The 72,089-nt window shown below is 40.4% G+C and overlaps 1 protein-coding gene across 1 annotated transcript; it reads left to right on the top strand.

Annotated features, from left to right (window-relative positions):
- The first annotated feature begins 48,012 nt into the window (after positions 1–48,012).
- LOC125233510 lies at positions 48,013–49,029 on the top strand. Its single transcript, XM_048139554.1, has one exon. The coding sequence runs from the start codon at positions 48,013–48,015 to the stop codon at positions 49,027–49,029; it is 1,017 nt and encodes a 338-aa protein (XP_047995511.1).
- The last annotated feature ends 23,060 nt before the right edge of the window (positions 49,030–72,089 follow it).

The raw sequence follows: 72,089 nt of genomic DNA, 5'->3' as shown, positions 1-72,089 counted from the left end.
TTGATCTGGTTTTGCCAGTCAAGTGTGCTGTGTGTAGTTTCCTATTGAGCATACCTTGTTGAGGGGCATCAGGAGAATCGGCAGCCGACCCCAGCTGCCTGGCCAGCTCGTAGACCACATCATCACCTCGAGATCCACTGTGTCCTTTGGTCCATTGAAGGATGATTTTGTTATTATGACTTACCTCTGTTAGTCGTTTATGGGATTCCTTAACCCAAGCTTTATTGGTTGTTCCGGATAACTTGTCCTCTGTTACTTGTTATAAAGGTTGATATATGGAGCTTTGGATAAGCCTGTCCTTGCCGTAACTTTCAATTTGTACATAATGTTTAACTACTTTAACCCAACACTCACCGACGGCATACAGTTCCTCCAGCATCTGACGGGGAACATGACTGTGCTTCTTTGAAGATGACAATGTTATCCGCATATCGAAGATAATTGAGGCATACATTTATAAATCTATCATCCCTATTGAGGCTTTTATAAATGCCTTCCTGTTTAAAAACGGCCAAATTGCATAACCCCGGAGTTCCTCTCTAATAATTGAGATTCGTCGATACGGGTGCAAACTTTTCTTCTGATTCAATAGCAGGTTGCATAGAAACATTCGCATTTTGGTACACCTGTTATGAAAATTCAACTCACGTGAATAGGTAATTAAAACGTCTGTTATTAACGTCTAACATTTTTCGTTCGGTAATGACCAACAATACATATTAATAATATTTGGCTCTACTTTAAGCGGTGATAAATGTCTCAATGTTTGTCCATCCGGTATTTCACGGCTTCGTTGTTTAGTAATCGGTAAAATATAGGTAAGGAATATCTATTAATGCTGTACTAAAGAACATTTCTAAAGATTTCCCGAATTCTGGGGGTGCTCTTCACTAACCCGCTCGTGCGTAGGTTTTTTTTTAAATCTGAGATTCCTTGAATGCGGAACGATTTTCAATCCGGAATACGATCTTAACCCTTAAACGCAAGATGATGACGGAGTATTCCGTCTCCCAAACACAATCGAAACAGAATTGCATTGAGAATTCGCGAATATATGAGCGGAATTAGGCATTACGGAGTCTCAATTTCATTGCATTTGGCGTCCTTGGCAAGAATTTCCGGTTTTCCGGTGACCACCGTGGCCGTCCGTGGCGGTCAAAAGGTTAATGGTTCTATCTTGACAGTCTCGACACATGTTCGTCATATACCTAGTACACTTAAATACTTAATTTTCATTATTGAGGTGTGTTGCACATATGGTATCTAAGCAAATTTTATCCTAGTAGGTACTATCGAATACCCACAAACTCATGGATACTATCATGTTCAATACTATTATTATAATTGTACAATTGCTAAAATAAACTAAAAACAGCATATTTGTACTCTACAACATCTTTTAGTACTGTATGCAGCCTAACTGTACTCTATGCACTCCAACCTGAAGCTTTTAGTACTGTATGCACAATGGTGAATTTCAACGAAGACATAATTAAAATTAAGCCTCTATGTGGTTTTGTAACTTAAATCTGTATCTTTTATACATCAAATTAAAGGTGATTAATGGCACTATTTTTCTGCATTTAAATATTTATTAGAATATGCAAGGTATTTTGTAGAAACATGATTTTTGACAGAAAGTCTTAGAAAAAAATATTTTTTTTTTTACATTTTTCGTTAATTACTAACTAATGGTTGAATTTAGCGAAACATAGAATATGACAAGTATTTAAGTACACAAAAAGACCTTTCGTTTAAAAAAAAGAAAAATGAAATCGGACCAATACTTTTGGAGTTATGGTCGATTTTTTAAAACTCAATATCCGCCATCTTGGATTAGCGGCCATTTTGTTTAGCTACCATTTTGAGATGGCAATCATGGTTTTTTAACATCCTTATAAGCCTACCTAACTGCTGTAAAAAGGAAACTTAGTACCCCCAAATTATACCGTTTGGCAAAATTGGACCAGCTGGCCCATGGACTATATTGTATAACCCGTTATTGCCATATTATTATAGTATTAAGGTAACCACCTAACCACAAATCACGAGCCTAATTGTTGGTTTTCATATCACACATTTTCAGAACATGCCTTGGACATGGACATGTCGCAGGGAAATGGCCAAAACAGAGATTTAATCAAATCTCTAAGGGATTTGATCAAATCACGCAGGATGTTAATAAAATGGCGAATCCATTTCATCATTTCTCTAGAAAATTACTAGGTATATAATATATTATAACATACACTAGAGATATTTCGTCGGGTACCGCGGCGGGCGGGTGGTCTAGTGGTGAAGACGTTAGCCGCGTAAGCTGAAGACCCGGGTTCGATTCCCGGCTCGGCCACCAGTGGGCCTTGTCGTTTTTTCTTTCGTGTATGATATCTATTTAAATTTATATTATATATAATATTATAAATGGGAAAGTGTGTGTGTCTGTTTGTTTTTCCGTCTTTCACGGCCAAACGGAGCGACGAATTGACGTGATTTTTTAAGTGGAGATAGTTGAAGGGATGGAGAGTGACATAGGTTACTTTTTGTGTCTTTCTAACGCGTGTGAAGCCGCGGGCAAAAGCTAGTATTGTTATATTTCTTTCTAATCACGTTTGCTGCCTCAAAATGTTACCCCATATGCATGCGAGCGGCAAAGCAAATGATAAAGCTCAGCGATAGGATATTGTGGTGAATTATGTATAGAGTCAGGTAATATTAAGTAGGCAACGATATTGATATAGGCTAGTTTATTCCTAGTAGTCAAATCAGCTTCTTTTTAAGAACTGTCAAAACGATTTGCTTATATGAAATTACTATGAAATACTGAGAAGTGACGTCACGGTCAATTCATTTACTTTATATCTTTCTCTTTGACTAATTAGATTGAAATTATGGTAAACCATAACTACTGTCCATATTTTTCTTCCAATTATGTGCTGCTTTTATACACGTTAAACTTCCGTGAGACATATTCAATATATGTTTGCGGAGTCAAGCCGTCGCGTGAACTCCTATACGCCTGAAGAGGGGCCTCCGAATTGGCCCGAAACATGTCGCAGCAATAGCGATATAATAACGTGAGTACAACCGTATTTCAATTAATTATGTGCTGCTTTATTTCGTGCACTGCATAAAATATGTTAAGTATAGGAAAATAGCCTATTCCCGCCCGAGCAAATGCCAAACTTCGACGAAATTCATCTATTCAGGTCAACTTGGACTACAGATTAAGTGCGAAAAGGGTTTCCTTACGAACTTATTTTTAACAAGCAGAAACGTCTGCTAACGATTCTAAACATTTTTATATTAAAGGAAAAAATGGAAAAATTTACGCTTCCGGCGGGACTTGAACCCGAATCATTTGCAATCCGTGCAAGGCTCTTAACCAATTAAGCTACGGAAGCCACGCCGGACATCGCAAATCTTTCCATGCCTTTCCTTATGTACACACGTCTTGGGGTGACGTCTAGCGCCATCTACCGACAGACTATTACATCTTGTAACGGCACTGGAAGCGTAAATTTTTCCATTTTTTCCTTTAATATAAAAATTCCTTACGAACGTTTCCGAAGGAAACCCTTTTCGCACTTCATCAGTACGTCTTGTACTGACACTGACTGAAATAGCATGACACGTTCGTACGTTTCCGTAACAATTCGAAGGCAAATCTTTTCGCACTACGCACTACATCTGTACCTCTAGTATTCCAGCGGTTAGTTCTCTCGACGCATAGGTATGTAAATGCGACTCGCCTACCAACACCTGCTCTGTGGCATGTTGATGCTTGTGATGCAAATTGCAGTCGCACGTCTTCGCCTACCCCAGAAGCCTTTAATTAAAACTAACAGCATGTAACACGCTTACGCCGACACGCCGAGATATTTACACATGTCATCTTACGACCGACATACTTGCCTTTTTAACCCCCGATAGGGTGTTATACTAAGTTTGACGTGTGTGTCTGACTGTCTACTGTCTGTCTCTGTGTGTGTCTGTCTGTGGCATCGTAGCTTTCGAACGGATGAACCGATTTAGATTTCCTTTGAAAGCTGAAGTAGTCGGGAGTGTTCTTAGCCATGTTTGTAGAAAATCCACTAAGTAGGAAGTTTTTTCAAAATTAAATTTTTTTGTCGTCTTATTTATTTAGTACCTATATAATTTTTTAGTGCCGTTTAAAGTTCAGTGTTTCCCAACTCGAATTTTCAAATAGCCCTTCCTATTTTAATTCCCACTTTACGAAGTTTCACTTCTTTCGCGCAGATGGACTCCACGAACATTTTTTTTATATGTAGGTATGTCTATGTTTTTATTCTAAGTATATGACGCCAATACTCATTTCCAGTAAACAACACTGATAACAGAGTTTAGCACACAGCTCTTCTTTAACCTACATGTGTTATTAGCATTTCCCGAGTGATGTCCCTTAGTAACCGATCACACGAGACCGTGCTTATCTCAGTCCCAGCGATCTCTTTCTTACCCTGTGGGTTCTTCAGGCTGTCCGCGATGTTAGATAAGATTTGCAATTAGTTTGAGACTTTGAGGTCTATGCTGGTTATAGTAACAGATTATGAGTTTGATATGTATTAAATAGAAGCGATCAGTAGCAAAAGTACTATTTTTATACCAGAAATGCACTGACAGACTATTATGTTCCGAACAAATTCATCAAAGTTATAACTGTCAGACAGAAAAACAGAAAACACTGACAGTCAGAAATGTCAGAATAAGCTTCTAAACTACTTAAAGGATATACTTATATGCAATACTGTTCAAATATTCGGAAACGTATTTAACGCCATACAAATATACACTTTTCTGCAATGTAGCTCGTGATATTTTGAACGGCTAGACTTGGCTTCAATAACAAATCGATTGGAATTGGAAGGCGTACTGAGTTTTTGCAAAATCTAGCCTTTGCTTTACATCAAGCGGGGCGTGTTTTTGCAGCTTGTAAATCCGAAAATTCTGTACTATGGACTATACAATAGTTATTTGTTATACAAGGGGGCAAAGTTGTATTTTAACGCCGAGTGTGGAATTGAAAAACGAGCAAGTGAAAGGATTCTATAGTTGAACCACGAGCGAAGCGAGTGGTTCGAGAATAGAATCCTGAACTTGCGAGTTTTTTAATACACGAGAAGTAAAATACATTTGCACCCGAGTGTAACACAAAACTTTTCCCCTCACTATAGCGAGGAAACTACAAAGCAAAAAATGCGTTTATCACTGCTTCCAGTAGTTCCACAGGTGGTAAATCGTCTTTTTTACTAGATTCACCTACTTTTATCAATTTTAAAGCAGTTAATTTGACTTTATTCAAGGTCAAATTACTTTACCCACTAGTGGATAAAATGCGTTTTTACCCGCTGGTATTAAAGGACAAAACACGTGTTTCCGAGCTAGTGAGGGATAAAATAGTTATTTGTTATACAAGGCTTGCTTTAATAGTTATTTGTTATACAAAGGGGCAAAGTTGTATTTTAACGCTGAGTGTGGAATTGAAAAACGAGCAAGTGAAAGGATTCTATAGTTGAACCACGAGCGAAGCGAGTGGTTCGAGAATAGAATCCTGAACTTGCGAGTTTTTTAACACACGAGAAGTAAAATACATTTGCACCCGAGTGTAACACAAAACTTTTCCCCTCACTATAGCGAGGAAACTACAACGCAAAAAATGCGTTTATCACTGCTTCCAGTAGTTCTACAGGTGGTAAATCGTCTTTATTACTAGATTCACCTACTTTTATCAATTTTAAAGCAGTTAATTTGACTTTATTCAAGGTCAAATTACTTTACCCCCTAGTGGATAAAATGCGTTTTTACCCGCTGGTATTAAAGGACAAAACATGTGTTTCCGAGCTATTGTGGGGAAAATATTATTCCAAGTCATATAGTATAGTTATCGACGTATAAACGGATTGCTGCAGGAAAGGTTAAAAAGATCAAAATGACATCATTTGCAGTAAATGGTACTGATAAGTGGGTAGGTACTTGGAAATTCATATTTTATACGATAACTTACAAATAAAATCGCGTGGATTTTTTCTATTGGTTTAATGTTATCTTAGTTTACATTTCATGTACAATGAACTGTTTTGATTATGAATAAATGTGGTTGAATTAATTTTTGTTATTCTTTCCTGTCGGCGAGGCGGCAATGGTTGTAAATTGTAAATATGATTTGATATAACCTAACCACAAAATTAAAATTTTGAAAACACTCCTGACCGAACACTCCCGACTAACTCAGCTTTCAAACAAAAAAACTAAATCGAAATCGGTTCATCCGTTCGGGAGCTACGATGCCACAGACAGACACACAGACAGACAGACGGACCAACAGACCGACAGACAAACAGACAGACAGACACGTCAAACTTATAACACCCCGTCGTTTTTGCGTCGGGGGTTAAAAAGAAATATTACAGTCCGAAAATGAGCACTTTCCATGTTTAATGACAAATATTTACCTAAAGAGTTATATGTCACTTTGAACGATACACGTGTGGAAGGTAATAAGGAAAGGTGTCAACTTGAAACTATAAACAAACTTGTCCCAAAGTCCCGTGGTCTCGAAGCAGGCTCCGACAATGTCGTCCTTCACACATCGGCAGTTAGTTTTAAAAACATAGTTATACGCGATTAAGTTTCGATTGCAATTTTAAGTATGTGTAAAAATTGTGAAAGTTTTGAATTTATTAGGTGAAGACTACAAAACTAGGGGTTTAAAAGTAAATATCTAAAGCATATGAATATTTGTGTAGAACAACATACAATAAATCATTTATTCAAAATGCAACAATTCGCACATTTATCGTCATTTATCGTCGCCTAGCACCCATAGTACAAGCTTAATTTAGTTTGGGGTTAGGTTGATCTCTGTAGGGTGTCCCCCAATATTTATTTATTTATCTTATTTATATAACGAAACAAGAGTTCTAGTGCTAACAGTATCGTCTATTTAAAATCCAATTTAATTCAGTTCGTATTGTTCGTAACGTTTGCCAAATTGATTCAATTGTTTTTTAATCAAAGGTCAATTGATCTCTTTATTTTTGTTTTATGTCTCGGTTGAATTTCATTTCAACATTGTAGAAGTTACGTCTATTATTTAAAACCATATCCTGTGCAGCCTTTTTTATAACGCAATGTTTTAAAATTTACACCGTGAAACATTTTGATGAGTAAACCAGTTAAGTATTAAGACAAATTAAATTAGGTATGCCATTCCATAATTATCATATACTATCGAACCAACTGAATCATGAATTCATGACTATAAGCTCATTTTGCCAAACCGTCTAAATGTAAGTAGATAGGTTTTCCTTGGTGACGAACTAGTTACCATTTCATTAGACACTGCCATATGTATAGTGACATAATTTAGTTGGTATTTAAACGACCTAAGTGCATTATAAGCGATAGATCTTACAAGTTTGAAAGTTTGAAACGAATCATTTGCCAAGTGGGTCATGATTCAGTTGGTTCGATAGTAGGTACATAATGATGATGATGTCCTCCCAGACGTATCCGTCGACGGCGACATCCTGGCAAGCTTTAAATTTTAATTATTTTAATATTATGAAATAAAAGAGAGATTTGTTTAAACTAAATCGTTACGTGCATGAGCACGAACGTGACTTGCAAATCCGAATTTGGTTTTGAAAATCCGACAGCACGGAGCACAGTAGAGCTGACCAGAAGAGTTGTAAGTGCAGTTGTAGGAGGGCTTGGGACGAGATTTTCGGGGCTGACGTTTGGCGTCAAGGTTTTCAAGTCATGCTTGTTCGAAGTTACTAAGTCCCGTATTGACAGCAGTTCGCCAGTCCGATCTCCGAGTTGCAAGCTCCTCCTACAACTCGCATGATATGCTACAGACCGACAGGTGGCGTTTTAGGACATCTCTGTAACGTAGGTACTGCCCGACGTACATGCGTGAGTTTATGAATTGACTGGCTTTTTCCCGCGTACTATAAAAGACATATTCTTAAAATTTTGGCCTCCATTTAACCCCCTCGTAAGGGAAATTTTGAGAAATCCTTTCTTAGTGTTTCTTTACACTTTATAAGGAACTTTCGTGCCAAGTTTCGAATCTCTCAGTACCAGTTGTTTCGGCTGTGCGTTGATATGTCAGTCAGTCAGTACCTTCTTTTATGTATTTAAATGGACATACCCAAATAGTTTTTGCAAAACTGTTCAAAGCTCAAATCAAATAAAATCACTAAATCTACATAAATTCTCATTTCCAACATTGTCGCAACTAATGGACGAAGAAAACAAGGAATTGTCTCCACACTCCATTCTTCCTAGACAACAAACACACGACGAACACACTTAATTACTTGTGACCACAAAATAGATCTTAAGCAAAAGGACTGTCTCTTTGAAGTAAACAAGAATTCGATAAAGAAGAAATGTTGTTTTTCTAGCTCTTAGTCAGAGACTAGTTACGTATTGAAGACTGTGTGTGTTATTTAATCATTATAATTTCCAAGAAGAAGAAAAAACACTTTTTTTTGGGATCTTGTGAAAGATTTTTAACTTCTGATTAGCAGAAACGTCTGCAATCGATGCCACTAGGCTTAGAATAAATTTAAAAGTGGAAAATGTCTGCCTTGGGTATTTAGCATGGTTAGCGCATCGTAACTGGTGAATTTCCAATATGACTTGGAACACCGGTTGCCGTTTAAGAAGTTTAACACTCTTACGGTAGATGTCGCTACGGGTCCCATTGACCTTAGTAGTGGAAAATTTCGCTGGCTTGGTTGAAGTCTTGGTGGCTCAGTTGGCAGAGCGCTGGAGTATCGATCCACAGGCCGTGAGTTCAAGTCTCACCCAAGGAAGACATTTTCCACTTTTAAATTTCTTGTGAAAGATACTTGTGAATGTTGGATTACTTGGATTAAGTAAATTTTTTTACGATGCACCATCCAACTGGACTCATTTCAGATTTTCTACGTTACGTTTGACTGGTAAAGTTGCTAGATTCAGGTCCAGGTTAAAGCCAGTGGGGTAATTGTTTAACAATCATATAGAAAAGTTTTAAGCTTGATATCCTCTCCCTTGAGATATGAAAGACGGTTAGAAAGCGAGCCAGTCATGTAAACTGACAACGCCTGCCTCGAAACATTTAAAATGTCTCTAATGTTAACGTGTAGGTTTAAATGGTTACAGAAAATAGTCAAATGAAATGGCTTTAGGTATTAAAACATTCAACAACATAGTAAAACACAACCTTACAAATAAACACTTATGATAAAAACTTACAAAAAAAAAAAACATTTTAAACCCTCGCTGGCAGGTAAGGTGCCTAGAAGGCTAGCCGCATTGCCCCGCTGGATAGCAATGCTGATCCGCTGAGCAATAGTACATTACATCAGAGGCCGGGAAAATGAGGATTTCCGGCCAAGGCCGGATAGGGATACGAGGCCGGGAATCCGTTTTCACGCCGAGGCGCTTTGTGTGTGCTTATAGTGCTTTTCTCAAACATACAATGAAATAAAAAAAAAAATGCTCTAAAGGACAATATTTTATAAAAAAAAGTTACTTTGCAGGCCTAGGCCTAAAAAATAATATGAAATCCCTTTACAGTCCTCTCGAGTTGTTGCGCCCAAAAAGCGATACTTCCCAGCCCATTTTAAGGAACGTAAAGACAATATTTCATTGCATGTTTGAGAAAAATATTTATCACTAGATGCCTCTATGAGGCGCCTGGACAGAGGTGATGCGCACTAGACCCCCACGGCCCCAGGGTTTCAACCCCAAACGCCGCTGCCACTTATTATGTTATATATTACAATATGTAGCCACTGCCGAAGGTGATATACTTGCGACGTTTGAGGTCCTCAGCTGAGGATGCAGCCGCACCCACACCAATTTTGGTGCTTGGAATATGGGACGGAGCTAAGGTATCTACACGTGTAGCATCCCAGACAAGCGGCCGACCCATACTCCAAGGCACCTGCGTCATGTAATCATTTTTCATTCATGTACGAGTATCTACAAATACGCTAAATAAACAACTAAGGACTAAGAAGTATCGCCTTGTAAAGAAATTGACTGTCTTTTTATTTATTTTCTCTGATACGATTCATACGATACGTAATTGAATCCGAAAATAAAAAGCCCCGTCCACGTTTTGTCTAAGAGTTGAAACAAATCAGTTTTCAGGTTCATTTGGCTCAAGGTGAAATTATTGATTGATTTTGTTTTATTGATGTAAGTACCTTACTATATAACTTATAGATAAATATGTTTTCACCACACCAACTGGCAAAGGCTTACTTTGCTATTCGAAAAAAGATAGCAAAATTGCATTTTATCCACAAGAGTGCAAAGTAATTTCATACAAATTTTAACTTGATGTCTTGAACTGGCTGGTAGAATTTACCTATAAATGATGATTTTGAATCATAAATATGGAATAAATTGATGGATTTGATTTAGTTTGATGTTTTATAGTCAGTATTTTGTTCGTGTTGGTGTGGTGAAAAATTTGGTGTTTCAGTCGGTGACAAAGTTTGTTTAACCTTTGTGCCTTGAAACCCTCGCAACGCTTAAGATTCCACTTTTTGAACCACTCGCTACGCTCGCGGTTCCATATTGGAGTCTTTCGCTTGCTCGGGTACCAATATTGGCACGTGAGGTTAAACAACAACTTTGCCCCCTTGTAAAACAAATAACTAAAGTTACATTAACATTACGCTTGGCAATTAAGGGGTTCAAAGAAAACTAAATTGTGATAGTATCTACATAGACAGGTTGTCAGCCCATCGCCCACACCAAGACATTAAACAATATCTAATATACTATTATTGTATATTCTGTACACATATCCATCCACAATCGACTTCCATGCGAGTATTATATTATTTGCTTCTATGACACCTACGGAAGGAATGGTTGAGGTTTGAGGTGAAATTTTTAACCCGTCACAATGCAGGGTGTCGTTGAGGGTCAACTAAAGATTTTACCTATTTAAAATAGTAACTTAAATATGCTGTTAGTTCCAATGATATTTTTCATATCACAAACTCAACTTGTATAACAATACAACGGTTGACTTCGAGTGGACAAAATATTAATGCAATTTGTATGGAAAATATTATTAAGTAATATTTAAATTGCAATATTTCTTTTAAAATTTACATTCTTCTTGAGACCTATGGTTATGGTTATGGTTATGGGCTCCGGTTTCCGCACTTAGCCTCAAAGATAGAGGCCATTGTGCGTGCTGTATTTGCCAGCTAGGGGTCTAGCCAGCCTAACTCCGCCCAGAAGCGCAGGATCCTCCTGGTGTCTCCACAGGCTTCTCGGAGTGACCTCGTCGTTTTGAGGATTTGAGCCCGTTGTGTGTTCACTCCCTCGCATTCCAGGATGACGTGGGCGACCGTTTCTTCGGCCGACAGGCATCCTCGACATAGAGGGCTGTCGGTCTTACCTATAACATGTAAATGTTTGTTAAGTGGGCAGTGTCCAGTAATGTTGAGACCTATAAACGTAAAAAGAAATCTTAAAACTAATAATTAAAGAACTAAGTCCCGAAAGCCAATAAACTCATTTATCCTGAAGATAAGCTTAACCTAATTAATATAATCCAATTAATAATGACAGTCCTTAAATTCCCCGGAGTATTCGGCCGCCAGAGGGCGCTGTTACCGTTAGCAGCTAAATTTAAACAGCTCTGCTTATTTAAATTAATATTTATTTCGTTTATAAGTAAAATTGCAATTATTTATTGAATTATTAATTATTGACATCGTATTTAATATAAAAAGTGTAAGAAGACGCAAGATATGGCTCCAACAAAGAAAACCGTTACTACTGATACGGCGGCGGCGGTTAACAGGTTGGTGGATGACATTTCGAAATTAAATACCGAAGTATATAAAATGAAAGACGAATTATTGGCTTGTCATAATACTATCCGTGAGCAACAAAAGCTACTTACTTGCCAGAATGAGAGCATCCAGAGGATCCTTAGTGTTATCACAAGCACTAACAACACATCACCGGGTTCACAAAACGTCTCACTCAATGAGTCCGGCCCTCTCGGCATGATCTTTCTTGATGCTGACGTTGCTGACCAGTCTCCTGTTATCCCGCCGCCGGCTGCTGCGACTGCTGCCCAGATCCCAGCCCAAGAACCACCTGTGGCCTCCACGTCAGATCAAGGCCGTACTAGACTACGGCGTAAGGCCATCACCACCGCCTATAAAAACAGTCCGCAGGCTACTACTGACTTGGCATCCCCTCGTGATGCCCTGCCACTCGCTGTAAGGGCACCCCAGCAGCGAATAGTACAGTCACCGGCGGCCTCTTCTCCCAAAGGTTCTGCGAGTGCGTCACCAGCGGTAAACACAGAATCCGGAGTGGCACAACAACAACCGGGTGCACCGTTAGCTGCTGCTGCACCACAGCCTGAGTTATCAGCTGTAGCACCATCGGTCTTGCGTCCGCCAGGTACTGGAACGAAACCGGTGATAACCGGCCTTCGCGCTGCTGGCCCTGCATTGTGAGCCTCCACATCTTCAATCTTAGCCAGGATACCACACCAGATGACGTCATTCAACATGTCCAGACGCAAATGAACATACCAACGCCAGTATGCGAACAGCTAGTCGTCACCCGCGGAAAGTATGCTTCTTTTCGCCTTGATGTACCGGCTAATAAATACAAGATCGCCAGGGACTCCAAAAATTGGCCGTCTGGAGTGTCAGTTCGTTTATTTAACACAGTTCAGCCAAAAAACTCGTCAACAAGACACGAGATAACAAAGGCGACGTAACACTTTCTAACTTTGTTATTTTACACCAAAATGTCCGGTCAATATGTGGTAAAACTTCGTTATTAGACATTTTAACAAACAAAGAAAAGCCACACGTATTAGGACTTAGCGAGATATGGTGTCGAAAAAATGAAATTGCACGAGTAAAGTTGGGTGTTATTACTGTCGCACAAATATCGCTCACGGCGGTACCGCGCTGTACGTACGGGAAGGAACAGAATATCGGCAGCGTAATGACCTACTTTTTTTTTTTTTTTTTTTTTTAAATTTTAATTTATTTATTTATAACACTTAAATAAAAATTTGGTACAATAAATATTATAAACTAGGCAATAAAAAATAATAATAATAAAACTAAAAATCTAAGTCTAAAGAGGGACCCTGAGGCATAGTGCCCAAGATGCTGGCAGCATTTCCTCGCTGAATCGCAATACTTATACGTTGAGCGAGGAAGCTGCCAGCTCTTTTGTCCCCCGTAGTCTCAGTCAGCCGCTTCGCCAAGTCCCTGTATAAAATCTGGGCGCCCGGACCCCACGGACCGAGGGTCTCGACGCCAAAAGCAACAAAGTTGTAATTGGCGTCGAGACCTCCGTATTTACGTCTTTTATTCGTCTCTGCAGCCTCTGCAGCCGCGCCCGCTTTCTTTGTGGTACCGTGAAGATGAGACGGGGCCAGTGTGTCCACACAGGTTGCATCCCACACCAGCACTCGTCCCATCCTCCACGGTATCAGCGACATTCCGTCGGGTCTCTTACCATCATCCCGCGCTATACCGGTCGGCTCTAATATTGCGGGCACGTTTACAGAGGTAAGAGACCGTCGGATAATGTCGTTAAGCGCGGCGTGACGCGACATACGCCCCGCACTTCGCTGGCAAGAAAGGCCGTGGCGCCCCAGCTGGTCCACTTCGCTCCCGCAGTGGCATTTGTGGGAAGCACAAATTACAGCCCCAACCCTCAGCCCGACCGCCACTCGGAGGGTATTCCCATCGAGGTGTGTACCAGAATTTAGCGAAGGATATGCGTTAAGCCAATGGCCGGCCTCCCTACAGCCGGCTGCGAGCAACCGAGCGCGTTCAGCTCCTTCGCTGTTATCTAAACAGGAGGTATAAATTGTTTTACACAATACATTATCCCAGCTCCTCTGTGATTTGGGATTATGTGGAAGGTCGTGGCCCGGGCAAGCTGATAGCCAGGCATTTCTAGCATCACCCAAGTCTGAGATCTCGTAGTTTATGGGTAAAACCCTTAAGATTTTTCCTACGAGATCAGCAGAGCTGTGGGCAGATGATAGAAATGCCGGCAGTGACACACTACAGGTTTTGCGCAACCCCAGTCCACCGTACCGTACGGGTAAAGACGCTTGTATCCATGATTGATCAGAAAGCTTTAGGTTCAGAATCTGCTCTAGGTTAGTCCGGATCATGGTATCTATAGGTAGCAGTAAATTTTGATGTTTCCAAAGCGGGCAGCAACGAAGCACGTATACTAATTTTGGAATGAAAAGGCAGAATTTTAGAATAATTAAGGCTGAATGAGGGCTAATTTCTAGAAGGCGATCGGCGTGATTTTGAAATTTTGATACAGTCTTATTGATGAAAGATGGAAAATAATTTTCAAAAATTGGAGTGCCTAGGAGGCTAAGGGAATCTTTTGTGACAGTGGCAATGTTAGGTGTTATAGAATTGAATTTTGCAGTTACGTCCGAGTGTATTACAGATGGATCGTGAATATATAATTCACATTTATTACTGTTCATTTCTAACCCTATGGACTCAAATTTAGACTTAAGAAGAGAGAGATCAGAAAGCACTGATTCCAAGCTGCCTCCTAAAGTCCCGTCGTTTAGATACCACACGTTGAAATCTGAGGATAAATTTTGAATAATGGGGTTGATTGCTAAACAAAAAATTGCCGGACCTAAGGGATCTCCCTGCTGGCATCCAACTTCTGAAGAAATTTCATGGCTACGATACATTAATTTGGAAGGATCAGCATAACAATGAAGGAGGTAATTATAAAGCTCTGGGATGTTATTCCTGATTTCCGTCAGCAGCGTCTCTCTATTTACAGAGTTGAAAGCGTTTTTGATATCAATTTTTAATAAAACTTGGCACTGGCTGTTCTTGAGGAAAGTGCGTGGACAGCGGCCTCGCATCCGCCTTTAGTACCACAACCTAACTGGACTGGTTCAAACCTGCGCTGCAATTTGGAAATTATGTGTCTACCAGAAATTTTGGATGCGAGACGCCTAATCGTTGAACCAACTGCGATCGGCCTCACGCCACCGTCTTTTTTAGTTAAGGCAATTAGATTGGCTCCGTAAAGTATGGGTACAATGTCGGCATGTACACGACCACTTAACATAAGATTTATTATACTAGTTAAGGATCCTATGAGTTTTCTGCCGGCATCACCAACACAGTGCGCTGTGAGATCTTTAAGATGTTGAGGTGAGATCCCATCAAGACCTGCTGCTGAGCCTGTTTTGAAGCTAAAAATTGCCTCGACTATGTCCTTGTCTTCGACTTGAAGACATTCTTCGATCGCAGTTGGTGGGTCCAAGAAAAATGGAGCGCTGGGGGCAGTGGGGTGCTTAGAACGCAACGCTGCGAGAGTCTCGGGTGTATCAGGCGATAATATGTCACTAGAAAATAAAATACGAGCAGCGCCTTTCAAATCTCCTTCCGCAATCTTGTTTTCTACTGTTTTTCCTAGGTTAAAATCAGAGGGCTTTTGGCCTAATTTATCTGTAGTCTCTAGCGGTAATTCCAGGGGCTTAAAACAATTATTTTTAATTTTTTGTGTTAACGAAAGCTGTCTGTCCTCAGACGTGACATGTAGCGTGTTGTAAACAAAAGTAAGAAGATTGCTCCATGTATCCAAGTTATTTACTGTTACACATTGGTCTATCAACTGAGACAGGCGATTGGCAACGCATATCCTTGCACCGCGAGGAATTCTTTTAATAACTGGAAAGTTATTTTTGAGGTAGCTGAGGTGGAGGTATAGATGGCTTGGGTGCGTTGAGTTGGCATTACAGAGCGATGGAATTGAGCTTGAGTTTGGTGCTGCAATTTGTGATAGGCAATTCCTATGTTTTTTTGTTAGGTGGATATTGAGACCGCGAGAGCTTAGAAAAACTTTGTTACATAAGTGGCACTGGAAATTGGTCGAAGCAGCTGGTTGACTTAAAGAAGACATACGTACTTAAATATAAAACAAATATACAATTATATTAATATAAAACTAAACTAAAACTTACATAAATTTAAAAGTATATGCTAAAACTTACATAGATATATAACTAGTGTATATGCTAGGAATATAAAAAGTATGCTAACACGGCGTTCCTCTTCTGACCACGGGAAGGTTTTGGCGATATTATGGTACCTTTACACGTTTGTTTACTTCCTTGGAGCCTGGCCTGCCGGGCCTCGAGTGTTAGCTTTACACTTTTGTTTGCTGCGGGCTTCTTTGGAGCATGGCCTGCCGGGCCTGCCTCGGGTGTAGGCTGAAGAGAAGCGTGTTTTATTTGCACTTGACTAATATCACTTCACGGAACTGAGTAAAATATTTGCTGGTGGCGTACATGAATATAGTTAATTTTTTTCAGTTTGTTTGTAAATATTTTCTTGCTTGACAGCCATATGTCAATGAAGTCTAGTTATTTTCACAAGTCTTCTTGGGTGCTCGGGCTTCGGTCCCTGCACGGAGGTTTCGATGTGCAAATTTTATTCTTCGATGCAGATTGATTAGTATACAGAATTGGTGAAGATTTGCCGATTATAAGGTAATAAAATCAGGAGAAATATATTTCGAAACGTGTTTGTGCGTTGCTAGGTTATAACAACCTACTATAATGACCTACTTGATTTTGCCGTGCAATATCATTTTGAATTCGCGGCTATAGAAATTATTAAATCTAACTTTATTATTATTGCAATGTATAGAACTGGAAATGGTAACTTTGACATTTATATTGAAAATTTGGAATTACTATTAAGGAAATTAACTGACGAAAACAAAAGGTTTCTCATTATCGGCGATCATAATGTGGATTTTTTACAAGATTCCTGTTTTAAAACGACGCACGAATGATTTATTAAAAGCCTATGGATGTCGTAACACGGTAACTTTTCCCACTCGTGAAACTGCGGAGTGCGCAACGTCCATTGACTGCGGTCTGAGCAACATTGCGCCTGACATGCTTTCAGTGACACCGGTGGTCACAGCGATAAGCGACCATGCCGCTCAAAGGTATGAGTTGACTAGTGACCATGAGGAAAAGTCGAATAATATGATTGAGCGCCGCTTTTTTAATGCAAATGCATTTCATTCGTTTTATACTGACATTGATAATTATGATTTTAATTTTATTTATAATATTGACCTTGACATTAACTTTAAATTTACTAAATTATTTAATATACTGACATACTATATGAACATTCATTTTCCAATTAAGAGGGTTAGATATAAAAAACATAACACTGTACCATGGTTAAATGACGATTTGGCAGACTTAATATGCAAACACAATGACCTTCACGAAATTAGACGCCAGTACCCTAACAATCCCATATTGAATGACTGTATTGAACACTACTCTTCCATAATTAAGACCACTACGTTACAAGCTCGTCGAGATCACACTGAGAGTAGGTTGGCTTCTAGCAGCAATAAAACGAAGGAAATTTGGAAGATTGTTAATGAGGAAATAGGCACAAAAGTAAGATCGACTCACATTTGTTTACGCGATCCGAACACCAACATGGATGTGAAGAGTACTGAGCTGCCAAACACGTTTAACACACACTTTCTAGGTATAGGGAGCAATCACGCCATACAGAATGACACGCAGCAATCAACACACTATCTTAAGAGGCATTTAGAAACTGTTGATATACCCTCTTACACTCTGCCAGTCGTCACCCGTGATTTATTGACCAGAACCTTGCATTTCATGTTGAAAAAGGAGAATACCGTTGATGCTTTTGACATTTCACCAAAAATTATTCTATGTTTGTGGCCGGTTGTTGCCGACATACTTGTCGTCCTCATAAACATTATCTTTGAAACTGGTACGTATCCAGATGTGCTGAAAAACACGAGAGTCTGTCCAGTCTTCAAGGGTAAGGGCGACAGGTGTGACGTCAACAACTATAGGCCTATTACAATAGTACCCACCATTTCTAAAATGGTAGAATCAATCCTGTCGTCTCACCTTATGACTCATTTAGAATCGAATAACCTACTTACGGAAAACCAGTTCGCATACCGACAAAAAATGTCGACAACCACCGCGACGTATAGGATATTCGATTCTATCATGACAGGGTTAGACGATAAGGATAAGATTGCCGCAATACTGTGTGACTTGTCAAAAGCATTCGACGTCATTAGTCATGAATTACTGCTGAAGAAATTGAAGATGTACGGAATGGATAGTACAGCTCATGAGCTGTTTACCTCTTTTTTGTCAGACCGCAAACAAGTCGTGAAAATACTCACTGACGGCAAGTCAATTCAGTCTGACATAGGTAGCATAAATATAGGTATTCCACAGGGTTCGTCCCTTGGAAATACCTTGTTTTTGTTATTTGTAAATGACCTACCGTCGAACATTGAAGCTGGCTTGCCTGTATTGTTTGCGGATGACACGACTGTATTGGTTAGTGCAAGTTCTTATGACCAGCTGGCAATAAACATTAATGACGCTTGCCACCAACTGCAGTCATGGTTCTCAGCAAATGGACTGTTACTTAACTATTCCAAATCGAATGTTATGTTATTCTCTGGTCGAAAGGTTCAACCACCACCTTGCATGGCTAACTTTCCAATGACCATGTGCGAAGAGAGTAAGTTTCTAGGGTTCCTGATCGACAATACTCTAAATTGGAAGTGCCATGTAGACAATCTTTGTGATCGGTTGGGTGGTGCGTCGTTTGCGTTGAGAAAACTGAGGCCTCTTATTTCGGCAGAAGCCTTAAAGCAGGTGTACTTTGCGCATTTCCATTCTATCATGGCATACGGCTCACTGCTCTGGGGCAATTCTACTGATGCAAAAAGAGTCCTTATAATGCAGAAACGCGCAATACGTACACTTGCCGGTGTAAAAGACAGGTACCCTTGTAGAGAGCTCTTCGGTTCTCAACGTATAATGACGCACTACTCACAATATCTGTTCGACGTACTGCTGTATGTTAGACATAATATATCCCAATTTGCACTCATAGACTTTCCAGGCAAACAGCTTCGATCTACAGGCCGTCTGAGAACAGTCCCCCGTCGCATGGCACTTTCAAGAAAGAACCCTCGAGTCATCGGACCTACTTACTATGAGCACTTACCTGCCGATCTGAGAAATGAGCCATGTGACGAAGCATTTAAGCGCAAATTGAGAAACCTTTTGTTAGATAACCCCATGTACTCTGTAAATGAGTACATGGATTTGAATTTTTAATGACCGATGATATAATTATACCTATATTTCTCTGTTATATAATATTTTCTTGCTTCGTGATAATTTCATGATATTGTAACTTAATTTATTAATTTTATTTAGCTTGGCATGTGTATTTTCTTTCTTTGTAAATGACGATCCTCATTTGGGAGACACAATTATTTTTATTTGGAATTTATTATGTAATTTTTGACGATCATGATGAGAAGATAAACAATTTTGACATGTAGCAAATTTATAGTGTAATTTTTATCATGAAATAAAGAAATCTAATCTAATCTAATCTATTAATTTCCGTTACCTAAAAAGTTCTGTCGTCGCCGTTAATTTCAAAATGGCGTAAGTCTTAGAGCCAAGGCATTAAATATAGATGCGGCCATAGTGCCAAAGATATGTATACACGACCTACCGCAAAAGCAATGACGTCGTGTATACATATTTCTGGCACTTTATCCGAATCTATGTTTTAATATATTGACTGTACAATTGAATGACAGAAATGCCCTTTCATTTAAATAAAGGAAATCTTAACGGTGTTTTGGGTTATAAAAGGAAATCCTAATAAGGCGGGATGTTGAGATGTCGTTCCGAATACCTTTGTGTGTTTGACATTTGTCACTGTACGATTATACTGTAATACCTACTCGATAGAGTAAGGCTTTGAGTAATTATGTTAACTAGAGAGGGCACCTCAACTTGATTTTGTGTAACAACACTTAGAGCTGATCAGCACAAACGCGCTTAGTCTGTGCCAAACGGCTGTGGTAGATTGACGTATCGCAATGAAAAATATTTCGTCTAAATAATGCCGTCATGTGTAGTGAGGTACTGTACAAACTGCTCAGGAAAATCTAACAAAAGCCAAGGAGTGACTTTTCATACGTAGGTTTACTGCATTTTTGTTTAAACACGCTTACTTTTAAAAAAATGTATCAATATAAATTCATGCCGAAGCGCCATGTTGCGGCGGCCATGTTTCGTTGAAACCAAAGAGTAAAAAATGCAACAAAAGCAGACGTGACAATATCGCAAGTTAGTTCAAGTTTCCTATCATACATTAAATTATATATATTTATCGACGCAAAAAAGGTTATTTAATTATTATTGTTAGAATTGCACAGTTTTCCGACATGTCGGTCTATAACAGATTCTCAATACGCGTGTCGAATTTCATGTGACTATGTAAATGTAAGTGCAGTACCTAACCTGCCTGAATGAATTTGGGTAGGTAGACGGTCAAGCAAATTATGAGAGTATAATAACGCGCGAAATTCAAATTTTTATGGGACGATAAACCCGCGCCCATACATACATGGATGTAGATAAAGTTATGTGTGCGACTATACATAATTAGGCATTAAAACACTCATGTTATCTTATTAACACAACAAAAACAACACTCATGTTTTAATGCCTACCATTATGCAAATGTCACATAAATAACTAATATCCAGTTGCGGCTACGTGTACACATGTACGCTCAGTCCGTATGCAGCTTTAAAAAATGTGGGCATTTAAAAAAATTATGACTCACACAGTTGTTAAAAAAAAGTTAAATCGCTGTCAGTTTTGCAACGATAATTAAGCATGGAATTTCAATAAAAACATCGTGAATTATACTATACTAAGCTATAATCTAAATTCAGAACGTGAAAAAAGTTTAGTTTTAAATACAGATTTTCAAGCTTGATTATCATTACAAAACTAACAGCGATTTATGTTTTTTGTTAACAACTCACGCTAATTGAGAGTCATAAATTAAAAAAAATGCCCATGTAAACCCATGTCACTTCTATACTACGACTTCTAATCTATGCACTCTATGCAGGGCTCATCATCGCGACCGAAAAGTCGTAAGCGCCGAGTAAAATCGTAGCGCTTGCGACGTTACGAAAGCAGGCCATCGGTTCACACCCCGCCCCCTCACCCCGCCTTCAGCTTACAGGCTGTGACACGTTCGTTGTTTGCTATAGCTCCTCTATACGAAGTAATAATTACTCAATGGAGTAAGGAGCGGTTTCGCACTACGTCCGATCCGAATTGAGAAAATAAGATCCATCATAACCATAGAATTATTCGTGTACGTTTACGTACTACATCCGATCTCTGTCATCCGATTTATTTCCGTCAGTTTTCGGATCTACCGGATCTCAATGTCGGCTGCTCGCGTGCGGTCCGTCGATAGGTCCATTGCCTCATGTACTTGTATTATACTGGTTAATATTCAGCCAGTATTCCGCAAGTAGTCAGAATGCTACCCCTGGTTTCTATAGAACATGGAACAAAGGCATCGTCAGGTTTCATTTGATCGGGTTTGCTTTTCGATCTGAGATGCAGTTCAGGAATATTAAATTTGTAATGACGTATTGATATTAGATAGAACTTGGTTTTCGTTGACACAGTCATGCTGCACTAAGAGAAAAACAACCAATTTTCATGAAATGAGATGAAATTTTGTTTAGTGTAACTAGTACATTTTACAAGTTACTCGTCATTTGAATCAAAAATATATTTGAATCAACAAGTCGATTTTATAAAAACATATTGTTTTAAACATATCTTTGGCAGATTAAATCAAATATTTTTTAACAAGTTTGACCTTGTTGTTCGAACAAATTCGACTTGTATCATCAATATTCTGATGTATTCCGTTTACTAAAATACTTTTGTTTCAAACGGATTAAACCCGCAACAAGTCGAACTTGTAAATTCACAATCCATATTTCTCTCAGTGTGATATTGATCACTGACTTTAATAATCCGTCAAATTTCGGAGCATATCGCCGATTTTTTGGACGCCTTCTCGGCTAGGTTCAGGTCATAATATATGCTAAAAAAATATGATCAAAGGAAATGGGATTTCAACAGGGTTGATAAACAATTTGGGAAATTTCTCGCTCTTGGATAGCTCAAAAGTCAGTTTTGTTCTAAACGTTTTTCACATTCTTGCCTTAACAAGTCAAAATAATGGTGATTTTGTTCATAGTTTATTTGTTTTCAGAATGTTCACTTACTAAAGAAACTCTTTAAAACTAAAGGCGGAAAGGATTTCATCAGTTCGTTAGTCTTATGCTCAAGAGAAGAAATTAATGACAAAGACATATGTATTGACCGGGATATAGACCGTGATTACCTTTTTGATTTTTATTGAGGAAACTGAAGACGGCGGGTGAACGTCAAAAAAAATCAAAAAGTAATCACGGTCTATATCTCGGTCAATATAAAGTCAAATGAAATTAACTGTGAATCATTTAAAACTCTTAATGACAAAGATTACATTGTTAATATATTTTTTCAGTACAGATGGTGTTTTTTTTACGCACTAGTGCGAGAAGTGGTTCATTATATGCCAGGTCGAAACTTCGGAGGCTCATCTGTACTGAAAAACGTCGTACGATACACGTGCGAAAAAGAAATTCGTAACTCGTGTCGATTTAAAACACTCCCTTCGGTCGTGTTTTAATTTATCGCCACTCGTTTCGAACTTCCTTTTTTACGCACTTGTATCGTAATGTACTATTTCTCAAACATGCAATGAAATATTGTCTTTACGTTCCTTAAAATGGGCTGGGAAGTATCGCTTTTTGGGCGCAACAACTCGAGAGGACTGTAAAGGGATTTCATATTATTTTTTAGGCCTAGGCCTGCAAAGTAACTTTTTTTTATAAAATATTGTCCTTTAGAGCATTTTTTTTATTTCATTGTATGTTTGAGAAAAGCACTATACATGCCTCGGCGTGAAAACGGATTCCCGGCCTCGTATCCCTATCCGGCCTCGCTCGCACGCTCGCTCGGCCGTATATACCCACTTGGCCGGAAATCCTCATTTTCCCGGCCTCTGATGTAATGTACTATTATAATGCTGAATCGCTCTGTAGGCTGTGAAAAGGTAGTTTTTGAGAAAACAGCTTTCTTTGTCTTTCGAGAAAATGATGATTAACAGGCACCTCATTTTGTGTAAGAACATCATAATAAATATACTTAAAGAAGCGAGTAGATTTTCGTTTACCTTTCTTTATTTCAAAAGCATCGAATTTCTAAAGAAAAAATGGACTGAAAGTGGCCAAACAATAGGCTATCAAGCGACAAAAGTTTCTTCAAAAGAAGCTTAAATTACGTCACGAAGAATTTATCGGAAAATAAGTATTGCAGGTTGTCAGAGGAGAAAAACCTTTGGTATAATAAAAATTTGGTATAAAAATGCATTCGGAGTTTTTGAAATGGGTTCAAGTTTTCGAATTGGAAATTTGGTATGGTTTGTTGATATAAGTATTGTTAGAACGGAGTTATATAGATATTTGCTTGCAGTACGTAATTTTCTGTGGAAATTTCAGTATAAAGTGGAAGTTGAAAATCCATATCGTCATCCATATTATTATGTTTAAATTGTTTAATGAAAGTGACGTTTCTTCTAAGAATGGGCTAGTCTCAGCAATGGACGATAAAGAGCAGGGATATGATGACGATTAATGATGATGAATGGAAGTTATAATATATAAAAATCTCGTAACGTAACAAAATATAAGAATTTTAACTATAAAATAAATGAATAATAAATAAATAAATATTGGGGACACCTTGCACAGATCAACTTAGGCCCAAACTAAGCAAAGCTTGTACTATGGAGTATGGATGCTAAGAAACGATATACATACTTAAATAGATAAATAGATACTTATATACATAGAAAACATCCATGACTCAGGAACAAATATCTGTGCTCATCACACAAATAAATGCCCTTACCGGGATTCGAACCCAGGACCGCGGCTCAGCAGGCAGGGTCACTGCCGACTGAGCCAAAAACTTCCGTGAGACTCAAATATATCTAAAATATTATAGAATAGAACAAACAGACTGGTCAGGCCTACGCCGAGTGGCCGTGGAGCGCTACGCGCCAGTCTTTGTAGTCGCGTGGTACGTACCTACTATTCTTCTGAGTTTTACGTAATAACTTATTAGTATTAGTTAAATAAAGCGTAGGTATTTGTCATTTCGCGGGCAAGTGAAGGATCTGTTACGTTAGCAACTTATTAATAATCTGTGCTCTGGTAAAGTTGAATGCTTGCTTATTCGCTTTGTCGTATTTCCTGCCCGACTATCTCTGATTGCTTTCCTTTAGAACAGCTAATTTTGAACAAATTCAGTGAAAATTCTCCCTTCAATCAGCAATATCCTTGACATTATCAAAGTGCGCTCAATTTGCCGAATTACTTGACTTTAGCAAGTAATTTTGGTCCCGGAGCAAATCGGGTAAGTTTTTCCGGAAACTTATCATTCTCAAGGGATGTCACTAGCTGAAGACATAATAGGTTCTATGTTACTACGGATATTATGGTGCTTATGTTGTTTCTTATACGGAAAGGTAAGATGTGTCGTTCCCTCGTCAGGTTAATAGACGTACACATACGTGACTCGTGATAAATTATAAACTATGTTACCGAGGAATGATTATAGTTGTATTTAAATTAGTGAAACTATTCGTGTTATGATGAGAGGCGTAGGTATACGTACATACAATCACACCTGTGTGCGTAGCCGAATGCACAAACGCTCACGATAATATCTCTTGCGTAGTCTCTATCTCTATGGCTCTTGCATATTGGCGCGATAGAGCCAGACTACATTTCTGCGGCGTTTTGGTGGCGTTTCGCATCGCAGAAATGCTATTTGGCTACGGGCCTGTATTGTATAAAGGGATAGGTGGAGCACATGAAACTACTGAAGTTTCAGTGCCACTTTTGGTAATTAAGGTATTAAAAGAAAACGAAATTGTGACATTGCAGTGACAGGTTGCACTGCACGCCTTTCGTCTACTTCTAAAATTGTACCCAAAATAAGATGAAAATTGACGGTAAGAAATTCCTTACAAAGCCGACTTTGTACAAATTTATATTTTTGTGTGAAACGTATTTTGTAATCTATCTTGAATACGTACAATGAAGTGTTCAACTTAACACACTTAGTATATTAACAGCCAACAGGTAATAATAGACGTAGTATTGGGTTGGCACAAAAGTAATGAGACACTTGGTTTACGTTTTATATTTTTTATTATTATTACAATACAAAAAGCTTAGTCGATGATGTAATCACCATTAGCATCTATGACTTCTTGCCAACGATCCGGCAAAGTTTGGATGCTTTTAGCCCAGGACTCTGATGGCTGTGCCTCGAAAAAGTTGTTCAACTCCACCTGTACATCATGGAAATCATTGAATTGTTTACCCCGCAAATGTCGTTTCAGGGCTCTAAACAAGTGAAAGTCTGATGGTGCGAGGTCTGGAGAATGAGGTGGGTGGGGTATCGTCTCCCAGCCCAAGTTCTGCAGCTGTTGGCGAACGGTAGATGCGACATGAGGTCGAGCGTTATCATGTAGTAAAATTACAGTGGCTCGTCTTCGTCGTTTTTTCTTGATAGCAGAAGATAGTTCGGTGAGCTGTGTTGAATATTTGTTAGCGTTTACAGTTTCATTGTGTAATAGTTCATGAAACAGCATGCGTTGCGAGTCCCAGAAACAACAAAGCAAAACTTTTAAGCGGTTCTTTTGACTCAGCTTCGGTTGAGTTGGTGGCGTTTCTTCTCGAGGCAGCAAAAAGCATGACGTGTATCGTTCTCATAATAAATCCATGATTCATCTCCCGTGACCAGATCAGTCAAAAACTCTTTACGTCGGGGTCGCAGCAAAAGTGATTGACAGATGGCGACACGGACTGCACGACTGGCGTCGGTAAGGATGTGCGGTACCCATCGAGCCAAAACTTTTCGATACCCAAGCTCATGCAGATGGTATTCCACAGCGTGGTGACTGCAGTTAAGTGCTTCCGCTAATTCACGAGTAGTAACATCAGGATTATAAGTAAATCGTCATCATTGAATGCAGGTGGTCGCCCTGAGCGTGACTGACTTTCAAGGCTCCTGTCTCCTGATTTAAAACGGTCAAACCATCTGGACACCGTGGCATGGCTTGTACTTCCAGCGCCCAATGCAGTGTTGATATTGTCAGCCGCAGCCCGCGCACTGTGGCCTAACAAGTACTCGTATAAGTAAAGTGTTCGAACTTGTCACTCGTCCATTTTATTTCAATCTAACTAAACCAATCACGAGGGCGGCTTTATATACCCTCACATTAGAAGTACCTAGAATGTTCTACAACATACTAGAATATTATCGAAAACAATTAACTTAAGAAAGGAAATGTATAGAGTTTTGTAGAGTGTGTCATTACTTTTGTGCCAACCCAATAATAATTGTATTGATGATTGCGAACCGGTATTCATAACAAAACAAACAAGCCAAGATTATTACTAATGCAAATAACACGGTTGAGTCATTAATCCCTAAATAAGTTTACCAATACAAAGTTACCTAGCCTCTAATTATTCACTGAATAGTGAATAATCCAAGTATAAACCGCTCTTAAGAGGGCAAGGAATGATCGAATTTAGATACAAATTTGGACCTCATTTTCCTCCCTAGAACATATTTTTTATAATTCACATTTAGCGTATTTTAATCATTAGCTACGTAGGCAGCATTTTATTTTATACCTTATGACGTAAACATCATACAATTCTATGACCGTTTTAAAATGTGGGAAATCAGTTTTGGTCCTATTTATTACAGTAATCATAGGTAGGTAGATAAGCTCACGGACTTTCATTGTTGATCCCCTCCTAGGTCATATTATACTCGACATATCATAGTTAAGCATAGTTAAGCTATGTCATTTATGATGGAAAGCAAATCAAAAACATAGGACATCGACACGACAAAAAGTGTGAGGTCCGTAGCTACTCAGTACGCCGGTGTCGGCAGGGTCGCTTTAATTCCTTGCCATCAGATATTATGGAAGCATATTAATTCAAAATGTCAAAATACCTACATGAAATTCAATAATGTAAATACGCGTATCCACGGAGGAAAAATGGATTAAGTTTGTATTAAAATCCGGTTTCGGGGCGGTTGTCCCCTCCCATCTTAATGGACCCAAGGGCCGACCTGTCATTAATTCGCCACAACTACCCAACGCTGGGCATAATTTTGCGAATATCTTTTGTAAAAGGTATTAAGTCCAGTCTATTTAGTACTTGCATCCTGGCTCTTGAGTGAGATTTCCAATTTACAAGATTGGCAATGTTGGGACACTCTCTGTAATTGAACATCATTGAGGTTAATTTAACTTTGGACATTGTCAAATGTGTCTCGCGTGCTAGTTTTTAACTGCTTGCTAACCGAGTGTTGGGAGTTTGACTGTGAAATGAGATGTGCCAGCGTGCATGAAGTTGTCAAATCTAATCTGAACTAGGGGCGGCACACTTCGCGATTCTAAGTATCGCCAGCGATAGTACTCTTTATTATACTGTGGTATCGCCTCACTACAAGTAAATGCCGAGGGCCGCAAGTTCGTGGTCCTTTCAGTGGTGACAACCTTCGAGCGGCACAATAAAATTCAATGTCGGCTGCCCGCGTACAGTCCGTTTGTTAACGTAGGAATTTAGAATGGCGGGATTTTGTGAATATCAGAGGAGTGAGCATTCTGCACTTTATGTGTCTAAACGGCATAACATAACGGAAAAAGTAAGTCTGTATGAATTACATGCATTATACGTAACGATGTTTGAAGGAAGTGGGCGCGTGGCCAAGAAGCCAATTGTTCAGGCTAATTAATATATGTATAGTATTAGTTACATCTGTCTCTGTAGCGCTAACAATGGCCCGATATGTAGGTACGTTAGGCTAAACAACGACTGATAATATAATATTAGTCGCTTGTCTACGCGTCTTGAAAGGGTATAATAATTTAGCAGCCCCTTATTTTTTTGTATCGCTGAATACAAGGAGCGGACAAAAACCCAACAGTATTTTTTTTAAAAACAGATTTGATTTACGAAATTCACGGTACGAATCTTTTAGTATTCGCGGACGCGTTCCAGAGACGAACTGAAGTGGGTAGCATCAGTTTCAATATCTTCTCTCATTAAGAATAACCTAAGTAAACATCCAAAATAAAAAAACTGGCCAAGTGCGAGTCGGACTCGCCCACCGAAGGTTCCGTACAAGCTTTCTATAGCTAAAAATTAAATAACGTTACTCATAACAACTCTAAAGATTTGACTAGAAGTACGAGTATAGGTAGGTACCAATGAGCATGATTGTGTACTTATAGCGGCCATCTCTCGGTGAATTCGCTAACTTATTTGCGGGACATGTATCTGTATAGCATGTGGATTTTTCAGAGATATTTCTTTTTGTATTGTGAACTCATCAGTTACTATTTTGTTTTAAAGGAAATGTTTTACATAAAGTTTTGTATAAATTTTAATTATCCTATGTCTGTAAACTGGAACGGTATTTTTTACATTTTCCTTCAAAATCTTTTTTCAAATAGTTTTGACATGTACCTACAGTTTGAGTTCTTTCTAACAAATCCCTTGACCAAGTAACTTAAAATTTTTAGTCCCATTTCCTTTTGGTCATTTTCGTATTTAATATAATTAATACCAATAAATAAAAAAAATACATAAAATTTGTAAAGGTTCATTAATACTACTAAATTTAAAGAAATAATGCATACAATTTGTACCTAGAGGTTAACAATGCTCATAACTGTTCCAAATTTCATATCAGTAGCGTATCTAATAATGTGACATTTAATAATGTGACAGATGGACCGGCGGACAGAGCGGCACCATAAGGGTTCCTTTTGTATCTTTTTGTTACGGAATCCTATAACCTATTTTTTTTTCTCTATTATACACTTATATAAGAATTGAAAGTGGACACTTTCTTTCCACTGTTAAACTGAAAATATGTGAACTGAAATAGATACATAGATATAAAAATATTTAATAAAAATAATTTGATTTGTTCCCTACATTGAAAATATGTGGCCCAAAATTTGTGGCACAGAGTAAATCACACTTCAGGATAAGTGACAGATGCGAAGCTCAGTTTGTACGGGTACCTAATTTAAATTTTAAACTAGGTAAGTGAAACTACATTGACAAACTCTAAAACTGTAAAATGTGGAGAGATATAGAATCTCATTTTAATTTGTTCCCTAGTTAGATAACAGAATTAACAACATGTGCTTGAAGCACGCGTCTTCTTAGCAGCAACCTACACTCAGGCGACGCAAGTCGTAAGCCTTCGCCTTGGGGCGCGTCTTATGTCTTTCCTATACAAAATGTACTGAGGAGAAGTTTTTTAAATTACACTCGGACGGCGCGGCGCTGATGGCATCCGTTTTGCGTCTTACGACGTGCGTCGCCTGTGTGTAGATAGTACCTTAAATGACACGTTCTTTACGCCTGTGATCTCTACTACCTGTTGATGTGAACTGATTTGAAAGCCAGCTTGCGCGGAAAAAATCGATGCGGTGGATTCAGTGAATGAAAGGTATATTTTGCACGGAAAAATGAAGTAAGTACCTACCGTTGACAGGGGAGTGATTACGTTGACGGGGGGTTAACCCACCATTTTATATGAAATTTGATAGTTGACAGCTCACTAACCCTGAGTTAAGTGGTTGGTGCAAGTGGGCCTAAGAAAGTCATATGTAGCTTTATCATACGACCTTAGTCTACAACATCTTAGGTTAACTAAATTATGGTGATGACAGGAAGGTAAGGTAATTAATATTAACATTTAATATTTAGTTTTTGTTTACAAAAAAATAATTTGATTCCTTAATAGTTTTTTAAAACATTTGACAAAAGGGGCAGAGGAAAAAGAAAAATAACCTTAGGAGCTGGACGGGAATAGACGCTGCCATGCTAGGCAGAAAAACTGCAAATAGAGAGGAGTTCCGGACTGTGGTAGCCGACATCCGAAGAGGATATGGCACCTGAAGAAGAAGAAAACATTTGAAATACAATTTTCAATCGTGGCGTGGTTCGTACAAAAGAAGTCTGCCCAGCCAGCCAATTATGCTTCCAATTTTATCAGTTATCCACGTGGATAAGACATCCGTCACTCTCACACTGACATACTTGCCAAATCGTGACGGATACTTTATCCACATAGATAGGTGATAAAATTGGAAGCATGATACGCTGGCAGTCTGCAGTAATTCACGAATGACAATTATATAACGAGTTTTTAAATTATATCAAATTTACCGTTTTTTGTTAAATCTCACCATCATCATCGTCATCATTCTAAAAAGTTTGAAACGTCTACGTCCAGAACAAAGCGGCTAAGACTGTCGTCACTTGAACGGTCTCAGGCGTTTTAGAGATATTAAATGCACTGATTCAGAAATGACTTTTACAACAATGCTCCGAGTTGCATGAAAATGAACATCTTTGTGGTTGATACTGGTTCGCTCGTATGGAAAGCCGCGAGAAAAGTTTTATTTGGATTAAAAACTAGTATTTTAGATATTCAGTATTATTTCTTGGAGCACCATTAGGATGAGTTATTGATCTGAAAACTGCATTTTTAACGATGTTATACCCATTTGAATGTTTTCTATGTATATCTTATACTTTTAAACGAGCAATTCTTGTAATGAGGAGGGATGAATGTCATATAGGCAAAAGAATGTTGGAGATGAAGGTTGATGGATGGAGAGGGAGGGGTAAACCCAAACAACGCTGGATGGATTGTGTGAAAGAGGATATGAGGAAGAAAGATGTGAGTGTTGAGATGACGAAAGATAGAGGAGAATGGAAGAGGAAGACGTGTTGTACCGACCCCACATAACGTGGGATAAGGGTAGGAGGAAGAAGAAGAGAAACGAGCAATTCTTGTATATTTATTTATTTATTTATTTATTTATATATTTATTTACACTGACGATCTCGGAAACCGCTCTAACGATTTCGCAGAAATTTGTTATATGGGGGTTTTTGGGGGTGAAAAATCGGTCTAACTTATCCTTAGGTCCCGGAAAACGCGAATTTTCGAGTTTTCATGCGTTTTCTTCGCGCGCCATCTCGTGTGCAGTAGTTGTACTGTTAAGACAGAATTCTTTCGGTCGATGTAAGTACTATTTATTGCAAACACTAGATGGCGACACAGGTCAAGGCTAAAACGAATAGAAAAATACACTATTTGAGTTTTTGTGGCGAAATGCGCGCCATCTCGTGTGGAGTAGTTGTGTTGTTAAGGCTGAGAATTCTTTCGCTCGATGTAGGTACTATTCATTTTTGAACTAGATGTCGACACATGTCAAGGATACGAACAGAACCGAGCGAAGCTCGGTTGCCCAGATATTTAAGTATTTCTATATGAAATAAGTAGGGTGCATTGGGGTAATTTCGAAAGTCACATATAAATCACCATTATTTCCATCATATCAACATTCCCCTTTAGAAATTACCCGGGTATTTCTGTACTTCGAAATTACCCAATGCACCCTATACAAATATGTACCTATTTACATGTATAGAGGTACATATCGTTGTCTGTCTTCTTCAGTAAGCTCATTACTGTGGTACTAAGTCAATCTGTGTAAAAATGTTCCAATAATATGTTTTTTTTTAAATATTTATTTATTATTTAATTGCGCTACTCAATCCCTGGTATTTTACCTGTAAAATTGTACAATATATCTATTATCCACGCGTTCTTTCTAAAACCTTTATATTGCGGTGTACGTATAGTCTGTATCCCACAGCCACCCTGACCTGTTGATTCAGCTGGGTCAAGGCAGCCTCTCGAATCCCCGAATATTATATTCACGGCTTTCGCTTTGTCCAAAAATTGGGGCATCAGGAATTAAAAAGGGCTATTGGACATTCTGGTAAGTAGATATTCTTTGTAATAGGTATAAAAGGGAATTTGTAAAATGAGTTTTATTATGGAGAGAGGAGTTGAATTGTCTATTATGTGACTTGTTTATTAAAATATAATGTCAGTGTGTTTCTCTAAAATCCGCCAGGGTAACAACGGGAAACTAAACTTACTTGTTGTGGGTATCTATAGGTTTTGAGATGTACCCTCTTATGACTGAATAAATCAGTTGTTGTCATGGACTCGTGCTGTTTCATTGAACACTACATGGTGGCAGCGGTGTTGTGCTTTAATTCGATTCAATTTCGTAAAAAGTGCGTCTAAAGTTCGCGGTAAACGCCAATTGTTGTTTTGAACGTGTTATTATACCTACGCAGTGTGTGAAAGTGTAAATTCACTACAATGGAGCACGCGAGACCGCCACCCGAGCTCAACATGGCGGGCGGGCCGGTTGCCCGCGCCGATGCATGGAAGCGGTGGAAGCAACAATTCACATTGTTTGTTAAGGCCTCTGGAGTGAGTTCCGAGTCGAGCGGGGTGCAGGCGAGCCTGCTCGTTAACCTTATCGGGCCTGAGGGCTTCGATGTTTTCCAAACGTTTACATTCGATAGTGAGACGGACCGGGAGGACGTAAAGGCTATTATAAAAAAATACGACGAGTACTTTGGAGCAAAGGTCAACGTAACATTGTTGAGATACAAATTTTTTACTCGAAATCAAGAGGATGGTGAGTCTATTCAGACGTATGTTACGGCCTTACGTCTCCTGAGTAAAAATTGTGAGTTCGGTTCTTTGGAGGAGGACCTAATAAAAGATCGTATCGTATGCGGCATACGGAATTCTATAGTGAGAGATAGGCTTTTGAGGTGTGACGATCTCAATTTAACTAAAGCGGTTAAGTTGTGCCAAGCCGAGGAAGTGTCGCAAGAGAGCGGCAAACAGATTAGTAAAAGTGTCGAGTGTTCAAGTGCAGTGCAGGTGCATGGTGTGGCGAGGCGCGCGCGAGGCGGAGGCGGAGGCGGCGCGCGCGCCGCCGCCTCGCCGAGCGGCGGCGGCGGCGGCGGCGGCCGGCGCGCGGCGCGGGCGCGGGCGCGGCGGCGGCGCGCGCGGCCCGCCGAGCGAGTGCGCGGGCTGCGGCGGAACGCGTTGTGACAACCGGGAATGTCCCGCCTCGTACGCTACTTGTTTTACGTGCGGGAATCGTGGACACTTCTCCAGAATGTGTAAGTCTCGTTTTGTTCACACTGACAACGGAGTTAAAAAAGTGTATGAGATCGAACAGAACGACTCGTATAGCAGTGGTTCCGGCGAGCTAGAACCGTTTTACGTGGATATGGTGAAAAGTAATAAAAAGAAAAGTCAATGGTTTGAGACCTTATTGTGTGAGAGTGGTGGAGCCGAGCGTTTTAAACTTGATTCTGGTGCAGATATGAATGTGATTTCGTTAGAAAAGTTTTTATCGCTGGGATTTAATGAACAAATGTTACAACCGGTTGAAGTCAATTTAGAATCATATACCAATAATGAAATTCCTATTGTAGGCGAGTGTGATATAACTTTTTTGTATAAAAATAAATCTTATCCTTTGCATTTCGCAATTGCTAACATGAAATGCCAAAGTGTGCTGGGACGAGACTCTTGTGAGGAAATGGGTATGGTAAAACGAGTTTATGCCATAAACTTAGCGTCTTATTCTGATCTCTTTAAAGGTTTGGGTTGTTTACCAGGCAAATATCACATTGTTGTTGACAAATCGGTTCCGCCGGTCATATGTGCCAATAGGAAGATACCTCTAGGGTTGAGGGACAGGTTGTCGGACGAATTAAAAAAAATGGAGGAATTAGGAGTGATTAGGAAGGTGTCACATCCGACAAAATGGGTCCATCCTTTAGTACTTGTGGCAAAGAAGAATAACGGTATTCGCGTATGTCTCGACCCGCGTGCGTTGAACGTCGCGGTGCGCCGCGCGCACTACCAGCTGCCCTCACTGACGGAGCTGGCCACGCGCCTGCGAGGCGCCACCTACTTCTCGGTGCTGGACGCTAATTCGGGTTTCTGGGCCGTGCAGCTGGACGAGGAAAGCGCGGACCTTTGTACATTTGCAACTCCATTTGGGAGATATCAGTTCCTCCGTTTACCGTTCGGAATTAACTGTTCCTCGGAGGTTTTCCATGCCAAAATGCGGCAACTTCTTGAAGATCTTGAAGGCGTAGATAGTTTTATAGACGATATAATTGTATGGGGTAAGACTAAACGGGAACATGATGAGAGATTACATGCATTATTAAACCGAGCGAGAGAGATAAATCTCAAATTTAACAAGGACAAGTGTAAAATTGCTGTTCAACAAGTTACTTATTTAGGGCACATTTTTGACGCTGACGGTATGAGACCAGATAGTGAGAAAATTAGGGCAATAAGTCAAATGCCACCGCCGGGCGATAGAAAGAGTTTAGAACGTTTTCTCGGAGCGGTTAATTATTTGTCGAAGTTCATACCTAATTATTCACAACGAGCGACACCTTTGACTAACTTACTCAAAAAAGAGAATAACTGGCAATGGGGGCCCGCGGAACAAGGGGCGTTTAAGGAGTTGAAGGAGTGTGTTTGTGGGGCCGGCGTGCTGGCGCTGTACGACGTGGCGGCGCCGGTGACGCTGTCGGTGGACGCGTCGCGCGACGCGCTGGGCGCGGTGCTGCTCCAGGGCGGGCGGCCCGTGGAGTTTGCCTCGCGCACGCTCACAGACGCACAGCGCCGGTACGCGCAAGTTGAAAAAGAATTGCTCGCGATTGTTTTCGCTTGTGAACGATTCCACCAATATATATTTGGCAGAGACAAAGTAACCGTTGAATCTGACCACAAACCTTTAGAGAGCATTTTTAAGAAACCTCTTATGTCTGTCCCGGCACGCTTGCAACGTATGATGCTGCGTCTACAGCATTACGATTTAGTTGTTAATTATAAGCCTGGAAAGTATATGTATATACCGGACACATTGTCTCGAGCGCCTTTGCCGGACCTTTACAGTGAAGAAATACATAATAATAACGTGCATCAAATACAATTAATAGTTAATAATATGCCTATCTCGAATGCAAAACTATCATTAATTAAAAAAGAATCACAACGTGATTCCGAAATTGTAAAGTTAACCGAGTATATTAATATGGGCTGGCCCGACCATAAGTCGCAAGTGGCATCTGATCTCAAGATATACTGGTCGTTTAGAGAAGAATTGTATATAGTCAATGGGGTGATTTTTAAAAATATGTCTGTGTTGATACCGCGAGCTCTGAGATCAACAATGTTAAATATAGTACACGAGGGCCATATGGGCATAGACCGATGCAAACGGCGCGCGAGACAAGTGATGTACTGGCCTAACATGTCACGTGACATCGAACTCATGGTGAGACGATGTGCTACCTGTCAGGAGTGCTCAAACGCCCCGTCTAAGGAGCCGCTTTTGCCCCTCACTATACCTAAACTGCCGTGGGAAAAAGTTGGTGCAGATATTTTCGAAATAAGAAAAAAATACTTTCTAATTTTGGTGGATTATTATTCCAACTATGTTGAAGTGTGCAGTTTACCAAATATTTCCTCCAACATGGTGATAAATAATATAAAGGAAATATTTGCACGCCACGGAATACCCGAGACTTTGATAACAGACAATGGAACCCAATTTAGCAGCCGCGATTTCAAAGTGTTTACACAAAATTGGGATTTCAATCACGTGACATCATCGCCAAATTATTCCCAAGCTAATGGAAAAAGTGAAAGATCAGTTCAAACAGTTAAATTAATGCTCAAAAAATCACTTTTAAGTGATGGCGATTTTTATTTGGCACTCTTAAATTACCGGAATACGCCCCGGGACGGGTTGAGCTCCCCTGCGCAACTTTTGATGAGTCGTAGATTAAGATGTAAGCTACCAGTTCACCCAGAATTGTTAAAGCCTCAACTTGTTGACTCGTCTGAACATGACACAATGTTACTTAATCAGCATAAGGCCAAGACAAGATACGACTTACATTGCAAGGAATTACCTCCACTTAAGCCTGGTGATAACGTAGTATGTGTAGAAGGAAAATCTAGGACGCGTGCCACCGTAGTGAGCAAAGCCGCGACTCCTCGATCTTACATAGTTCAGAATAAAGTGGGGGGTAAATTCCGACGCAATCGTCGTCACTTGATAAAATGTATGGGCGGTGAGGAGCCGGCATCCTCGAAGTGCGAGCCGCACCAGCCATCAGCTGACTGCGGCGCCGAGTTCAAGGTTGCCTGCAATGATATAGGTCACTCGGAACCATGTGAAAACCAGTCTTATGATAACGGCCCTAAGGCAGATAATCAACAAGCACATGATTCCGATGGACCGACGATTATAATGACGCGTAGAAAGGCAAAATTATTAGCCGATAATCAATCTAAGAAGTGAAATATGTAAAAAAAAAAAAAAACAAAACTACTGTACCTATACACTACATAGATATATACACATTAAGAATAGATATAGCCAACTCTTTGGATTTACTAATTAAATCAGTCTCTGTTTATTTGGTAAACCCAAAATAATAGCACTTATTAACCTCATTTAAGGTTCAAAATCCAGTTTCAACATAAAAACAAAATAATTTTATTTGAACCTTAAAGTCTCTTAATTTTAAGATTGTTTACTGTATCGTAGTCTAAGTTCCTTTTTTTTGTGAGTTTCTTTTTTTTACATAGATATAAGCTACATTATTCTCGAATACCTGTTCTTGGTTTGGTGGTAATGTAATTACAATAACTTAATAAATAGGTATTTAATCACATCAGAAACTAATTGGGTTGTTTAGTAGGTCTAAAAATATACCTAAAAACTGTTTTTTTTTTTTAAAAAGATCATGTTTGTAACTAATAATATATGTACTTAGTGTAAGACTTTAAAAAAAAAAGATGAGGTATCAGTAAGATGTTGTTGACTGTAATGTATGTTAATTGTAGGTAAAGTTATAAAAGTCTTCTCAAGTTGTATCTACATATAATTTTAAGAAATTCCTTTTGGGGGAGATGTTGTGGGTATCTATAGGTTTTGAGATGTACCCTCTTATGACTGAATAAATCAGTTGTTGTCATGGACTCGTGCTGTTTCATTGAACACTACAAACGTTTGGCTGATTCAAACGGATAAACCGCAACAAGTCGAACTTGTTAAATTCACAATGCAAATTTCTCTCAGTGTACAGTACTTCTAAAGGCTAGGTACTTGGTCGAGTTTGGATGGCAGTGCGGACAAATCGTACGCAAAAAGACACATTTTAGGATATAAAGTTAGGAAAACCAAGACCGCAAAAACCTAACGTAACCTGAAAATCATTTATCAAAATTCAAGCGGCCTGTTGGTCTAATATTATAGTCGACGTTATACCGCGTAAGCTTAAGATGCAGATTTGTACTCCACGGTCACCAGTGGACGGTCACCTCTTCTTTAGTGTGTGTCTATTTTACTTTCTAAAATTTCAAATGATTGAAACGGAATCGGCATGGATACGTCGGCGGTTTTATTGAGATGGCTGTAATACAGGCCACCCGTTGCATACTTTATTGCCGTTATGGTAAACGAAGTTGAGCCTTATGGACTGTGTGAGCTGTCGGTAAAATAGTCTTAGGATTGCGTTTAAAATAATGATGTGTGAAACAAAGAAGTTAGGCATACGTAAGAAATTCTTTAGTACTGCACGTCGATTGTTTATTGAAATAGAGCATCAAGTGTTACCTTTAGACAGTGTTAAGGCTCACTACTCTTGGCTGTAATAAAAGTGCCAAATTAGGATCAACTTCTTCAATAAACAGCACCTTTGCATGATATGTGAGAGCGTTCTTATCCTTGTATTTTTAGTGATCTTGTTATCGTATTACATCGAACAGAAAAACAATTTATCCTGTATTACTTAATTACTGCCAGCCACTCAAAGTACTTAACGACTCATTGATGAAGGCGAAACATCAAATTTTCGCTACTAACTGATGAAGTTTTATCATAATAACACTATGATTAAAGTGTAAAAGTAAATATTTATCATTTACAAACGGAATAATGATTCATAACTATTACTCAAACTAACATGCACTGATGAAGCTTATCTCCACCGTCCAGTCTCAAGGCGCATTTCCCTCGGCGCGGAAATGAACCTATGATTGTCAATCTGGCCGCCATCCGCGCACGGATGTCCACTAATGGACACGAGTGCTGCCTTAACTGGATTCTGGCCGATTCGCTTTTGTTTCCTTTGCGACGCCATTTTGGATTCACGGTCATGATGTAACTGTTGTAGCTCAGATTTAGAAATTGCAAACAATTTTCTCTGCAAAGGGGTTGTCTCTGTAGGTAGGTACATAAACAGACAGCTTTACAGATGAGAATTGATTATCCTTACTAATGATAAAAAAACCATTTGTTGTGTCCACCTTTTCATTACCTCGTGCTGATGTTGGATGCTAAGACTCGAATTGGGTTATTGCACCAACAAAGTAAGGCAGTAAATTATACCGTTTCATTCCTATGTTGGAACGAAATACAATTTATGTAAGTTCATGAAATATGTTATGGAGTTACAAATAGTTTAAGGATCGGTAAAAGACATACCACTACATTTATAAATCGCCATCTAGACTTCAGCGCTAAGGAGTAGCTGGCTAAAGACGTAAGGAAAACTAAGCAAAGGTTTGGGTGATGATAAAGTGGTCTACTGTTAGTAAGTTATTTCATTTGCTTTACGTCCAAATGTGAAAATACGCACGAAATAATATGATGTACCAATATATACCTCTACATAATGTACCAACATTACATATATTGCCAAACAATCTACTGCGCTTTATTTTAATATTTAATTTAAATAGAAAACCAAACTCGATTGCAATAAATAAATTAGTGCAAAGATGGATGGAGTACAGCACTAAATTAAGATGAATTGATTCGTTCAATTTGTAACTATCGCTGAAATTTCTACTTATTCCCAGCTTTATGCTACAATTCATTAATGTAAGCAATTCTGCTTCAAGCAACGTTCATTAATAACGATAAATTAATCATTTCTCAAGATGTAAACGATTGAAATGGTTACTCTTCTTAAATTATTGTTGAAATAGATCCATTCACTACTTAATTGAAGGTATTAGAATAGTCAAAGGTTTACTATAAAGTACTTAATAATGTGAAATAAAAATTGAAATTTTTTGGGCATTCTGTGAATGTTTTGAATATAATATATCCTGAGATAGTGTCATCCACCGGCAATTTTCCGGATGTCCACCCAAAGAGCCAAGGGATGCCTTAAATGATAAGATATTTACTAGTAGTAGACGACCAGTCTGCTAAGCCGCGGTCTTGGGTTCGAATCCCGGTAAGGGCATTTATTTGTGTGATGAGCATGGATGTTTTCTATGTATATAAGTATTTGTATATTATATATATCGTTGTCTGAGTACCAGCAACACAAGCTTTCTTGAGCTTACCGTGGGACTCAGTCAATCTGTGTAAGAATGTCCTATAATATTTAATTATTTATTTATCTATTTATATAATTATCTAAGTCTTATCCCTATGTGAATAATAATTATTACACTATTATATTTGTATAATAATAAATATACATACGTACAAACAATCAAGCCTGTATTCTATAAAGGGGTAAAAAGAGCACATGAAACTAGGTACAGTCGAGTTCATAAATATGTGTACATTTCTTCACCTAAAATCATTGCAATAATTGTGAAAAAATGTACGTTACACATATTTATGAACTCGACTGTACTCAAATTTCAGTGCCAATCTTGGCAAAAAAGTGGTTGAATGAAAACGAAATTGTGACATTGCAGTGTCATGCATAATCAAATCCATATCCCACAGGCGAATTTTGTTGTATAATTATATCTGAAATATATTGAATTGTAAAGAAAAGCCGCGAGAAAACCTTACTTACCGATAACACACCGCTGAGCTTCGCCTGTTGCTTCAACTTTCTGAATCTATCCGCCACTCAAAATACTCGGAAAACCGCTCGCGGCTTTATCTTCCATCGAGTGATGAAATCCTCGCAAACTCGATGAAAGAATTTCCACTGAATGGCAACTTCAAAGAAAAGTGCTCGGCTGTTTGTCGAGCCCTCAGATCGGAAGTTATGGCAGGTTCTCATATTTCTGCGTGAGAATTCGGTCGAGGTCATATTTTTTTCGAAACTACCTATTGTACCTAATTTTATTTTAAAAAATACGCCTACTGTAATATTGTTAGAAGTTCTCTAAGAACAAATAAAATTTTATTATAGATATCGTTATGTATACTAAAGGACTGCCATTAAACATAAGGTACCAGATAAACTAAAGCTCTTGCAATATAATATTATTTCTGTCAAAATTTGAACAAAGCAACGCAGAGCTTGATATGCGTATTATTTATGGAAATATATTATCTTAAGTAATTCTTAACCTGTTAATATACAGCATGTATCTGAACGAAAAGCCAACACTTAAACCCGTTAACGTTTAGATAATACTGAGCGACTTTTACTAAGAGACCAACCCCGAATTCCAAAAAAAAAAATTGGCTGTTTCTTATATTTTGGTCGTGTGAAGCTGAATTTTTCTATGGGAACTTCAATATTTTTTTCGCGATTTCAGTCTTGGTCCCATAGCAGAAATTACTCAGTTTGATCTAAACGTTAACAGGTTTAAGTGTTGGCTTTTCGTTCTTTGCTGTATTTTTTACAATAGTTTTTTTTTTGTATGAATAGGCAGACGTTTAACCACGATCACACCTGATGGTAAGTGATGATGCGGTCTACGGTGTTGCTGATATTTTCAGTAAAATATTCATCATTCTTACACTAGTCTAAACATGTTTCAGAAAAACAAACCCTCTACAACTCGTTACCATCTAGAGCTGGGTTGTCGTTAATTTTCCAGGACTTGAAACAGTCATTCAACCAAAAAAACAATTTGTAAAATCGACAAGGATACGTGAAACTTGCTGAAATCGCTTTTTTAGTGAAAAACAGCGCAATACAGTGGTGTACAATGGTAATCGATTTACTGTATTAATAATTTCTTCTTGAATCAAACCTATTCATGTAAGGACAGATTTTGGAGTTTTGAACGCAAAAATTCACCGTTCCAAAATCTGTGGTGTAAAAACGACGTAATGTTATATTAATGTTATGCTAGCGATTTAAATTCTTACTAACAGTAGTAAGAATTTAAATCGCTAGCAGTGGAAATGTGGTGAAAATATTATTGAACTAAATTCACGAAATCGAATGGTTGACATTCAAAATTGGCTCCCTGTTTTTGCACGAGAAAGTGCAAAAGCAACGCAACGCAAAAGCTTTTCGTAACGCAAAATAAAAGGTCAGGTCTTATTTTCGCGTTATTCAAGAAGTCGAGGATCTGCGGATTATAAACACAAACCTGTGTCAACGAGGATCGCGTATTTCTAAACGAGGTTGGCTCCATGGCCCGTAATCCCTTTATGCAGATGAGACTGGTCTCGCTTGCATTGCCTTGTTGTTGCTTGCAACTCGGCGGAACTTTATACAATACATATACAATAACGACCTGTTTAGGTACATAATAGACTACTTGACCCTTTTTTAAAGTCTATTTTATATAATTTATTACTGTCCAATTAACCGAAAAAAATACTACCATATTTTATTACAACTTGAAAACCACAAAAAAACATTTATAAAGTTTACTTTAACTTAATTAGGCAAAAACATCATTAGCCATGTTAAGCACAAAATTTTCTGACATTTAAGTTATGAGGCATAAAGTTCATCATGTCAGTGATTGACTCGGCATAAAGTTAAGTTCTATGACGTCACTATACGTCTGACAGCGTTTTCGGTGGCCAAAGTTAAAATAAATATTACACACATTTTTAATCGAAAATAAGTAGCCACCATACACTTTTAATACCCAAAATCTATAAAAATTGGTTTCTTATGTCAAAGACTACAGGAAATACTCGGAATCTCATTTCTTGTGCCAAATTCGATAAGAGTCGAGTAGCCTATTAAAGTAAAATATGAAAACTGATTAGAAACAATGTTTTTTTTTTTATGGGATAGGAGGCAAACGAGCAGACAGGTCGCCTGATGGTAAGCGATCACCGCCGCCCATGGACACCCGTACACACATGTACCTACCATAAATCAATATTGTATACCTACACGTTATTGCCACACGTTGCGGTAGTGTAGGATATGTATTTTTGACAAGGTCTGTTTCATACTATGACTATATGTGAGTGTGTTTAGTAAAACGTCCCACTTTGTCGGTTACCATTAAGGCGAGATTTACTTGTATCTTTATATGAATAAACTGACAAAGTGGCTTTATAGCAATCGACGTTTTCCCGTCCACACGCACATGTAACTACGTGTATATTATTATCTTTTTCCCCTCACTAGGTCGGAAACACGTGTTTTGTCCTTTAATACCAGGGGGTAAAAACGCATTTTATCCACTAGTGGGTAAAGTAATTTGACCTTGAATAAAGTCAAATTAACTGCTTTAAAATTGATAAAAGTAGGTGAATCTAGTAATAAAGATGATTTACCACCTGTGGAAATACTGGAAGCAGTGATAAACGCATTTTCTGCGTTGTAGTTTCCTCGCTATAGTGAGGGGAAAAGTTTTGTGTTACACTCGGGTGTGTTTAAAAACTCGCAAGTTCAGGATTCTATTCTCGAACCACTCGCTTAGCTCGTGGTTCAACTATAGAATCCTTTCACTTGCTCGTTTTTCAATTCCACACTCGGCGTTAAAATACAACTTTGCCCCCTTGTATAACAAATAACTATTATTAGACTGTACAAGAAAAAACCCAGTCTTGAAGACGTTACATAAGCCCTTCCTTTAGATCAATTTAGACTGATATGGGTATATAGCGTGTGTATTCCATACGGGCGAATAGCTTAATGACGATTAGTATCGGACCTAAGGAGCCTAACAGCATTTATTTTTTTGAACAGATCAGATTTTTTATTTCATACATAATTCAGCACGCAATGTATTATGTCCACATCAATTAGCGTACCTACCTAAACGTCATTACGACATGACGTTTATGTCATGTCAAATTAATTGGATGATGTACACCACATTGCTGCTTGGCCGGATTTCAAAAATTAATTACCTCACTTTCAAAATGATTATCCTTATGAGATACTATAACTGGATACATTATTTGCTCGTATACCACACGCTGTATATTGTATCTTTAAATACTTACATGTGTCTGTCTATCTACTTACACCTTTAACTTACTTAAATTACAAAGGAAAAACAGCAAATGAGATCATTTGTAAGTAACTTTAATTGTTTCTTAATAAAGTTTCTTCATATTTTAAAAAGGAAAAACCGTCACGTCGATGTTACCGTCACTAGCGGTTAAATAAGCCTAGCCTACGCGTTTCAGTCAATTCTTATATAAATAAAAATTTTAAAGAGCAACAAAACAATAAAGTGTAAAATTCCTAAAGAAACTTAGAAGGCGTCAGCTTGCGGCTGGTTTATCCGGATTTACATATAATTGGAATTTCCGAAGCAACCTTAGCCATCGGCTCGATTGAGATCGAACTATGTAGGTAGGTACTTGATGAACAATAAAATAAGACATTTAAGTAAGTAAGTAAATATTCTTTATTGCACCATTTTAGCATTTTACATGTAAAAACTATACAGAATGTTGAGTGAGAATATAACTAGGTAACAACAGGCGGTCTTATCGCTAAAAAGCGATCTCTTCCAGGCAACCTTAGGGTAGCTGGAAAAACGGAACAGAAACAAAAGCTAACAGGCAGTGCAAGAACAAAAAATATAGAGAAAACCAACACAAACACACATACATATATACCGAATACATAAATATACCTTACATACACATAAGACATACATACATACATAAATACAATAAATAAAAATGGCAACTTAAGATAGAGATAGATAGTATAATTGAAGCATAAGGGATATTCTAGATTTATTTTACGCTGTTTAAATACTGTAGTTTCGGCGTCATACAATGACTTTATGTATTAGTTATTGATTTATTTAAACGTTATTGCGTTATATAAATAAAAAAAATATACAAATTTAATGGCGAACTTAATGCTTTGGCAAAGGTTTTCATTACCAGTCTTTCAAAAGTAACAAACATAAGGCATATTATTAACTTAATTATAATTACATAGAGCCTACTAGTAGTAGGTATGAATACCTACTAATATTTCCTTAGGATGCATAGGTAATGCTAAAATGTGAACGCTTTCTGTAGTTTCTGTCTTGAGTGTAAAATTGCAAATATTTTATTGTATATTTCTTGGGTAGTTTTTGGCAAACAATCTAGCTAGCGTAGCGTACTGTATCTTTATTAGGAGAACGCACATTTTTCATTTTTATGTTTTCCGAGCAAAGCTCGGTTCAGATATTAATAATTAAAATCGTTAATTGTCCGGATTAGAGGCGAGGATGAATCGCACCTGCTCATGTCCGCCGCTAATTGAATCCGTGAGTTATTGTCCGGATTCAGTCGACGGAAAAACGGTATTAGCCAGTTATCAATGTCGCGGTTTTTTAACCGCCTTCCAAATCTCAAAGGAAGGGGTTATCAAGTCGTCTGTATGTTTTTTTTTTTTTTTATGTTTGTTCCTCGATATCTCCGTCGTTACTAGACCGATTTTGAAATATTTTTTTTGATTGAATGTATATGCATACAGATTGGTCCCATTTTTCTCAGAACCTAGTTCTGATGATGGGATCCTGGAGAAATCGAGGGAACTCCTCAAATCTGAAAGGCATATATATGGTGATTTTTGTGTTTTTAAAGGAACAGCATGCATTTACGTACGGAACAGTGACATTTGATGCAGTGGAACTCCTGATGATGGTCAGAATGGAACTCCTCAAATCTGAACGGCACACTTATAGTGACTTTGTTATTTTTATAAGAACAGCATGCACTTACGTCCAGAACAGTGATATTCGGTGCAGTGGAATTGCTGATGATGGTCAGAACGGAACTCCTCAAATCTGAACGGCACACTTATAGTGACTTTGGTATTTTTATAAGAACAGCATGCACTTACGTCCAGAACAGTGACATTTGGTGCAGTGGAACTGCTGATGAAGAGTGAGCCGCCCCTGGTTAGAATTCCGTTCTGATAATCATTGTCATCTGTAAGTACTTCAGAATCATCCAGATTTAAAAATTGGTTTAGAAATGACGGAAATATCGAATAACAAACATTAAAAAATATACAGACGAATTGATAACATAATCCAACATTTGAAATATTTATAACCAGAACCCCAAAGAAAGGCGGTTTTTTTTTCTTAAAAATTATTGTGACTATGTATTTGGAGAGAGCGTTATTTTTGTGTTAGACTCTTAAGGCTCAAAAATGTTTATTTTTAACCCCCGACGCAAAAACGACGGGGTGTTATAAGTTTGACGTGTCTGTCTGTCTGTTTGTCTGTCCTATCTGTATATGTCTGTGTATCTGTGGCATCGTAGCTCCCGGACGGATAAACCGATTTACATAATTATATAAGAAACTAAGACTAAACTTAAAAGCTAGCTAATGTCTAAAATAGTCCCTTGAGGCATTGTACCAAGGATACTGGCGACATTTCCTCGCTGTATCGCAATGCTGATACGTTGTGCGAGGAAGTCGCCAGCTCTTCGGTCACCAGTTACCTCAATCAGACGCTTCGCGATTTCTGTGAACAACTTGTTCGCGCTGGGACCCCATGGACCTAGAGTTTCTACGCCAAAGGGTACAAAAAGGTATTCTTTGCCAAGACTTTTGTATTTATAGATTTAGATTTAGTTTTTTCGTTTGAAAGCTGAATTATCTTAAGTTTCATGAAAATTGGTCCTCTATGACGGGGATTTTTAAAATTTTAATTTTGTGGTTAGGTTATTCCTGTGGCCATCATAAAATGTTGGTGCTCGACTGTTTTTACGTTCAAAAAGTAACCAAATTTGACTAAATTTGAATCCCTTCCTTAGTAATTTCTCCTATTGGACTCTTGCAATTTTTGAATATGTCATAGCTTTGCGGCATAGCCAATCAAAAGTTTTCAGGTCTACCTTCAAAACCCACAGAGGAATAAGTCAAGTTCGATTAGATAGAAAAATTATCACACCTGTTGCTTCTTAACGACTTAACTTAATCTAAGTTTGTAATACGAAAACTGCGACAAAAAAAGACACTCTCGTTTTGATATAAATTTGTATCCTAAAGTAGGTACGAAGTATTATAGTATTTATCAAAAATCCTCACAAAACATACATTTATATGCAAATATCGGGGAAAATAAAATGGCTTGTTGTCGTGGGTTTACCTGTCTTCGAATTTTACTGTCTTGTTTTCTTATTCTACGCCAAAATCGCGTCTGCGAACAAATACCGTTATAAAATATCTGTTTTAGAGAAAAATAAATCCAAATAAATTTGGAACAGAGAACTTGCTCCCCTATACGTGAAACGAACTACCTAACTCTATACTTGGAAAATGAAATAGGTTTTTTATTTAGAAAAAAAAAATGCAAAAATATGCTCTACCCCTAAAGTCCCCACAACAGTTGAAAATTTTCAAAATTTTCAGCCGAAGTACTGCCCCAAGAGCATTGATTGTTTTGGAAACTGCAAGGAAATTATTTTTCGATCCACAAATAAAAATTGGTAAATGAAAAATAACTAATGTGTTTTACAGTTATTTAAATTTCACATTACATTATTTTGTACTGTTCTTTACTGTAATTACTGTGTTATTTATTATTAATTGTACAATAAAGAGTTTACTACTACTACTACTACTATTAATTAAGTGTGGTGAAAAATGTTGTGTTGAAACACAAAATGATTAACCGAAATTCGAAATTCAGAACCGCTCGCTACGCTTACGGTTCAATATTAGGATGTTGTGTTTGCTCAGGTATCAATATTGGCACGTGCGGTTAAACAACAACTTGGCCAAAACGTAAAACAAATAACTATTTCTATTTCTAACCTCCAGTTGAAAATCCTAGTTTTCTACATATTCTTACAATACCGTGATCAGAGAATAAATAGCGCACAAAAGATAAATGTTCCCGAAATCGATGGCAAAAGGTCGAATTCACAACAATATATATCGGCAAAAAGAGTTTGTTATGTCCCTAGAGACATATGTACGGGTTCAATGTAAATAATGGCAATAGAATTGAGCGATATTATTCGGGTTCTAACCTCGTCCTGCCCAATGTGTTTTTAAAAGGACATATTCAATTTTTTGCAGGTTTTGAATAAGATGCCTGGATACTGGATAGGTTAAGGTTACTTACTGGATATTATTATTTAATTTTAACCCCCGACCCAAAAACGACGGGGTGTTATAAGTTTGACGTGTCTGTCTGTCTATCTGTCTGCCTATTTGTCTGTTTGACTGTCTGTGTGTGTCTGTGGCATCGTAGCTCCCGAACGGATGATCCGATTTAGATTTAGTTTTTTTTGTTTGAAAGCTGAATTAGTCGGGCGTGTTCTTCAGTGACGTCACGGACGGTAACACACACAGTCACGGTCGCGCTTTTTTTCTGACTATAAAATAGCAAACTCACGATTTACCTGCATGTGTGATTATCGATGTGTGCATTGGTGAACCCATATCTCGTGTTAGTGTGCGCGACCAGCTGCGCGTTTGTTATAGTGTGTGATAGCATAATTACTGTTTATCACTAACAGATTTTTACGTGTGGTGGGTACGCTAAACTTTTATATAAAAAAACAAAAGCCGGCTGATTGAATGAACTTTTAATTGTTATAATTGTATTTCTGAGACATTTATTCACGAAGGATTTATATATAATATAAATAACAAGCAGAATATAATAAAGCACATATTTACATACAAGCCTTGTGTTTAGCGCCATCTAGTTGAAACCATTAGAACTTTTAAAACCTCTAGTGACCATAATCAATAGTGAGCGAAATGGTTGTATGCGCAGCGGCTTGTGGTAAACCCCTCGCATCGACAGGGGTCGCTAAGTGTTCATGTGGACAGTCTTATCATAAGGCTTGTGTGGGCATGGGCATTACCGCTCGTGTCGCCCCCACTTGGCTGTGCCCGACGTGTAAAGCGACCACTGCTCGGCGTGACAACTCTGACAACACGCCGGTGAAATCGAATGTTGTCGATGACGACGATACGCCGACCGATCCACAGGCGGATGTTGCGGAGCAGCTGCGCTTGCTGCGCGCGGACTTTGGTGCTGTGCGCGACGACATTGCTGGCCTGCGACAAGAGGTGGCGAAATTGCATTCTCTCTTCGGTGGCCTCTCTAGCCGTCTTGACGTATTAGAGGACAAAGTTAGGTGCTTGGAGGAGCGACCGGTGGGCTCCGCTGACAGGGACCCCGAAGGCCAAACGTCGGCAGTACCAGTGGTGGAGCTGCAGCAGACGGTAGCTCGCCTTCAACTGGAGCTAAACGACCGTGACCAGGATGCGCTGCTCTCTGACCTTGACATCGGCCACATCCCTGAGGCAAAGGGTGAAAACGTTGTGCACACGGTCACTGTCCTAGCGGCCAAGTTAGGTATGACTCTCGACCAGCGCGACGTGGTTTTCGCCGAGCGGGTTGGTGCTGTGGACAGGAGAGGGGAAGGTGTCGACGATGACGCAGTGGGGCGTCCGCGCCGCGTTGTAGTTAGGCTGTCGCGGCGGCAGTTGCGCGATGAGTTGCTACAGGCAGCGCGTGTGCGACGAAATATCAGCTTCACCGACGGCAACCCGTCGGCTCCTCCCTGTCGTGTCTTCGTTAATGAGCGCCTTACTCGCACGAACCGCCTTCTGTTTCATAAGGTTCGAGAGTTATGTCGGCAGCAGCAGTGGCGATTCTCGTGGACCAGGCGTGGCCGGATCTATGCTCGACAAGGAGAAGGAAAGCCGGCGATCCAAATTCGCTCTCAGGAGGACGTAGACCGTGTTTTTAGGACCAGCTCCGTTTGAGGTGCGGGCGGTCGTATATTGTGCTTCCCTACTAATTATACCTCTACTTTCATTGTGGCATGGTAATTACTGTATGTTTATTTTCATGAAATATATACAGGGCAAATATTTTTGTTGTATGCATCTAACTATAACTTGCAGGTCATATAATTCCTCATGTATTCATTATTATATGTCAGGAGTAATGTATTTAAGTAATGTTAAAAAAAAATAAAACACTTCGAATAGGTTTGTATAATGCAGGTTCCCTTGGTACAAATCATGACAATTTTGTGGCGGCTGCTGCCCGGCAGGATGTTGATGTTCTGGCGATTAACGAATCGTGGTTAAGGGCAGGCGAGGAGGGACGGGCGCCGAAACTTCCTGGGTACACTTTTCGGCATATCCCCAGACCACAGGGCGTCCGGTCGCGTGGTGGAGGCGTGGGCTTTTATATCAAGAGACATCTCAGCGCTAGGACCTGGCCTCACCCTGTTGACCCGTCGCACAAGCTGGTGGAGCAGATGTGGATCACGTTTACTCTCAACGGAAGAAAGCTGGCAATAGGTACGGCGTATCGACCACCTTGGATGGACATACAAGTTTTTTTGGATGCTATTAGTGACTCGATTAGTTCAATGCGCAGTTACGATCATTTGGTTGTATTAGGCGATTTCAACATTAATTTACTGCAAAACTATGACGCTAAAACTGCTCAATTCAACAATTTTATAACTAGTTTTAATTTAAAACAATTGGTATCTCAGCCTACACATTTTACTGACACCAGCCAGACGTTGATCGACGTTGTCTGTTCTGATATGTTAGCAAATAACACAACCATTGATAACGTAGGATGTATTTATGGTCACTGTCTTGTGGTTTGCGATTTTAATGTGAAACTAGAGAAATTGAAGCCCTATCGCATCACATATAGACCTTATAAGGATATTTGTGATAGAGAACTTGATGTGGACCTGCAGAACGCGGGGTGGGAACTGATGTCGGATCTTGACAGTGTCAATGACATAGTAAGTATATTCAACCAAAAAGTTCTCACTATATTTGATGTACATGCCCCAGTAAAAACATCCTTAGTCAAAGTACAATCTTGCCCGTGGATTACTGACACTGTCAAGTTCATGATGCATCTGCGCGACACTGCTGCAACAGACTTTCACAAAAATCCGAATGATATAAAAAAAAAATATTACAAGGACCTTAAGTCTGTAGTGAACAAGGCTTTATATTTCGAAAAGGTGGCTTATTTTAAACAAAATATAAATAGTAAAATAAATGACCCTAAAACATTATGGAAAAATCTGAAATCGACAATATTACCCACTAAGAATAATGAATTACCTTCAACTTTCAATAATCCTTGCGTAATAAATAAACATTTTCTTGACCTGCCGGGAACTACAGATGTAACTATGTCACAGTTAACCTATTTTGAATTTCACAGGCACAGCGACACAGTATTCCATTTAAAAACAATTAACTCGAGTGAAGTTACTAAAATAATTAGGAATTTAAAGTCTAATGCAGAGGGTGCTGATGGGATAAATTTACATATGCTTATTCTTACGCTTCCTTACACAATTGACATTATGACTAGTTTAATTAATAAGTCTATTCTATCATGCACCTTTCCTGATATTTGGAAGTTAGCAGTTGTAAATCCTCTGCCCAAAATTCCCAACCCTGTTACTATTAAAGATCTTAGGCCAATTAGCATACTCCCATGTCTGTCCAAAATAATGGAGAAAGTTGTCTGTGCACAGTTAACTGCCTACCTTGAAACTAATAACATTTTGCCAGACGTCCAATCGGGTTTCCGGAAAGGACGTAGCACCACAACTGCTTTGCTTGATGTCACTGACAACATATTAGATGCTCAGGATAAGGGTATGTGTACTCTTTTAGTGCTCCTAGACTTTTCTAGGGCATTTGATTGTATAAATATAGATCTACTTCTATCAAAGCTGGCTTACTATGGTTTTGATCAGAAAACTATACAATGGTTCCATAGCTACCTCAGTAACCGATGGCAGATGGTCAAGGTGCGCTCTGGTGACGGTTCCTCACTTCTTTCAGAAAAAGCCAAGCTTAACCGAGGAGTCCCACAGGGATCTGTAATCGGCCCGCTCCTATTTGTTCTCTATTCTGCAGACGTTAGGTTTCACATTAAACACTGTAGATACCACATATACGCAGATGACATTCAGATCTACTTATCATGTAGGCCAGCAGAGGTTGACTATGTTATAGAGAAACTAAATTATGACCTCGCAAGTATAGCAACCTGGGCTAGACAAAACTGCTTAGTGCTCAACCCAAATAAAACAAAGTACCTTATCTTTGGCAGTAAGCAACAACTGGCGGGTGTCAGTATGTCAGTGAATATTATGCTGATGGATGAACCAATTGAAAGGGTGTATGAAGCACGGAATTTGGGACTTTTAATGGATTGTGGACTTCGTTACGAGAAGCACACTGCTGAAGCTGTAAGAAGTTGCTTTTACAAGCTAAAGGTATTATATAAAATTCGCCCATACCTTAGCGAAACCTTGCGCATTCAACTGACCGAGTCGCTGGTACTGTCAAAACTGAACTATATGGATATTGTAACTGGGCCTAGGCTTCTGGCTAAAACCAAGAGACTCATCCAACGTGTTCAAAATGCTTGTGCTCGCTTCTGTTTTGACATTCCGTTGAGAGCACACGTCACTCCATTTCTCAATAGTCACAAAATTCTCAAAATGCAGCACCGTCGTAAACTTCATCTGGCTTGTTTGCTTTTCGGAGTTCTTAAGTATAAAACACCTGCATATCTTTTTGTTAAGTTATCTTGCATCAAGCTCCGCGACCGCCGCAATTGTGGAATTCATTTGCTGACGCCACGCCATGCTTCGGCAGCCTTCCGGGGCAGCTACCGGTATAACGCTTCAAAGTGTTGGAATAATGTCCCACCACCTATGAGGAACCTGCAAAGTATTTATAGTTTCAGAACAAAGCTCAAACAATACATGCTTAGCCACCAATTCAACCAGGAAACCTGCTTACATGATACAAGTTGCCTGTAGTCTCTGTTTTTACTTACCACATAGTTTATGTTCCGTCTGTATTGCCATGGCGCACTTCATTCTGAAATATTCTCAGCCTTTTATTGATATTAATTAATAATTTAAGTTTGCATTGCCAATTTTTGTTTGTCCTTGTACTCGTGCTTTTTGTTATGTCATTTTAGTTCCCGTAATGGCCGGATGGCGCTAGATGTAGTCATATTTTAATGTACAGCTATGACGAGTCCGACCCGATAATATTGTGTAATAATGTAATGTCTCTTATAAATCTTTGTTGTCTTTTGCATACTTTCTTTCTTGCTATTTTTTATTTTTATTAGTGTTGTATTCATAAATTGTTACCTGTCGTGATTGTTTTCACCGAATGGCCTCATCGGAAGACCAGCGCTGGAAGTCGCCAGCAACATGCTGAGATGAGACCATTTCGTGGCACTTTTGTCTGTTAGCCTTTGTGTGTATGGTTACTTGTTTGTGTGTCGTTAATTTTTGTGTATATTATATTGTCATCGTCGTTGTTAAGTGCTTACGAATAAAAAAAATATTCTATTCTTTCTATTCTATTCTTAGCCATGTTTCATGAAAATCGGTCCGCTATGTCGGGGTTTTTTTCAAGATTTTAATTTTGTAGTTAGGTTAGGTTATTTATTTAACCTTTTGGACGCTTTGCCTCTCGCGTCAAAAGGTGGCCTACACGCCAATACCTGTACCAGTAAATGACGAAAAAACTTTATCCTGCTAGCAGAAGAATTGCTTTGACAGCGTCCGCTATAACCACTTTAGCGGTTATTGGCGTTCAAAGGGTTATAACGTGACCCAAAGGGTCTGTACATGTCTACCCTACAGTTTAAATAATTTGGTTTATAATCAATGGCTTAAACTTTATAAGGTTTGTATTAGGACAAGGTTTGGGCGCCGTGTAATACGATAATGTTGGTAGGTATTGGTTGCGCGATTGAAATTTTACGCAGTGGTTTTTTTAACGGTCTAATTCGTTTATGAAAAACATTTTAATAAAAGCGAACAAGCGAATATTAATAACCTACTTACATAACTTGGTACAGTTATATCAATAACCTTAATGTACTGTACCTACTATTTTCCAAAAAATCATTTTACAAAAAAGTTGTTATTCCTTTTCTCTAGCTACCTACTTATTGAAGCTTTATATACAGCTTTATATTTCCCGGTATGTAGCGAGCAGGGACCGGACAACCCCTTCCGCGCTACAAGCCTTTCATTGGGAATCCCTAACGTAAGGACGACCCAATCGAGAGACTCTCCCTTTCGAACTGCAAGCCCATTCATTTGACTAGCCCTTACAAAAAACTTAGCAAAACAATAAAGCTAGCCCTGTGCATTGGCTTACCGCTATCCGATACGGCTTGCAAGCCTTTAATAAGGGTTACCCTTATTTTAAGCGCTATTTATAAGGCTTTCCCTTTTGTTGAAGCGTAGTCGAGCCTTGCGTGAAAGAGACAGGATTATGAATCTAAGCTAGTGTAAGAACAGGAAGGAAAATGCGCTGTTGCCACTCCGCACTATGCGTCCCATTTTTAATTTTGCAACGAAACATGTTTCCGTTGGATAGAAGTAGAACACGGCTAGAAATTATTTTTAATGAACTGGGAGACAAGGGACTGATGGATCGCCTGATGGTAAATGATCATCGTCGCCCATAGATCAGTATGTATGTTCGTACGTATGAATGTATGTAGGTATGTATGAATGAATGTAGGTATGTATGTATGAATATAAATATATAAATATGTAAATATGTATGTATGCATGTAAATATACAGTGTTGGCCGAAAATCAATACAATTAACCATTATCATTACACATTGAAAACGTTAATTGCCAACATAAAAATAAGCCGTTTTCGTCATCCAACTCGCCTTGATGAGTTAATTGGGTGAGCAGTTTCTAAGATAGAGCTGATGCTGAACCCTGGCTTTTCCCAGGGGAACGCGGGTTTGGTTTAAAATAGGCTAGCGCTGTTTTCGTCATCGGACTTGTTTTGATGAATACTTGAGTGAGCAGTAACCAAGGTAGAGCTGATGCTGAACCCTGGCTATTTCTAGGGGAACTCGGGTTTCGTGCAACATAGGCAAACGCTGTTTTCGTCATCGGACTTGTATTGATGAGTACTTGAGTGAGCAGTAACCAAGGTAGAGCTGATGCTGAACCCTGGCTTTTCCCAGGGGAACGCGGGTTTGGAGTAACATAGGCAAGCGCTGTTTTCGTCATCGGACTTGTCTTGATGAGTACTTGTATGAGCAGTAACCAAGGTAGAGCTGATGCTGAACCCTGGCTATTCCTAAGGGAACTCGGGTTTCGTGCAACATAGGCAAACGCTGTTTTCGTCATCGGACTTGTATTGATGAGTACTTGAGTGAGCAGTAACCAAGGTAGAGCTGATGCTGAACCCTGGCTTTTCCCAGGGGAACGCGGGTTTGGAGTAACATAGGCAAGCGCTATTTTCGTCATCGGACTTGTCTTGATGAGTACTTGTGTGAGCAGTAACCAAGGTAGAGCTGATCCTGAACCCTGGCTATTCCTAGGGGAACGCGGGTTTGGAGTAACATAGGCAAGCGCTGTTTTCGTCATCGGACTTGTTTTGGTGAGTACTTGAGTGAGGAGTAACCAGGGCAGAGCTGATGCTGAACCCTGGCTATTTCTAGGGGAACTCGGGTTTCGTGCAACATAGGCAAACGCTGTTTTCGTCATCGGATTTGTATTGATGAGTACTTGAGTGAGCAGTAACCAAGGTAGAGCTGATGCTGAACCCTGGCTATTCCTAAGGGAACTCGGGTTTCGTGCAACATAGGCAAACGCTGTTTTCGTCATCGGACTTGTCTTGATGAGTACTTGAGTGAGCAGTAACCAAGGTAGAGCTGATGCTGAACCCTGGCTTTTCCCAGGGGAACGCGGGTTTGGAGTAACATAGGCAAGCGCTGTTTTCGTCATCGGACTTGTCTTGATGAGTACTTGTGTGAGCAGTAACCAAGGTAGAGCTGATGCTGAACCCTGGCTTTTCCCAGGGGAACGCGGGTTTGGAGTAACATAGGCAAGCGCTGTTTTCGTCATCGGACTTGTCTTGATGAGTACTTGTGTGAGCAGTAACCAAGGTAGAGCTGATGCTGAACCCTGGTTATTCCTAAGGGAACTCGGGTTTCGTGCAACATAGGCAAACGCTGTTTTCGTCATCGGACTTGTATTGATGAGTACTTGAGTAAGCAGTAACCAAGGTAGAGCTGATGCTGAACCCTAGCTATTCCTAAGGGAACTCGGGTTTCGTGCAACATAGGCAAACGCTGTTTTCGTCATCGGACTTGTCTTGATGAGTACTTGAGTGAGCAGTAACCAAGGTAGAGCTGATGCTGAACCCTGGCTTTTCCCAGGGGAACGCGGGTTTGGTGTAACATAGGCAAGCGCTGTTTTCATCATCGGACTTGTTTTGGTGAGTACTTGAGTGAGCAGTAACCAGGGCAGAGCTGATGCTGAACCCTGGCTATTCCTAGGGGAACTCGGGTTTTGTGCAACATAGGCAAACGCTGTTTTCGTCATCGGATTTGTATTGATGAGTACTTGAGTGAGCAGTAACCAAGGTAGAGAGCTGATGCTGAACCCTGGCTATTCCTAAGGGAACTTGGGTTTCGTGCAACATATGCAAACGCTGTTTTGTTATCGGACTTGTATTGATGAGTACTTGAGTGAGCAGTAACCAAGGTAGAGCTGATGCTGAACTCGGGCTATTCCTAGAGGAACTCGGGATTCGTGCAACATAGGTAACCGCTGTTTTTGTCATCGTGAAATATCTGAGACTCGTCTTTATGACTGGTACTTGGTTGAGTTGAGTAGTACCATAGAATCTGTCAAACTATTTCTGTTGATTGTTGTGAATTCTATGAAGATCGTTTGAAACAGAAATACTTTTCTGGTGGAAATCAAGCATACAGCGCGTCTGATAGTAAGTAGTTACCGCAGTCTATGGACGCTTGGAACTCCAGTATTCTCTTTATTCCCTGTGTTACTATTAGTGAAATCGACTGTACTTAATTTTGATATTCAAATGGATATACATACGTATTTTTTAGACACAAATAAAGTGTTTCATGTATGGCAAATTAATAAATGTGTTCTAACTACTTGATGTTAATATTCACTTCTGGTAAGATTTTTGTTCAGTTAATATTATGTTTTTATGCCTAACTTGAGATTGCATGAAATATTTCTATATTATAATGTACCGAAACCAGAGTTGCCCTAGATACCGCCAGGGCTCAGCTACAGCGCTGTCTTGGCTACTGCGCACCCAAGTCCTCGTCAAGACATGTCCGATGACGCAAACAGCGTTTGCCTATGTTACACCAAACCCGAGTTCCCCTAGGTACAGCTAGGTTTCAGCATCAGCTCTATCTTGGGTACAGCTCACCCAAATACTCATTAAGACAAATCCGATGACGAAAACAGCGTTTGCCTGTGTTACACTAAACCCGAGTTCCCCTAGGAGCAAACAGAGTTCAGCATCAGCTGGACTTTGGGTACTGCTCACTCGAGTACTCAAGACAAGTCCGATGACGAAAACAGCGTTTGCCTGTGTTGTGTTACACTAAACCCGAGTTCAACTATACCTTGTACTTGGCTCTTGAAAAAAGTGTAAACAAACCGGAGCTGTCAAATTTGAGGGTTGTTTATTAGGTAACGTTTGGTTCCTGATTTTTTTTCTCTATTTAAAAATAAATTGAGTTCACTACTATTTTCCATTTCATTCCACTAACATGTAATTTCGTTTAATTTGAGGAAACATAATACACCTTCATGAATACAAGCTTATCGTCATTACATTTAATTAATATAATTGTTTTCTTCAGGAAATCTTCAACCAAAAAGTACCCAATTTGGCAGAGGTTTAAAACTCATGGTTGCATTTTAATCTGGGTGTAACACTACTAAAATATAAAGGTACTAGACCTTACGCGATTTTTAATTTTATCTGACATTTTGACATTCTTGTTATCAATAATCATCATCATCATCATCATCATCATCATCTGTTCCAAATTTGATATTTGTGTTTTCGAGTTTCCGTTTCTCCGTATGAGATGATGATTGTTATATTTCTGTATTTTTTTATACTAGATGGTAGTTTAGTTGATTCAGCAATATTTATAGGTACCACACTAAATTTTGATGAAAGACTGAGAAATATAAAAAAGCAATAGAAATATAATTAAGATTATCTGTGCATGAAATAATAAAAAAATATAAAAAAAATATGTCGTTCTATTCTATGTGTTTAATGGTGAAAACATATGTATATTTTTAAGTAAAACGCAATACTTTATATATACGTTATTTTATTGTGGTGAGGACGATGACGATGATGAGGATGAAGACGAAGATGATTCTGTCACATTTATTATTATTCTGTCGGCCAAATCGTCAATCTTGTTGTCTAACTCTTTCATTTTCTTCTCTTCCTTGATGACATGTTCTTCGCATCTTCTCCAGTTTTCTGGTTTCACATTAGCAATGTGCGTTTGCCGACCCATTATAAACTTGTAATTACACTCGTCTTGTCTAATTGTACATGTGTATTTGGTAAAATTAAGCGAAAGTAGGTATATTTTTTTGGAATGGAACGGACTATAGTAGTGAGCTCAATTGCTTATTTTTAAATACGAATATTTTAACAGGAACCAAACGTTACTGATAAACAACTATTTGACGGTTTGTTAACAGTTTTTTAAATACCTATAAATACAAGGAATCGCATTGTTACTCTCACCTTACTTACCATTTATGCGTTTATAATCATTAAAATTGGCTCACCATGAATAAAAAGTACCAAGTAAGTAGCGACCTACAATTTTGTTCTTCGATCTGGCCTTAAAAGGTTCACTACCCCTGGAGCTGTCAAATTTGACGGCTCCGGTTTGTTTATACTTTTTTCAACAGCTAAAAGTACAAGGTATAGGTGCAGCCAGAGTTCAGCATCAGCTGGACTTTGGGTACTGCTCACTCGAGTACTCATCAAGACAAGTCCGATGACGAAAACAGCGTTTGCCTGTGTTACACTAAACCCGAGTTCCTCTAGATGCAGCCAGGGTTCAGCATCAGCTGGACTTCGGGTACTGCTCACTTGAGTACTCATCAAGACAAGTCCGATAACGAAAACAGCGTTTGCCTGTGTTACACTAAACCCGAGTTCCCCTAGGTGCAGCCAGAGTTCAGCATCAGCTGGACTTTGGGTACTGCTTGCTCGAGTACTCATCAAGACAAGTCCGATGACGAAAACAGCGTTTGCCTGGGTTACACTAAACCCGAGTTCCCCTAGCTGCAGCCAGGGTTTAGCATCAGCTCGATTTCGGGTACTGCTCACTCGAGTACTCATCAAGACAAGTCCGATGACGAAAACAGCGTTTGCCTGTGTAACACTAAACCCGAGTTCCCCTAGGTGCAGCCAGGGTTCAGCATCAACTGCACTTCGGGTACTGCTCACTTGAGGACTCATCAAGACAAGTCCGATGACGAAAACAGCGTTTGCCTGTGTTACACTAAACTCGAGTTCCCATAGGTGCAGCCAGGGTACCTGGAGGGAGTGGTGCGGAGGGCTGGCCGGGCGCCCGTCTTGGTGTTGGGGGACCTCAACGCCAAGAGCCGGGCGTGGGGGTGTCCCGATACCGACCTTAGGGGAGCCGAGGTCGAGGACTGGGCGGCGACGGTGGACCTGTGCATCCTCAATCGGGGCCACACGCAAACGTGCGTCCGTTGGAACGGGGGGTCTATCGTTGATGTGTCCCTCGCGACCCCCTCCCTGATGGCCCACGTTGCCGACTGGAGGGTGCTAGAGGACGAGGAGACCCTCTCGGACCACCTCTACATCCGCATGAGGGTCTCCCAGACTCACAGAGGATCACCGCCTAACCTCGGCCCCCGAAGGGGTGACAAATTCCCCAGGTGGTCGCTGGCTCGCCTCGACAGGGCAATTGCAGAAGAAGCCGCCATTATTGAGGCCTGGAGCGCCCCCCCTCAGGCATCCATGGGCGTCGAGGAGCGGGCAACCCACCTACGCAGGTCACTAATGGCCGTGTGCGACGCCTCTATGCCTCGAGCCCGGCCTTACCAGGGCAGACGCAAGGTGTACTGGTGGGGCCCGGAGATCGCTGCCCTTCGCACAGCCTGCAACGCCGCCCGGAGGGCCTATACTCGCTGCCGAAGAAGGAGGCACACCCCGGAGGAAGAGGCGCTCCTCCACGCTACCCTCGGGGAAAAAAAGAGAGCGCTTCGGCAGGCCATTGAGCGGACCCGAACTGAGCGGTGGGAAGAGTTCCTCGCGACTCTAAATAGAGATCCGTGGGGGCGTCCATACAAGACGGTACGCAACAAGCTGCAGTGCGCATCCCCCATGGAATCTATGGAACCGCAGCTCCTTCAAACCGTAGTGGAGGGGCTCTTCCCGGACGCACCGGAGTTCGTCCCGCCGGTGATGGCCCCCCCGGAAAGGCACCCAGAGAGGCGGTTCGTCCCCCCCCCCATCACAGACGACGAGCTCGAGTGGGCAGTGGAGCGAGTCAGGGCCACCCGCAAGGCGCCGGGGCCGGACGGAGTACCAGGGAGGGTCCTCTTCCTAGCCCTGAAGCATCTAGGAGACCACCTCAGGGCCCTGCTGGAGGACTGCTTGACCGAGGGAACATTCCCGAGACCCTGGAAGGAGGGACGGCTGTGCCTCCTCCGGAAGGAAGGACGCTCGGCGGACTCCCCGGCCGGCTACCGGCCCATCGTCCTGCTGGATGAGGCCGGGAAGCTGTTCGAGCGCATCCTGGCCTCCCGCATCCAGCAGCACCTGGAGGGGACAGGCCCGAACTTAAGCGAGAATCAGTTCGGGTTCCGTAGAGGGCGGTCGACGCTGGACGCAGTGGGAACCCTTAGGGCGTTTAGTGAGCTGGCGGAGGAAGAGAGAGAGGGAGTCGTGGCGGTGTCTCTCGATATCGCCAACGCGTTCGGCTCTCTCCCCTATGCGGTGATTGCAGAGGCGCTCCGCTACCACGAGGTACCTCTATACCTAAGGAGGATCGTGGATCACTACCTGACGGGGCGGGTGGTGCTCTACGAACAAGGGGGTGTAGTGTACGGCGGGCGAGAGTTATGACTTGCGGGGTTCCACAGGGGTCCGTCTTGGGGCCCCTCCTGTGGAACGTCGGTTATGACTGGGTCCTCCGGGGGGCACAACTCCCGCGCATGGTCACGCTGTGTTATGCGAACGACACACTGGTGGCCGTGCGAGGGCGGGAGTTGGAGGAGGTTCTAAGGAAGGCGGCGGTGGCGACGGAGCTCACTGTACACCGCATCGAACTCCTCGGGCTGCGGGTCGCCATTGAAAAGACCGATGCCATGGTTCTGGGGGTACGAGGGAGTGGAAACTGCGGGCAAGCACGGCGTTGAGGGTGGAGGGTCAGTCCGTCCAGGTCAAGGCCAACATAAAATACTTGGGTCTTGTCCTGGACAGAAAATGGGCTTTTGAGGAGCACTTCGCGAGACTTGCTCCTCGTCTTGTGGGTGCTGCCTCGGCACTGGGTCGCCTGCTGCCTAACTTGGGGGAGCCGAATGCTCCCTGCAGGCGGCTGTTTGCGGGTGTCGTCCGGAGCATGGCGCTCTACGGAGCGCCAATCTGGGCAGGACGACTGACGGAACGTACCAAGGCCTTGATCCGTCGGCCCCAGAGGGTGGTAGCCCAAAGGACGGTAAGGGCTTACCGCACCACTTCCCACGCCGCGGCGTGCCTCCTCGCCGGCACACCTCCCTGGGAGCTGGACGCGGTGGTCCTAGCCGAGAGGTACCAGCGAAAGGTGGATGCGAGAACCCGGGGAGAGCCGCCGGACCCCGAGGAAGACGAAAGAGTGGCGCGGGCAGCTAAGGAGCACCTGCGCCAACAGTGGAGGGACACTCTGGAGAATGGCCACTATGGCATCCGAACCATAGGGGCCATCCTCCCGGTAATGGAGGAATGGTTGGACAGAAGGAGGGGGTCCTTACCTACAGGGTGACTCAGGTGGTGTCCGGGCATGGTTGCTTCGGCCACTACCTGCACCGCATCGGGAGGGAGCCGAGCACCCAGTGCCTGGACTGTGGTGCGGACGATGATACGGCCCAGCACACTCTTCAAGAGTGTAATCGCTGGGCCGGAGAAAGGGCTGCCTTGGTCGCAGCCATAGAGGTGGTAGACCTCTCGCTGCACAGCGTCATAGCGGCGATGCTGAGCAGCGAGAGGAAATGGAATGCGATGGCCTCCTTCTGCGAACATGTCATGTCACAGAAGGAGGCGGCGGAGAGGGAGCGCGAAGCGGCGGCTGACGCGCTGCCTCTCAGACGCAGACGGCAAGGGCGAAGGCGACGAGCGTTCGTACGCCAAGACCCTTAGAGGGGCCGGCGGGTACGGGACCCGCATTGCACAAAAGGCCTCACTAGCGACGTAGGGGGAGGGATCAAGCGTTTCTCCCTCCCTTCCTTGCGCGGGTGCCCTGGCACTTAGCCGGGGCTGCCGGAGGGCGCCACGGTGGAAAGAGGAAATCCGATGATCCCGTGGCACCTTCATGAACGGCACAGGGGGCGAAACGCCGGAGTGGGGTTTAGTGGGTAGTCCGCTTCCCTCCCTCTCAATAGGAGAGGGGGCCGAAAGTGGGAGTCCCACACACCCCCATTAAGGCCTTCCCGTGGTCGGGGGGACGGTGCGTAAACGCATTCCCCACTCCGACAAAAAAAAAAAAAAAAGGTGCAGCCAGGGTTCTGCATCAGCTGGACTTTGGGTACTGCTCACTCGAGTACTCATCAAGACAAGTCCGATGACGAAAACAGCGTTTGCCTGTGTTACACTAAACCCGAGTTCTCCTAGATGCAGCCAGGGTTCAGCATCAGCTGGACTTCGGGTACTGCTTACTCGAGTACTCATCAAGACAAGTCCGATGACGAAAACAGCGTTTGCCTGTGTTACACTAAACCCGAGTTCCCATAGGTGCAGCCAGAGTTCAGCATCAGCTGGACTTTGGGTACTGCTCGCTCGAGTACTCATCAAGACAAGTCCGATGACGAAAACAGCGTTTGCCTGGGTTACACTAAACCCGAGTTCCCCTAGGTACAGCCAGGGTTCAGCATCAGCTGGACTTCGGGTACTGCTCACTCGAGTACTCATCAAGACAAGTCCGATGACGAAAACAGCGTTTGCCTGTGTTACACTAAACCCGAGTTCTCCTAGATGCAGCCAGGGTTCAGCATCAGCTGGACTTGGGGTACTGCTCACTCAAGTACTCATCAAGACAAGTCCGATGACGAAAACAGCGTTTGCCTGTGTTACACTAAACCCGAGTTCCCATAGGTGCAGCCAGAGTTCAGCATCAGCTGGACTTTTGGTACTGCTCGCTCGAGTACTCATCAAGACAAGTCCGATGACGAAAATAGCGTTTGCCTGGGTTACACTAAACCCGAGTTCCCCTAGTTGCAGCCAGGGTTTAGCATCAGCTGGATTTCGGGTACTGCTCACTCGAGTACTCATCAAGACAAGTCCGATGACGAAAACAGCGTTTGCCTGTGTAACACTAAACCCGAGTTCCCCTAGGTGCAGCCAGGGTTCAGCATCAACTGCACTTCGGGTACTGCTCACTCGAGTACTCATCAAGACAAGTCCGATGACGAAAACAGCTTTTGCCTGTGTTACACTAAACCCGAGTTCCCATAGGTGCAGCCAGGGTTCTGCATCAGCTGGACTTTGGGTACTGCTCACTCGAGTACTCATCAAGACAAGTCCGATGACGAAAACAGCGTTTGCCTGTGTTACACTAAACTAATGAAATTTAATTTAATTTAATTTAATTTAAACCCGAGTTCTCCTAGATGCAGCCAGGGTTCAGCATCAGCTGGACTTCGGGTACTGCTTACTCGAGTACTCATCAAGACAAGTCCGATGACGAAAACAGCGTTTGCCTGTGTTACACTAAACCCGAGTTCCCATAGGTGCAGCCAGAGTTCAGCATCAGCTGGACTTTGGGTACTGCTCGCTCGAGTACTCATCAAGACAAGTCCGATGACGAAAACAGCGTTTGCCTGGGTTACACTAAACCCGAGTTCCCCTAGGTACAGCCAGGGTTCAGCATCAGCTGGACTTCGGGTACTGCTCACTCGAGTACTCATCAAGACAAGTCCGATGACGAAAACAGCGTTTGCCTGTGTTGTTACACTCTATCAGCCTACTGCCTACAGCCTACTGTTGGACTCTATCAGCCTACCAATTTTTATCCGAATCGGAGACGTGATCCAAATGTACAAACTTAACGGGAATTGCACTATTCATTTTTAAATACCTATCTAACAATATATCACACGTTGTGGTTGGAATTAAAAAAAAAAATCAGCCCCCACTTTACATGGGGGGGTACCCTAATAAAACATTTTTGCCATTTTTTATTTTTGAACTTTGTTGGCGTGATTGATTTGATATACATATTGGGACCAAATTTCAGCTTTCTAGTGCTAACGGTTACTGAGATTATCCGCGGACGGACGGACGGACAGACAGATATGGCGAAACTATAAGGGTTCCTAGTTGACTACGAAACCCTAAAAAGCAGCGTTTGCCTGTGTTACACCTGAGCAAAGCAGGAGCCTATCATAACTATAAGTATTTGGTATTGAAAATTGAACCTTATTTTATCTACAGCCGTTTCCATTAAACAGAAACGCGCAAATATCACACACAGTGCCGCCATAGGTAACGATCGTATGTTATTTCGTTCGGAGTAATGTGTGCTTTATGAGCGAGGTACAGGATTTAAACTCGCACGATATGATCTATAAGGGAAAGCAAATAAAACCCAATATAAGGCTCACCCTTATGGCGTTAGGCTGAGCCGATGATAAGGGTTTTGAAAGGGTATTGGGCTATTTTAGGTAAGCGCTTTCGTTAGGGCTTTAAAAGCAAAATGAAAGGGTATCGCGTCAAAAGGGTAGGGTAAGTTAAGCCTAACGAAATACCCATACAAAACCCCGTATAAGGGATAGCGGGCCGGTCCCTGGTAGCGAGAATACTTGTTAGAGGCGAAATGACAAAGTGTCGTTTGTCAAATGGGTTAGCCACCGTGTCGATCTTCTACGTGGATCGTAATTAAACTCATTAACCTAGGAGATAGGTCTGCCGATGTAGCTTAATTTCCAACTAACACTTAGTTTTTATAGGGACAAAATAATTTTTACGAAAAATTGTTGTAACAACCGGTCTGGCCTTCTGGATAGTGATCCTGCCTACGAAACCGATGAGCCTGGGTTTGAATCTGGGTACCTAAGAGCATTTATTTATGATGAGCATTTTTTCCCCGAATAATAATGGATGTTGTCTGAATACCTGCATCACAAGCTATCTTAGGCTTAGCCTGTTTCTGAGTTAGTATGTGTAGAAATGTCCAATACTGTAGTACTTGTTTCTTTAATTAAAGTCCGTTTTCACATTATCCGATCCGATATCGGATGTCGGAAGGATTTCAATAGAAAAAATCCAAGATGGCGCCTGTAATGTATGGGACATCGGTTCGATTTCCGATATCGGATCGGATAATGTGAAAACGCACTAATAATCAATAAAACATCGATGATAACACACATTTAATACAAAAACTCCGCATTTTTAGGTAATCCTTTAATTAAATAACCGTAATATTTGAACACAAGCATCGTTGACAATTCTCAAAGGCCTGTCGCGTTCAAAAGTAATTAAATAAAGGCACGTGACACGTTTCGTGTGGTTGCTTCAATTATAAAGGCTTTAACTTACAACGTACACTGCTGTGTGCTGGTTGGATAATAGTATTTTATGCAACAGGCGTTTAAAGGACGTCAAAAAAGTGGGGTGGGTTATTTTATGACTCAGTTAAACACCGTTGCATACAATACTTTTTCTACGACCATGCACTTAGTTTTTAATAGTTTTCTTGACTAACTTTCGTGAAATTCACACTATTTCCTGTATTTTGACGTAAAGGTTTGCACTGTCAGCTCAGCTGCTCAAAGCCTTCCCGCGCAGGCGCGCAGTATCGTTATAACAATGCGTTGCCATGGTTACAAAGCCAAACAATGAATAATGCGTTTTCAGTTTTTTCGATACTGCGCGCAGGCGCGGAAAGCTGCTTTGGGGAATAGACTTTTATGTAGGGTTTTAAAGATCTATGCACGACCCTGGAAATGACAGTTCGGGAGTAGGAAAAAGATTAAATAAATTAGACTTCAAATACAAACTATTTTAGGAACTGTAAGACTACGTGATGTAACAATCGTATTTGGAATTGCAGTGACAGGTGTCAATCGCACATACACGGTGTAACATGAGGAAACCGAATAATTAGGCAAAATTTGCTTGACGTCATTCATAACATTTTTTCTTCATTTTGCCCTCAGAAATGCTTAGTTAAAATCTTTCGGTTTCCTCATGTTACACCGTGTATTTCAGTGGGCAGTCGACTTTAGGACACCCATGGGAGAAAAAGAGGTGGTGAAATTCTTAACCCATCACCACGGGTAAATTTCTACACGGTCGACTCCTAGGACACCCGCGCGAGGAAAGGTGGTGAAATTCTGAATCCGTCACCACAGGGTCAGGCCCCGTAGCCGAATGGCATTCCTGCGACGCGAAACGCAATCGGAACGCCACAAAAAGGTAGTCTGGCTTTGTTGCGCCATTACACAAGAGCGATAGAGATAGATAGCTACGAAAAAGATATTCTCGTGAGCGTTTCGTGAGAGTTTGTGCATTCGGCTACGAACACAGGAGTGGAATTTCTTTCCGGCGGCTGTATTTCCGAGCTCATATAACCCGGCAACCTTCAAAAATCTAGGGTGAACAGGCATCTTCTGGGCAAGCTCACTCCATCGTAGGCCACGTCTTTGCCTTTGGCTAGCCTGTGGCCAAGAGTATAAGCCCATTTATAAAAAAAGGGGTAAATATTTCTTACAAATATTTGACAATATAATGCATCATTGCGTAACGTAACCATGCATGAATCACATCCCTAAGAAAAAATGCAAGTGTAATTTCAATGGTTTATTCCCGAATAAACTCGATATGAAAAGTGATTACTTAGCCGAGAAAATGTAATCTCCAGCGTCCCTACAGGCAATTGTTGCCCCCAGTTGGCGTAGGGCCAGCAATTTGTATGGATATGTGCCGATAAAACTTCAACGATATTGCCCAACTTTGATTAAAATCTTTAGGTTTAAGTTTCATAACTGATGGTATTAAAAACGTGGTAGAAATTAATTTCGTTTTCATTCAACCCCTTTTTTGCCAAGAGTATCGCTGAAAGTTAAGTAGTTTCATGTGCTCTGTCTACCCCTTTATGAGATACAGGCGGGACTGTATGTACGTAGTATAATAATAATAATAATAAGCCCGCGGGGGCAGCTTGTGGCGAGCTGACGGTGAGTGGCGACACCGCGGACCCCTATTCCAGAGGGCACTTCCATCTAGCCCTCGCCTCTGCGCTTGCCTTAACCGGCCGGCCAGAGTGGATTCGCAAGAGCGGGACCTATGCTCCAGGTTGGAAGTGTAAAATGTCATAACGCCGGCGGCCTGCTGAACGGATCACCGGGATCTGGCTACCGCAGTCTCACCTCTCGACAACCTTTCAGCCACTCTTCAAGTGTTGCTCTGTTGTCGCACCATGCGTGCGGCCGTTTTGCAGGGCCCACTCAATGAGTTGGCGAGTCACCGCCTGTCTTTTACAATCTTGAGACTAGTTGTCATGGCAGGTGTCCGATAGTCTCCCCCATAGACCATTATCCAGTCCATCCGACTTGCACAACAATAGCCTATGACCTTAGTTCCCATCGCAACACAAAAGTGCTGCACTGAAATAGTCTTTACACCTGGCGGGGACCATCTCCGGATGTATCATATTGTGCGCTCGGGGATGGTATCCGCCAGGTGTATCCCTTGCCTTTAGATTAAAGTGTCTAAAAGGGCCTCTGTGCTGTTGGCTTCGGCCCCACACATGCCTCCCAAAAGTCCGGGACCCCATGGTCCCGAGATATGGTAAGACATACAAATAATAATAATAATATATACTTTATTGTGCACCACTTATTAGTATGTATGTAGAGATTAATTATGTTTGGCTATATGTTTCGGTCCAGTTGCGTTTTATGTTATCAGAGTAGGTTACCAAATTAAAAGTAGGTATACTGACATCCGATTATTTTTAAATCAGTTATCGTGTGTTTCGCTGGTAACAACACATGATTACCTAAGAGTATTCAGTATTCACAAGTACCTAAGACCTAAGAGTACCTAAGAGTATTCAGTATTCACAAGTAAAATGCACTATAATCAACGAAGTAAGATAAACATGGAAGCCGCCTTTAAGAACATTACCGTTCAAATTCTTGGCACCGTTTAGCACACATACACAATTACGCCTACATTTACACAAGACAATTCCCTTTACAGGCCCTGTAATCAAAACTGGTAAACAAAACAATAGTCATCTCTTTTATACTAATGCACACAGATAAGTGTAGCTGAAATGTATATAATGTCACTAACTACCAATCAGCGATTTTATTCGGCTAATAACCTTCTTGCTGTACGTACTGGCAGCTAAGAATTCGCGGTTCATATTTGACTAAAATATGACACGAAAAGGGATGGGTTTATGTCATACATTAAAGAACCATGCAAAAATAATTTTAAATTTATGCATATTAAAAAATAACTACATAATTAATTTGTTGCTATGAAGTAACAACCTACATATGAAATTATGAATTATGTCGTACACGTATTCCGCTATAATAAGTATTTTTATGGCTAGATAAATTCAATTTATATCTGTATATCAATGTATAGTCACGTTCAGGATGTTGTCAGTAGCCATCTATTGTTAACAGGTGTTAAACGCAGGCTTTCATTTTATAAATTTTACCTTTTTAAATATGTAATTACTTAGATGTTGCTCGCTACCGAAAGATAATATTATAGAACACTACTTTCAAACAAAATGTCAGCCGAAAAGTGGTTCCAAAATCATAATACGCCGTACTGACACCGGACCACAGGTCACGTCTATTTCTGTTCTACAACCTTCTAAATTAACACGTTCAGGGACGCTTAGTGACGTCATCTGTCATAGACCAAAGGAAACAAATGACTACGCGTATGCTATACTATACGTGTCCACGAATGTGTTCAGATTGGCCATTTAAACCACTATGCCGGTGACACAAGGTCTGTGATTAAAATAATCGAACTCCTATGCCACTGACACGTACGTGTGTTTAAACAAGTTTACTGGCCTATGTCGGCCGCACAGCAGGCAGGCAAGCATGGTCGCGCGATAAATAATAAAACATCTGGCCGTCCCTATCGCACTATATATTTAGGGGGGACGGTCAGATGTTTTATCATTTATAGCGCGACCTTCAACTAAAAACTTCATATCCCTATACCGCTGGCATAGAAATAAATTAAAATTTTGAAAAACACCCGACCGCGACCTAGTGGACCGATTTTCATGAAACATGGCTAAGAACACTCCCGACTAACACAGCTTTCAAATAAAAAAAACTAAATCGAAATCGGTTCATCCGTTCGGGAGCTACGATGCCACAGACAGACACACACACAGACAGACAAACAGACAGACAGACAGACAGACACGTCAAACTTATAACACCCCGTCGTTTTTGCGTCGGGGGTTAAAAATTGACTTATGCCAGTGGCATAGGAATGAGAATTTAGTAATATCTACCGGCATAGTGTAGGCATTTAAGTAGTAAAACAGCGCCGGGGAGAAACGCTTCGAATAAAATTATACAAAAATGAAAGTTTTTAAATATCAATGGCTATTAAAAATATTGCATAACATCATCCCCATACAAAAATAGCTCGTACAGAATAAATCGAAATAATCATGATCCTTGCCAAATTACACATGAAACTTAATCCCATATTTTTCTCCGTATTTATTGGAACGACTAGGACATGATATTACAAAACAGTACGGCATATTCTTTTTGTAAACATATATTCTAAATATGCCGTACTACAACTGTTCCGACTGGCCGCCATTAGCGCACTGACAAGCTCCGTGGCACAATATTGAGGCCCCGCCTACCGTGGCACAATATTCGTGGGGTCATTTTTGAGAGCTCTTTAGACATCTAGGTATATTAACAATCGCTGACTATAACCAAATTTCCAAAACCAAATTACAGTGTTATGCCTCTCAGGTACGGATTTAATTTCACGTTTTTAATCCCCGACGTAAAAGCAATGGAGTGTCATAAGTTTAACTTGTGTCTGGGCATCGTAGCTTTCAAACGGATGGACTGATTTAGATTTCGTTTTTTATTTAAAAGCTGAATTAGTCGGGAGTGTTTGATGAAGATCGGTCCACTAATTCGGAGTTTTTGTAAAATTTCAATTTTGTATCAAATAAAATACTAATAAGTACCTATGTATTTCATTCTAATGTCAATGTTTGTTCGAATTATCCTAGATCGTTCTGGGTTTCTATTTAAAACTCCGTTTTATTTTAGATAACTATTCTGAAGTTGTAAAACGTGTATATATGTATACTGAGATCTTGACTTATTCCACTGAGTATCGCAACTTACTCATAGCAAACTATGTTACATTTTTGTAACATCAGCCGGCCTACCCAAGCTCGAAATGGTGATATTACATGATGTACATGAAATATTATCTCTAAATACGATATAGAATGGATATGTTAGTATCATCAAAACATTGTAAATTTAAGAATCAGGCTAGACTAGGTAAGTTTCCAAGCACTTGTGACGCCTGGATTATGTGATGCCCCATCAAGTGAGTCGCGATAACGACTTTGCTCGCGACATTTCTGTAGGCGCTTTGCATTTTTGCCTCAGAATCACCATTTTGCATAGATTAAACTTGCTATCTGGATAAAAATAGACGACTTTTATACCTTCAGAGAGTAAAAATAAGCAGTACAGATTAAAAACCTACTTATTATCTTTCATAACTCCTCAATTCATGCACTGACGTAATTAATAGGTATCAAATTCGTTTGCAATATTTACTTGCGCTATTAATCCAACTATAACATGATTGCTAATAAATACTTGTCTATATTTTTATCCTATACTAGGTTTTGCCCGCGGCTTGGCTCGCGTTAAATTCGAAAATTGCGGAATGCTCCATATAAACCGCCCCCCCCCCCCCCCATTTTAAGTAGAAGTAAAAGTTGCCTATGTCATTGTCCATCCCTTTCTATCTCCACTTAAAAACACGTCAATTCGTCGCTCCATTTTGCCGTAAAAGACGGACAAACAGACACGCATTTTCCCATTTATGAAATTACTAGCTTTTACCCGCGGCTTCGCTCGCGTTAGAAAGAGACAAAATGTAGCCTATGTCACTTTCCATCCCTTCAACTATCTCCACTTAAAAAATCAGGTCAATTCGTCGCTCCGTTTGGCCGTGAAAGACGGACAAACAAACAGACACACACACTTTCCCATTTATAATATTAGTAAGTATGGATAAGTAAGGTACAGCGGGGCAAATCTCGACTGGGGGGCAATTGTAACTTATCCATTTTTTCCATTATTACACTATGATGTTGAGTTCTACATGTATCCACTGAACACGCCTACCATAAATCATAATATATATAACCGGTGGACACTCTATTTAATGCAAACATTGTAAACATAGAAAAAATGGACCAGTTACATTTGCCCCGCAGTATTTAACTTAAGTATAGATTATATTTATGGCCTCGACAACCGTAAACAGGTTAAGACATTATAATCGCCAAAGACGGTATCATTAAGATAGCAGGGTTAATTGCTGAAATGTCAACGTAAATAAAGATTTGAAGATAGCTCTGAAAGTGTTGTTAAGGTGACCAATTTAAGACATCGTTTGTTACTGATAAAACTTGTTTTTCTTGTTATCTACATATTAACCTAAGTACAGTATGGGTAGCAATGCACGGATGAGAAGTTTCCAAAGTTGCAGAACATTCCTCATGAGAATTTTCGGTAACTTCTGAGAATGTTCTCGAGAACGAGAATTTATCAGAATACTTAGTAACTTCGTAGTTTATACCATGATTTCGTAGGACTCAGCAAGTCAAGACGTAGTCCCGTGGTAGTGCGCTGGCTTCGTATTCCGATGTTCTCAACTTCGATCCTTTTTTTGTTTTTTTTTTTTTTTATATATTGGGTTGGTAAGAAAGTAATGAGCGAATCATAACCAATATTGTAATTTTTATTTAATTTATTATTTTAATCATTTATCAAAAATATAACGGCCTTCGTTATCTACTACTTGTCTCCATCCTTCTGGTAAAGAATGAATAGCATCGGCGAAGAAGTTCTTAGGTTTAGATTCAAAAACTCAGCTATGTACTGTCGTAGATGGGCTTGATCATCGAACTTTTTTTCATTCAAGGCATTGCTTAGCGATCTGAACAATGCGTAATCCGTAGGTGCCAAGTCTGGAGAGTACGGTGGATGAGGTATCACTTTCCAACCTAGCTCCAATAGCTTTAGCCGAGTCACTTTTGCAATGTGTGGGCGAGCATTGTCGTGTAAGAAAAAACTTTAGCATGCTGTGGACGATTCTGACAGATTTTTTGGTTTAAATTTTCAAGCTGATTACAGTATACTGATGCGGTAACGGTCATTCCACTTGGTAGGAGTTCCCAGTGAATAATACCATGAATATCCCACCAAACGGACAGCATAACTTTTTTCGGGTGAGGCTCTATTTTTGGTGCCTCTATTCCTTTTTCGTTTGGAGCTAGCCACTGACGTTTGCGTGTGTGATTTATATATAAGACCCATTTTTCATCTCCAGTGATAAGATGGTCCAACCAGTTGAATGTGCGGCGAAAAGACAGAAGTTGTATGCAGATATCGGCACGGCGGTTTAGTTGATGTCTATCAAGTTCGTGCGGTATCCAA

This window comes from Leguminivora glycinivorella, chromosome 14, assembly GCF_023078275.1.
Source record: "Leguminivora glycinivorella isolate SPB_JAAS2020 chromosome 14, LegGlyc_1.1, whole genome shotgun sequence".
Lineage (NCBI taxonomy): Eukaryota > Metazoa > Arthropoda > Insecta > Lepidoptera > Tortricidae > Leguminivora > Leguminivora glycinivorella.
Note: the sequence above shows the minus strand (reverse complement) of the source record. Positions and strands in the feature narration are given on the sequence as shown.

Excerpts from the sequence above, each read along its gene's own strand:
- LOC125233510 (XM_048139554.1), top strand. The coding sequence starts at position 48,013 with ATGGTTGTATGCGCAGCGGCTTGTGGTAAACCCCTCGCATCGACAGGG.